A 67610-nucleotide genomic window follows, 5' to 3' on the forward strand; every position below is an offset into this window, starting at 1 on the left:
GTCAAAAAAAATCAATTCAATTTAATAAATACTGTGTCGGGCTCTGAAGATCGACACATAGGTCTACAAGATATGTCCACAAATAGCTGTAATATAAAACAGTCTATGAAAGTTTCTTAAAAACTGTCTTACAAAATTACATGGAAGCATAGAAAAGGATTACATTTCCTGGGGGAGTGGGATGGTTTCACTGAGTAAGTGCAACTGAAGATACGTCTTTTTTTTTTTTTTTTCCTGAATGTGTTTCTTTTTTTCTTTAACTTTATTTTTTATTTTTAAAAATTTACATTCAAATTAGTTAGCATATAGTACAACAATAATTTCAGGAGTATATTCCTCAGGGCTCCTTACCCATTTAGCCCATCCCCCCTCCCACAACCCCTCCAGTAACTCAGTTTGTTCTCCATATTTATAAGTCTCTTCTGTTTTGTCCCCCTCCCTGTTTTTATATTATTTTTGTTTCCCTTCCCTTATGTTCATCTGTTTTGTCTCTTAAAGTCCTCATATGAGTGAAGTCGTATGATTTTTGTCTTTCTCTGGCTGACTAATTTCACTTAGCATAATACCCTCCAGTTCCACCCACGTAGTTGCAAATGGCAAGATTTCATTCTTTTTGATTGCTGAGTAATACTCCATTGTGTGTGTACGTGTATGTATATTTATATATATACACCACATCTTCTTTATCCATTCATCCATCGATGGACATTTGGGCTCTTTCCATACTTTGGCTATTGCCGATAGTGCTGCTATAAACATGGGGGTGCATGTGTCCCTTCGAAACAGCACACCTGTATCCCTTGGATAAATGCCTAGTAGTGCAGTGGCTGGGTCCTAGGGTAGTTCTATTTTTAGTTTTTTGAGGAACCTCCATACTGTTTTCCAGAGTGGCTGCACCAGCTTGCATTCCCATGGAGATATGTCTTGAAGTATTCATTTAACTTTTATAGAGAGAGATGGGAGATCAGGAGGACACACATGAAGTAATGGGAAAAGAATGAACAAAAAATGGGAACAAATTACGTGTGACTCTGAGAGGGCAAAAACTAAAGTGTGGCTAAAGAGCAGGGTGCGGGGGAGAGAAAAAGAAGCCAGCATGAACCCACTGGCCTCAGCTATACGCCTGATGTTTTCAGACGTTCCCTTGTTTCATCCTTTCAGCAATCCTTGAGATGGCATCTACCATCACTATTTCACCAAGAGCACAAAGGCTGAAGCCATTCTCTCCGTTGTGCCATGATGAGGATGAGGTGGAGTGGGTGACAGGGCAGATGGAGAGAGGTCTTCCTGCTACATAACAAGTCCGCACTTGGTGTGCCTGGCTGGCTCAGTAGGGAGAGCACATGACTCCTGATCTTGGGGTTGTAAGTTTGAGCCCTTCGTTGGGTGCAGACATTACTTAAAAATCTTTAAAAAAACAAAACAAGTCCATGCTGGGCAGGAAGTCATGCAGGAATTCTGAGCAAAGAATCCTGATCTGGGCAGGAAGTCATGCAGGAATTCTGAGCAAAGATCATGATCAGATCTGAATAATAAAAAAACAATGCTGGTGGTAATGTGAGGATTAGAGTATTCTTTCTCTTTCCTTCATTCATTTCATTAAAAATATATATTGAAAACTTACTGTGGGCCAAGACCTTGTACTAGGCCTTAGGAAAAAATGTTATGCATTCCAGACACAGTCCCAATTCCCATGAAGTTTACAGTCTTTCTTTGTGTGTGGGTATATAATACAATTTTATATATACTTTTCTCCGTTTTATTTTATATACACACGTGTGTGCATATATGTGTATATGTATGCATACATATACATATATACATACATACATATACATACATACATATATGTATATGTATACAAGAGTAAACCTTTACATTTTAATTATCTTTTAGCTCACAAAAATAGTAAGATAACATTCTTCTTTTAAAAATTCTCTTCAGGGGCACCTGGGTGGCTCAGTCAGTTAAGCAGCTGACTTTGGCTCAGGTCATGATTTTGCTGCTCTTGGGTCTGGGCCCCGTGTCGGGCTCTGTGTTGACAGCTCAGAGCCTGGAGCCTGCTTCAGATTTTGTGTCTCCCTCTCTCTCTCTCCCCCTGCCCTGCTCATCTCTGTTTCTCTCTCTCTCTCTCTCTCTCTCTCTCTCTCTCTCTCAAAAATAGACATTAAAAAATTAAAAAAAATAAAAATTCTCTATATATTCTGGATATTAATCCCTTATCAGATATAGTTTGCAAATGTTTTCTCCTATTCCATGAGTTGCCATTTTATTCTGTTAATAGTGTCTCTTAATGGACAAAAGTATTTAATTTTCATAAAGTCAAAGTAGTCTATTTTTTTTTCCTTTTTTTCCTGTGCCTTGGTGTCATATCCAAGAAATCATTGCCAAATCCAATGTCATGAAGATATCCCTCTATTTTTTTGGTAAGAGTTTTATAGTTTAAGGTCTTTGATCCATTTAATTTTTGTGGATGATGTAAAGTAAGGGTCCAACCTCATTCTTTTGCATGTGGATGTACGTTTTCCCAGCACCACCATTTGTTGAAAAGACTGTCTTTTCCTCATTGAATGGTCTTGGCACCCTTATAAAAATCATTTGAAAATCATATAATTGAGAGTTTATTTCTGGGCTCTCTGTTTTCTTTCATTGATCTGTATGTCTGTCCTACACCAGGATTGCACTGCTTTGATTACTATAGCTTTGTAGTAAGTTTTGAAATCAGGAAGTGTGAGTCCTCCAAATTTGTTCTTTTTCAAGGTTGTTTTGGCTATTTAGGGTCCCTTGAGATTCCATATGAATTTTAGGAGTACTATTTTCTACTTCTGCCCCCCAAAAAGCCATCAAGATTTTGATAGCAATTATATTTGAATCTGTAAATTACTTCAGGTAGTATTTACATAGCATTTTGAACTCATGAAATGCCACTAAATTGTACACTTTAAAATGGTTAATTGTAGGTTATGTACATTTCAGGTCCATTTTTTTTTTTAAAAGATTGGGCAATTATGTCTGAGGAGCCAGTATGCAGGTGGTATGAGGCAGCGGGAAGGGCAAGGAGGGACGTTGGGTTTGAAGAACTCTAATGCAGAAGACTTTAGGGCAGGTGAAGTTCCCTGGAGTTGAGCAGTAAAAATGCTAGGAGGCTAAGGTGTTCCAAAAGTCTCTATGAAGATTAGTTCCTCACAAGGAGATTCAAGTCTACGGTTTCAGAAGGATCCATGCGAGGCTGGGAATGGTGTTCATCACTGGGGTGCATTGGAGACAGATGGGATTATAGGAGAATTTTATTATTATAATATCTTTTTAAAGAGAAAGAATAATGAAAATTGTCTTAAAGCTGTAATATAGGAACTTTAATATAAGAAAAAAAGATAATGAACTAGGTGCTCCCCCTTTTTTAAAATTATCATGGGAATGTCAGGAAGGTGTTAGATGGTACAGGCATGGATATGGAGTGGGCGTGCCAGCTGGATTAATCTCTTATTTATTTTCAGAGTAATGGTCTGGCAATAGTACTGAGGAGCTGGGAAATGGCTAACTCTGCTTCCCGACCCTCAGGTATATGAGGCTTGGTAGAACAAACATCCCTCAAAGCAAGACTGAGGGAAGGGAAACTGTTTTTGCAAGATAACCAGATTTCAGTTAAGACAAGCAATGGGAGACAGTCTAGAGACGTGAAGGGCTTGTTCAACATGAAATGGGGATCCAAAGGAAACAGCAGAAGGGCATGAGAAAGAAAGGAGCAGCAGGGGAATGAGCATAGGAAGGCCCAGGGTGGTATGGGGTCTAGTGTACAGGGTAAGATGGGTGACTGGAGGCATTTACATTTGAGGCACTTACATGGTATGCAAACAGCGTGGTTCAGTGAGGAATAGCAGCCTTAAGGGCCCAGAGACACCCGTGATGTCAAGTTTAGGAACGGTGGAATAGGCCTCCTGGGATCTGAACAGGATGCTGGACTTCAGCTGGGACACTGGATGGTAGGATCTGGATAGACAATAAAACAACAGTACAAAGTCACAGAAGTAGACAGTAACATGGATTACTTGAGGGCCCTTGAGCAAACCAGACTAAAGCTGAAGGTTTGGGCTGGGATTACAAGGCTATCTCCTAAGGGTGCAGCTGGGTTCTGATGAGATTTAAAAGCCAGCAGAGGAGTTAAGATATGATTTGTAGGAAGTGTCCGTGGACAGATGAAAGGATAAGGAAGACGTGGTATATATATATATACAATGGAGTATTGCTCGGCAAGCAACAAGAATGAAATCTTGCTATTTGCAACAACATGGATGAAACTACAGTGTATTATGCTAAGCTAAATTAGTCAGAGAAAGACAAATATCACACGACTTCACTCATATGTGGATTTAAGATACAAAACAGGTGAACACAAGGGAAGGGAAGCAAAAATAATATAAAAACAGGGAGGGGGACAAAACATAAGAGACCCTTAAATACAGAGAACAAACTGAGGGTTGCTGGAGGGGCTGTGGGTGGGGAGATGGGCTAAATGGGTAAGGGGCATTAAGGAGGACACTTGTTGATATGAGCACTGGGTGTTGTACGTAGGGGATGAATCACTGGATTCTACTCCTGAAATCATTATGGCACTATATGCTAACTAACTTGGATGTAAATTAAAAAAAAAAAAAAAAAGACATGATTTTTAAGAAACAGGTTCATTACAGGGTTTTGCCAGTGGAGGGACAGATGAAAACAGCATTTAAGGAAGATTAGTGTGAGAAAAATCCATGCAAAAAGTGGATAGGGGCCGGAAAGATTGGACTTGCTATCGATTTTTCTACCTAAACATGATGCGTGTAGGATTGGACTAGGAAGGACAAGAAATGAAAACAAGTTTCAAAATGAAAACATTGTTTCAAAATGAAAACGAGTAGCACTCGTTTTATATATGGATGAGGTGATGAAAAGAATTAAAAGCCTTCAAAATTTTGGACCCGGTTGATTGAGAGAAAGAAGGAACAGGATCAGTTTGTGGGGAAGAAGAGGGCAGTGATGACTTTGATTTGGGACCTAGATTTGTTTGGATCATACAGGTAAATGAGACTCTCCATCTGACCAAATGGAACAACTATCACATTTTATAGATAAAGAAATCTTGAGTTTGAAAGGACACAGGACATCCTGTCAGAGGCAGTTGGCCATTCATAGCTGCACTTCAGTGACAGAACAAAACTGGTGATACCCATTTTCGAGTCACATGACTAGTCACGTCAAACAATTCTGTAAGAATGGATGAATTATTCAAGAGAGAGGGAATAGAGTGAGGAGAGAAGACAGAGGACATAGGAGGAGATAGCAGAAAACTGAATCAAGAGGTAGAAAAGAGACAGGAAGGTTAATTTGTTTATTTGTGTTATATTTTGTATCTGCTTTATTATTTTATATTATATTACAAAATTGTAATCACTTTTATATGCATATTTTTAGGTTGTGGAACGAATCATCTGAGTTTCCATTATTTCTTATGGGGAAATTCGCTTTGATATACAAGTGCTTTGGATTACAAGCATGTTTCTGGAATGAGTCACAAACCAAGGTTTTAATGTATATCTTTAGAGATCCTAATAGTTTAACTCAGTCTATGAGATCTTGATAGGCCAGTTTACTAAATTAGCACTCCTAAGTTTCACCTGTTTTCCAAAAATATTTTTATGAACACACGAGTAAAAACTTGCATGAAATTGTTTAGAAATTAAGATTACAATTAAGATGTACCCAGGGAAAATAAAAAGGCTATTCTCCCATTTCAAGGCTCTTACTCTATTACAATAAAGCTGATATTCGACTTTTGTTTTTCATGGTTAATTTTACTAATTCTGTGAGCTTTGTATGCCTCTATACTTGACCCACATTCTAGCACCTTCTTGCTTTCTTCACCTCCAGACTCAGTATTCTGGATGCTTGGGTTTAAGAGTATGGTCGAACTTTAAATAAGCTAGTTTGGCAGTTTTCCCAAAGTAGCAAAACTGACAGAACATTAAATGGGTTTTCCAAGGGCTTCTCTTCTTAGAACTAGGGCCATCACTATAGAACAGGTTGTCCTATATTGTTCCCTGCAAGTCTGCATTAATCTCTGGGGCTGTCTGATAACCCGGGCTTTGGCCCAATCTGATCTGTCTCCCCCAGATCTGAGCAACCAGAGGGCAGATGAAGCACTGTTGGGAGGCCCTAAGCAATGCCAGCTCATCGTTTTGGAAGAATACTGATTTTGCTTTTCTGACCATTGTTCTCTAACAACTAAAAGGTTTAGTTCATCATTTCACTTGGTATTAGCAACTAAATGTTGGATCCCAGTGCTCCAAAGTCATGTAACTCTGCTGTCAGTGGGTAAGGTGCCTGGGAAACAGGAGGCATGCCACAACACACACCCTTTGCATTAAATCATCTCCCACTCGAGGGCTGCTGCTGGCAGCTGGAAATTTGATTTAGGAGGTCAATATGCTGTTAAGAGCTATTGTTTTTGTGTACAAAGAACAATGGGGCTTTTTTTTTTTTAAGCATTCTTGATGTTGTACTATTATACTGTCCCTCATTTTCTATTCATTCACTTTCTTTGAATAGCAAACACTCTTTTCTTGGTAATTTGGTACACAAATAATATGAAACATCTCAGTTTTTGTTTGACAGTTAATTCCCACTTTCATGACTACAATTTAAAATTTATTTTAAAAATACCATTCTTCCTCTCAAATTAGACACAGGCATTTCCTTCCTCCCTTCCTTCCTTCCTCCCTTCCTCCCTCCCTCCCTCCCTCCCTCCCTCCCTCCCTCCCTTCCTTCCTTCCTTCCTTCCTTTCTTCCTTCTATTGTAGGCTATGGATTTCCCAGGGGGAAGAGAAGGAATCAATAAAATGGCCAATCACAGATAAAACACGTCCTAATTTTAGTATAAGCAAGTAACAAATCACAAAGAAACAGAACTTTATATGTCAATATACAATCATCATGAAGTTAAAATAATGTTTAAAGTTAAAATAATGTCAAATTCTGCTTTAAAAAAATAGTATATAATGAATAGCAATGAATATGGTTCACCTCTACACTGTGATTGAAGAAGGAAAGTGTCTAAGAGGTCCCTCTGGTCCAACATCCTCCCAGGGCAGAAATCTCCTCTGCATCTCTGAGCAAAACCCAGTGGCAAGACAGATTTCTGCTCCATGAGACATCCCATGACATTGTCAGTTACTACATTGTTAGGAAGTAATTAGAGGTCTCTGTGTAAGGCACCGTGCTGAGTGTTCTGTGAGATTAAAAAAAAAAAAAAAAATCAAAATCCTTGCCCTAAAGAAGCTTAATATCTTATTCACTAAGTTCAGACAATAACAACATAAGACAAGCAATTAAAAGGGCCATAGAAAGGCACAAACCAAACCTTGTGGAAGCTCAGGGGGAGGGATGAGATAGCACAGCTAGGCGAGGGAACCCACTGGTCCTGGCTCTGCCATCTGTACTGTCACCATAGTTTCTTTCTCTCTACAGAGCTTGACACATTTTCTAGATGTGTTCAAAGAGACAATATGGCTGAGGGGCTTGAAGCTGGACCTTGGGCTTTGGACATCTTTGGATATGAATCTGGGCCCTCCCTTTTCAGGTGGGTTACCTTCAGCAAGCTGCTTCACCTCGCTGTACTCCTGTTTTCTTGTTTGTACACTGGGCACAGTAAGACCCACCTGGCAGGCTTATTGAAAGATAATGTTGTTTTCTAGACCCCTCTCCTTTATGGCTATCTTCCTCCAAGTGGTGTAGTTTTCACTCTCCTATACTACCTAGAACTTTACAACAAAACTTGATTTACAACTGGTTGTTGTTTACAAACCCCAAGACAGAAAAGCTACATTTGGGGTCTAACCAAAACAGTAAACCAAACTGCTACCTCCCTTCCGACTTGTATGTTTATTAATGCAGCCCCAAATTATTGCATTCAGAGTTTTTGTTTTTGCTTTTAGCAATTCCATGCTTTTGTTGGTTCATGGCAGGCTTGTGGCCGACTACTTCTCTAGGTGCTGTTTAGATAGAGAACAATCAGGCCTCTCCTGTCTTCTACTTGTGCAACTGACTTTTTGAATGAAACGAAGATCTTTTTTTTCTCTTGTGTAGGCCTGGATTTTTTGGTTGTAAGTGGCAGAAAGCTATTAACTTAGACAAGAAAGACGAATTTGGTATAACTGAAGAGCAAGAAAAATGGGACAACTGGAATGCTGACTCTCCCTTCTTCATGATACGAGTTCGCTTCCTTTTCTCACATAGATTTCTTCTGGGACCATGGTTACTGGCAACTACCAGCTCATATGGATAACTTGAGCATAAAAAAAAAAAATTTTTTTTTTAATTATTTCCTTGTCCAGTCCTCATTCCTCCAACCAAGGAAAGAATGGTCTGAAAATCAATAGGTACCAATGATTATTAAGCTGTCCCTGCCCCCCAGTGATGAGAAGCTGTTAACTCTTAGACCAGTTCCTGTGGCTTGGGAGGCCAGGGTTAAGAAGATGGCAGTTACCAGAAGAACTCAGGGTATGGCAGGCAAGAAGTTCTTCCAAAGGAATAAGGAATACTTTTTTAAAAATGTCTATTTATGGGGCGCCTGGGTGGAGCAGTCAGTTAAGCGTCCGACTTCAGCCAGGTCACGATCTCGCGGTCCGTGAGTTCGAGCCCCGCGTCAGGCTCTGGGCTGATGGCTCAGAGCCTGGAGCCTGTTTCCGATTCTGTGTCTCCCTCTCTCTCTGCCCCTTCCCCATTCATGCTCTGTCTCTCTCTGTCCCAAAAATAAATAAACGTTGAAAAAAAAAATGTCTATTTATTTATTTTGAGGGGGGAGAGGTAGAGAGAGAGAAGGAGAGAGAGGATCCCAAGAAGGCTCCAAGTTATCAGCACAGAGCCAGATGCTGGGCTTGAACTCACAAACTGTGAAATCAAGACGTGAGCTGAAATCAAGAGTCAGACGCTTAACTGACTGAGCTACCCAGGCGCCCCAGAACACATTTTGTAAAAGAAATAGAGGTGGCTTAGAATTAAGTGACTTAGTCAAGCAGAGCCAAGACTAAATGAAGGTTTTAAAACTATTGTTATACAATAGATGATTGAATGGCACAAAAAGACTAATTATTTTTGTGAAAGTAAGTCATTTCTACTCTCCCTATTTTGGTAAAGAACTCAAGTTTTATTTCTTGTATGGACTTTTCTCCTTCTAGTTAAAATTAGATAAGGCAAATTCAGAATGATATAAATGTTTATAAGGGAACTTGCAAAACTTCAAATGACAAAAGTAATTTAAAAATTCTTAAATACAACGTAGCTTGCAGTTACTAACAATCATGTAAGTGCTCACGTGACAGCACCTTGGCTAGGTTATTTATTAAAGAAAATAAAGTAAACCATAATTCAAACTGGACAAGAATAGACTTCAGAGCTCCTACTTTCTATGCCCATAACCAAAAAGTTTAGGAATATCTGCCAGCCAGCTGTTTTGAGACAGAGAGATACAAGCCTATATTGCTATACATTACCTAACAAATAAAACACTTGTTATCAGATAATGCCTGGCAGCAAAGTGACAATGAAATTAACTTTCCAAGGATTTCTTCACTTCCAAGGATTAGATGAAGATATAAGAGAGCAAATTCATGGTTTATGTTCATCAATTATTCTAGTCATGTATGTTACACTTAATTGGTAAAACTGGATTATTGCTTTGGCTGATTACATAGGTTTGTGAAGCAGTTCTCTTAAATTAAGTGAGTAATCTGTTACTACTTTCATTTGTAGTAAAAGACGTCACTGTATTGCTTATGACCTGCTTATCACAGACACTAAGTCACTTGGGAGAGGTAAAATGCTGACCTATATCTAATGACATACATGGCCAATGAAAAAAGAAAAAAAACGTCTCCCTTACACCAGGGTTTGAATCTGGGCTCTATCACTTTTTGCTTGCCAGGCACACCATTCTATAGGTTAAATTATTCTGTGGACAAAGATGGGTGATGGACATGAGCAACTTCAAGTCAGTGCTGGGATGCAGGGCACTTGGATTGGAATGCCCCAGAAACCTACCAACCTGGTACCTAAATTCTGTGAGAAAAAAAATTAAACATGACAATAAAAAATGCCTTTTCAAATTAAGTGATTTCTCAGGAGAAAATCAACCTGGGTAAAGGAATTACAGCTCTATAGGATTTTTAACAACAGATATTTAGCAAATAAAGGACAGCACCTTATATTTATTCCATCCAAGGGGAGAATGGTATATAATCTGAACTCTGTACTCTGCAAAGTAATTTGGAAACACTTTTAGCCATTTTTACCAGTACATAAAAGCCAGAGCACCAGGTCCTTGAAAAGCAAGTTAGCTTTTTAGAAGATTATCAGTGCACCAAAAGATGTGGCAGACAACTGAAATATCATCATGTCTTAAAATGTGAATGTTTTAGGGGCGCCTGGCTGGTTCAGTCAGAAGAGCGCATGACTCTTGATCTTGGGGTCATGAATTCAAGCCCCATGTTTGGGGGTAGAGATTACACACATATGTAAATAAATAAACTTTTTTTTTGAGAGAGAGAGAGAGAGGGAGGGAGGGAGAGAGGGAGAGAGAGAGAAAGAAAGAAGAGCTCGAGTGGGGAAGAAGGGCAGAGGGAGTAAGAGAAAGAAGAGAAAGAATCTTAAGCAGTCTCCACATTCAGTATGGAGCCTGATGTGGGCTCCATCTCACGGCCACAAGATCATGACTTGAGCTGAAATCAAGTGGATGCTTAACCAACTGAGCCACCCAGATGCCCCTACTTTTGTGAAAAAGGGAAATGTTTTAACTATTCAAAACCTGTATATTTTGTCTATGTGAAAACTTGAACTGTGGAAGTACGACGAAAAATTATTAACCTGTCATGTTTCTTTTCCTGTTTATCAGTTTGAAAACATTATTTTTACAAAGTACTCTTTAACATGCTTGAATTTCAGAGAGTATTACCGTTTCCTGCAAAACTTCACATTAAAACTTTAAAAGTCTCAAAAAAAAAATACCCAAAACAAAACCTATATATTTTGGTTTTCTATATAATAAGGAGTACTCTAAGAATGTACCGTAGCAATAAAAATACTTATGAAGTAGTTTGGGGCGCCTGGGTGGCTCAGTTGATTGAGCCTCCAACTTCAGCTCAGGTCATGATCTCACAGCTCATGAGTTCGAGCCCCGCATTGGGCTCTGTGCTGACGGCTCGGAGCCTGGAGCCTGCTTCGGATTCTGTGTCTCCCTCTCTCTCTGCCCCTAACCCGCTCAGAGTCTGTCTCTGTCTCTCTCAAAAATAAATAAGCATTAAAAAAAAATACTTATGAAGCTCCCTTTAAACATTCCCATTAAACTGGTATTTTTACCTTCGATTACAATGGTACTCTTTACATTTGTCACATTGATCTATGTGATGACAAGATATTTTTATTACAGGCTGGCGGTTTTAGGTATACCTATTGTTTTTGAGTGATTGTCTTTATCAGAAATCTAATTCATTCCATCTTTTATATCTATTGGCACAAAAGCAAATGAGGTTGAATCAATAGACCAGGATGATCTAAGTGTGAATGGTACTGTATCATTTTGTCTTAGGGCTCTCCGTTTAATAATAATACTTTCCCTGGCATTACCTGTATTTTTGTATATGAGTAACCTGACTTGGCAAAAAAACCCAAAACCTCAAGCCCCAAACACAATTAAATATGCTGTTCTCATTAGGAAGCTATCATTCTGTTAAGGTTCCACACTATGTTGGCTAGTCCATTGCAGTACAGTTTTTAAGGTTCTATTGTATTCATCAAAGACAAAAAAATACAATGATGCTAGCTAGCTGCACTATTCTTTAATTCTGAATACACAAACACTAATCGTGAGGGCACGTAGTTTGAATAATAGGTTGTTGAATCGCTTTATGGTATAAATGATGTTGAATTAGGCTCAGGTCCAGTACTTTCCATGTGAAAGAGTGGTTAACATTCAGTGACTTCACTTCAGCTGCTCCTCACTCAAATTTCACTTCTGTACCTCCCACTCCACTGAAATTACTCAGTTAAAGGTCACAGATAACTTCTTTTCAGGCCTTTATCATTCTTCTCAATGGATCACTACAATACCTTTCCCAGTGTTCTCTCTGCCATACACTCATAGCCCATCTTCTTTCCATCCCCACATTCTTTTTCTGAAATCCAAACCACTCCTGTGATTGAAAAATTTGGGAGACAAAAATCCAAACTTAACATGAGACCAGAGTTTACCAATGATTTGCCATTTGCCAGAATCAGAACCCTTCCCATCCTGTTTGAGTGATGGGACATCTGGATCATTTGTTCCATCTTGGGTCACCCTCCTCCTCACATGGCTTGACATTGTACTATTGTGATTCTCCTTCTACTTCTCTGGCTGGTCCTCTTGGTTTTCTCTGCCAGTCTCTCTTCGCTCTGGCATGTCTTGAAGTCCTGTGCTTATATCCCTTTTCCTGTAGACCTCAACATTTCCTTAATAATCACGTCTGCTCTCAAATTCATAGCCAAAAGGGCTCTAGATCCCTGTATTTATGGGAGCCTTTGGACCATCTTTACATGGACATTATTACATCAACAGCTTAAACTATGCTCAAAGCTGGCTCATATTCTTCCCTCCCAACTGGGACCTTCTATTTCTACCTGTGTTCCTGATTCTAGAATTCTCCCTGTTGATTAGCTTAATATCCCCAAATCATTTGACACCTTCTTACCTCCCTTGGCATTCAAGATTACCTTCTGCTTTTGCTATGCCTTTTCCTTCCCATCCATTCTTTTATTTATGTTTATTTATTTTGAGAGAGCGTGTGCACATGAGCAGGGGGTAGGGGCAGAGAGAGGGAATCCAGAGCTGGCTCCGCTGGTCGGCTACCAGTGAGGAGCCCCATGTGGGGCTCAACCTCATGAACCACGAGAACATGACCTGAGCGGAAATCAAGAGTCGGACGCTTAACCTACTGAGCCACCCTGGGACCCCTCCCTCCCATTCATTCTGAATCCCTTAGTATTCTTCTTAATTGTTTGGGGTCTCCTTTACTGTTTCTTCCAAACTGTCTACCTTTTTCCAATCCCATGATGCCAGAATAATCTTTTAAAAACATCTTTGAATATATCATGTCCCTGCTTAAATGGTTCCAGAATAAAGTCCAAGCTCTGTTCACTTCTTGATCAGACCCTACCTTTTCAATCTCACATGCAACCATGTCTCTATGTTGGAGCCAGAAAGCCCACTCACAGTTTTCTAAACTGGCCCATTTCTGTGCCTCCTCTCACTTGTTTCCCTTGCCTAGAATATCTGCTCTCAAAATTTATCACTACCGGGGCGCCTGGGTGGCTCAGTCGGTTAAGCGTCCGACTTCAGCTCAGGTCACGATCTCGCGGTCCGCGAGTTCGAGCCCCGCGTCGGGCTCTGTGCTGACGGCTCAGAGCCTGGAGCCTGTTTCAGATTCTGTGTCTCCCTCTCTCTGACCCTCCCCCGTTCATGCTCTGTCTCTCTCTGTCTCAAAAATAAATGTTAAAAAAAAAAATTAAAAAAAAAAAATGTATCACTACCTTTCCCCAGCAGCCTTCTTTCATTTAGCTGTAATCATTTCCTCCCTCCGCTAGGTTCCATGCAGCATGTTACCTATTTATCTATCAACAATTTAGTTATTTTGTGTAGTTGTTTTATTTCCCCTGCCAGATTGTTAGCAAGATTTCAAGTAGTGTATTCATCTCTAGCCTCCTCCTTCCACCAGGGGGGTCTAGTAAAATGCTGTGTTTATAAATGTTCTGAATCAAAAAGAACTTTTAGGGAATGAACGAGGAAGCCAAGATATATTAGAATGAAATAAGGAAAAATGAAATTAGGAAGAGTCCAGACTCCCGATTTTTACCAAATACTTTCCTCCAAAACCCCACAGTTCAGCGTTGCTACCTTTGTTACCTTTCCATCCAGGAAAGCTCTTTCTCTTCTTTCCTAATTTGTGATTTATTAATCAACCACAATGCTGCTCACAAAATAGAGGGTGGGGAAGAATGAAAGAAAAAAAAAGTCAAGGTCTTAATTTCATAGATGTTAACTTGAAAGCGATGTGTAAAAACCTATTTCATTTGTGACACTGTGAGTTGGAGTTAGCACAAGATTCACGATTTCTGATCACCAGTATGAAGACATTTTTAAAAGATGAGAATAAATTAAAAGCTATGTGGGTCGTACTAGGTTCCCCAGTTTAAAAAAGAAAAAAGTTTGTTATGGAGTAGTAAAATTTAAATGACTGCGAAAATGAGACGTGTGGGATTAAAGTAATATGCATTTGTAACATCAGTAATCCCCTCTCCAACACCGGTCCTTGATTAATAAGGACTGGGTGTGCTTCAAATGAGGACAGAGTCTACACTGCTTAAAGAAAAAATCCTACTGCACCATATTGTAACATACACGAGGGACATTTTCGCGGGGTCACGAGGCTCTGTAACCTCACCAGCGCTGGAGTAAGGAACCCATCCTGGTCATTAGGAACTCTTTTCCAGAAAGGACCGGGGTATCCCTCGAGTGCCGGAGCTTCACCTTGGGAGGAGAGTCCCCAGGCGTAGCCTATGGAACCCTCAAAACGCGGAGCGCACTCGAAGTGGGAGCTGCGGCGAAGGCCCTCACAGGCCTCCCCTACAGCCTCTCCAGGCAGCGCAAGCATGCCGCCGCCCCTGACCCAGCACAACTCAGCGTCGCGGCCACCAGAGACCCGGGTCCAGCTCCCAATGAGCGGGGGCCAGCGACGGGCGTGAGCACAGACACCTGAGGGGGTGGAGAAGCGGAGCCACGCCGCGCTGCGGACGAGCCGCGTTTCTTCTCCTTCACCCGCCCACGTCCGCGCGTCAGAAGCTTCGCGGCGGGGGAGCTGCAGCCGGCGCGAGGGCAGGAAGCCACCAGGCGGTCGGCACCTGCACTCGGGGTCTCCCGCCCCACCCCCTTTCGCCCCCTCCGCGTCTCACGCCTGTCTCTTCCGCTGCCTCCCTCCGCCGCGGGCCGCAGCCCGACTCCGCCCCACTCGCGCGGCAGCCCGGATGGCTGTGACGTCACAAGACCACGCCCACTTACTATAAATACTGGCGTCTCCGGCGCCGCCTTCCCACACTCTCTGGCTCTTCGCTTGGCTGCAGTGTTTCTTTTTTTTCCGCCTTCTTTGCCTCTTCTCATCCTTTCTCGTTCCTCCGCTCTGCAGTGTGACGAGGCCGAATCCTCTCCCCACCCAGTCCTCGCCATTCTTCTTTTACCTGCGCTGTTGTTCTATTTCTCCCCTTCGGCCGCCGCCGCCACTGCTGCACAGCTGGTGTCGGTGCCGCGCTTTTCCCCCCACGTCGTCCCCGCAGCCTATGGCCCAGGCCGCCTTGGGTATTTCTGCTCAAGGTAACCACATCCCTCTTTAAAAATTCCGCCGAAAAAGAGAAGACGCTTTACCCGACTCTTTGGGCCGTTATCTCACGTGAGTACTGACCCGAGGGGTGTGGGGGCGCGGGGCTGGCCTCGGGGAGCTGCCGGGTGCCTCCAGACTGGGCCCCGCCACTCGGCCGGCGGCCCCGCAGTGCCCCGCGGCCGGCTGCCTCGAATATGGCGGACGGCGGTGTGTGTGGCAGCGGTCGGTGTCTCCGCGGCGGCGGCGCGGCGGGCTGGGGTGGCGGGCGCGCCTCGGGGCCCTCAGGCGGCCGCCTGCCGCTCGGTGGAGCAGGGGGCCACCACGGTTAAGGTGAGGGGGCGTGTGCGTGTGGGGGCGCTCGCGGGGGTCTCCGCCGGGGTTCGGCGTCGTTTCCCGGCGGCGTGCGGCCCCCACCCCTCTCCCGTGGTGCATTGCTGTTTCCGGGGAGGGGGCCGGGCCGCAGCCCTGAGGGGCCTTGGTCTGGCAGCCCCGGCCCGGAGGCGCGTTGCGACTTCGCCTCCGGGATCCCCGCGGGCGGCGCGAAGGGCTGCAACGGCCGGGGCCTTAGGTTATGAATGGAGCGGGGCGGGCCCGGCGGCGGCCTTCTGTGACAGCTGCCGGAGGAGGACGGGTTCTTGGGGGTGCGGGGAGTGCGGCCCCCCTCTGGTGGAGGAAAGTTGACGCCACTCGGGGCCCGGAGGCAGGGAAGCCCCGGTGTCAGGTAGCTAGCGAGAGGCCCTTGGCCCCTTCTGGAAGCCTCGGGGCTGCTGCTCCGCCCCCTGCGGCTCTCCTGATTGGGCCAAGTTGCCTTCACTCACCCCACTCACCTCCTGGAGCCTGAGGATTAGTCACCATGGCTTCGTTTTCCCGTCCGCGCCACGATTCCTGGGCAGTGAGAGGGAGAACGGTAGGCTTGGGTGGCTTATCAAGTACTATTTTGACTGCCAACAGGAATGATGGTGACGTGTTTTAACTCTTGCCCAAAATACATTCTGAGCGTTTGTTTTTTGGGCTACCCTGCTGGTTCGGAAACCTGAGGTCGGGTACACAATTTACAGCCCCATTGATGTTCAGACTTAACTGGATTTTGTGGTGGTGCCTTGGACCCGTTAAGGTGTTGACTGTCTTCGTGTTTCCACCTTTAAGCCCCACAGCTTGGGTGCAAACCTGAGGACCCTTAAGGAAGAGAGAAGTGCTGTGTGATCTGGCAGAAATAGGGCTAAGGATTGTCGGGCAAGGCCCTAATCTTTAATTTTTTGCAAATGTGAGAGTGCAGATGCTGGTCCAGAAGACAAAGAAGCCCTGAGGGGTTTACATTTAGTAGAAAGGTAGGCTTCTAATGATTACAGGTGATGGAATATCAGTGCCTTCTCCTGCCACTCACGTTTAACTTAGTAAATTTTCAAACATAGAAGACGAAAGAATTACATCTTCTCCTAGATTTAACGTTTTGCTTTCTTTGCTATCCTGCTATCCATTCATCAATTCATGTCGGTTTTTTCCCATGTGTTTCAAAGTCGGAGACATCAGAACACTTAACGCCTCCAACTTCAGTTCATGAGCATATATCATAGCCTAATACTGGTTATTTCTTAAAAAAAAAAAAAAATCTTTGGATAAAATCCACATAACCTTAAAATGCACAGATCTTTAAGTATATCATTTGATGAGTTTTGACGAAAAATAGAGTTGTGTAATCCAGACCTATCAAGATGTAGAGCATTTGCCTTACCTCAGAAGTTCTCTTTTGCCCTTTCAAATGACAATCCCCCACTCTTCAGAGGCAACCAGCATTCTGATTTTTTTTTAAACCACACATTAGCTTTGTCTAAAATGGAATTATACTGTTTGCTTTCTTTTCTTTGAAAAACTTCTTTAATTCATGTTTTTGATAGTCATCGGAAGTGCATATATCAATAGATTGTTACTTTTATTTCTTAGTGGTAGCCGATTATGTGAATACTTTGATTTTGTAAAATAGACTACTTTGGAATAATTTTAGATTTACAGAAAAGTTGCAAAGATAGTATAGAGCTGCATACTTCTCACCCAGTTCACATTATTAGCATCTTACTGTGGTACATTTGTCAAAACTAAGAAATTGACTTTGATTCATTACTATTAACTAAGCTCTAGGTTTTATTTGAATTTCATCAGTTTTTAATGTCCTTTTTGTGTTACGGGATAATTCAGGGTACCATGTTACATTAGTTGTCATATCTTCCCCAGTTCTCTCTGATGTGTGACAGTTTCTTAACCTTGTTTTTCATGTCATTGATAGCATAGAGAAGTAGTGGCCAGATACCCAGTAGAATGTCGCCCAGTTTGGCTTTGCTACTTTTCTCATCATTAGACTGGAGTTTGGGGTTTTTGGAGAGGATACTACATAGCGACTTTAAAAGTCATTGGTAAATGCAATGTATTTTGTTCAAATACTGATAATTTGGGAGTACTAGGCTTTGGGATAGTACTGTAAAAGTGATGGGAGGCTTGGTTTTTTTTGTGGTAGTGACCTACTGCTGACTTCAGTCAGGACTAGTTCTCTCTGTGCTGTTCACCTAGATGTAACGAGAGACATTGTCTTCAGTTAAGGAACTTGATTGCAGTGTTCATGAACCAAAGGATTTACACATACCATTCTAAATGAGAATAACTTATCTTTTCCTGTACCTCCTTTTCTCCACATTTTCATGTAACTCCTTTATGGTTTATCTTAACTGTACAAATATTTATCCTGTATGTAAATAGCTCTTTTACCCTATATGCCCCTTTTATTTTACCAAAATGTGCTTTTCATATTTTAGGGTTTTCATTTCCTACTAGTTTCTTTTGTTGTTGCTAGATGGAAATGTTTTAGAGATGATGAAAATTTTTGAATGTCTGAAGTTTACTATCCTTAATATTTTACATCACTGCTCTTGAGGTTGCATTAAGCAAAACAGTTGTGTGGATGTGGATACGTGGGGGGGGGGGGGGCAGATGAGAGTGTCTCACCCAAGATAATTATCCTATTCCTTATAAACTCTGTCTTTGCAGCATGAGTCAACTTTTAATTTATTTTTAAAATTATCTTGGTGTGGGAAGACTCAAAATCTTCGTTTTTGAGTACATTATTTGGAATCTAATGTAAGGTTATAATCACCATTGCATGTTGGTAAGGGTTCTTGACTCATCAAGAATATGTGAGCATATTTTTTTTTAGTAAATTAAAAGAACCACAAGGATGCTTCTGTTCTGGTGGAGATGAGAGATGCTTTATTTTTAACTTAAAAATTTTTTGAGATGCTTTAGATATACCTAGAGTACTTGTGAAATTTCTCTGATTCTTAACCTTATAATCCCTAGTTAGATCATTTTTCTGGTTTCCTTATCACCCTTTCTAACAAATGCTGTCCGGTTATATTACTTTAAAGTAGCAACCACTGAATTATGATTTCTAAGTATAGGTGTAGCGGTTTAGTTAAGAGGTGAGAAGTCCATCCAATCAAACCATAATAGGTAATAACCATTTCTAAAACTTAGCGTTTTGTAACATGCTAAGCACTTTAACATTTGTATGTTGTTCTAGCGATAGTAAAAAGACGCGAGGTAGGTTAGGTATGAGGAAGAGAAGTATGAACTTCCAAGTGACTTACCTTAATGTATAAGGCAATTCTCAAATGTTATTTCACATTCATAATGTATTAAGTCCTCGATCTTCTTTTTGGTATGTAGTAAGATTTTATACTTTAAGCAAAAAAGAACTTGCAATTTGGAGAGTAAAAAATGTTCTGGGTAGTTGCAGATTACAAATCATACTAGTAAACATTATACACATCAGGTTGACCAGGGTACTTGGGGAATTTTGCAGTTTCAGTCCACTGAGAAATTTGGGTTTTGGAGGATAAATAAAAGCAAAAATGAAATTAGATGAAGGCTGGAAACTGAGTAGGTGGATAAAGCAACTTGGTAAGATGATACCAGTTCTGTGAACTTTGCACTATTAAGAGCTTGGAAATTTTTACTACATAAAAAAGTACTTGGTAATATGGTAAATCCTTTGAAAACATTATTTGTGTAATGTGATTAATGAAACACTTTTAAAACTAAAACATACTCCCATAGTTAATCTATAAATCAACTTAACTTGCTTGAAAAGCACAGTGTAACATATTTTTTAATTTATGACTATTTACTACTACTTTTATTTCCTTCTTTAGGGCGAACTTTCTGACCGAGTATACAACTACCCAGAGGGCCTAGGAGAAGTGCTGTATAGAGAGCAGTTCGACTTCAACGCTGAGCCACCTTGGGAACCTAGCTGATGATAGGGGGGTTCCATCTCCTAACTTGTCCATGTAAGTATTTTCACATCTGTACGGGGGTCTTGTAAAATTGAAGTAAAGGAGAGTTCTTGTTGCTCACTTTTTTTTCTGAATTTGAAATTGTATTTACCTCTTAAAATGCAGTGATCTTTAATGTGCTTTTTAAAAGTTCTAAAATAGGGGCACCTGGGTGGCTCAGTCTGTTGGTTGAGTTCAATTCTTGATTTCAATTCAGATCATGATCCCAGGGTTGTGAGATCAAGCCCTGTGTCAGGCTCTGAGCTGAGCATGGAGCCTGCTTGAAATACTCTTTCTTCCTCCGTCTCTCTCTCTCCCCTATGTGTGCTCGCTCTCTTCTTGTACACACGCGCGCTCTCTCTAAAAATAAAAAAATAAAGGCTTGACAGTTAAGGGTTTACTGATTCAGTTTTATATGCATTGTTTACCAATCACTGAATCACTTAAAATTTATTTTGAATATATAACAAGTATTACTCTACTTAAGTACATACTGTAGACCAAGTTTTAGGAAATCTTACTAATCCAGGTTGTAATATAAGTTGTTGGAGAGTTTTGGGTGGGTTGTTTTTTTTTGTTTGTTTGTTTTGTTTTGTAATTTAATGTGTAGGCAGTGGCTTATTCCATCATTCAACCATTTGGTAAATTTTCAAGTATTTGGGCTTAATCAGAAAAAAAGACATTTTTAAATAGAGTAAAAGATTCTGTTCATTCTACTCACTGAAGCTATACCTCACAGCATGGTGTAGGAGAGGTGAATATTAGTTCTTGTATAGTTATGAGCATTTTGCCAGGTATAAAGTGACTACTAGAGTTTATAATTGCTTTATAAGATGACTTTATGTAATACTCAGCTGGTGAGGAAAAATTGGTTGTTTTCAGAGGACTTACTGAGGGATGATATATGTACGTCTCCTAGCTTGCTATTTTCTGAACAGATTTTCTTGGATAATTTTTGCCAGTACTTGATCTTCTATGTATGGATTTGACTTTTGAATTGAATGTCTGTGCAAAATACAGTTCCACAGTAAACTGATGTTTAAATTTGAATTTGCTGCTGGATTTGTATAGTTTATTTTAGGTTTCTTGCAATTGAAGTTTGGGTTTTGAGGTTTCGGTTTTTTTTTTTTTTTTTTTTTTAACATTTATTTATTTTTGAAAGAGCACTCGTGCAAGTAGGGGAGGGGCAGAGAGAGGAAGACCGAGGACCTGAAGCAGGCTCCATGTGGGGCTCAAACTCCCCAATGTGACCCAGAGCTGAAATCAAGAGTCCGACACTTAACTGACTGAGCCACCCAGGTGCCCCAAAGTTTGCATGTTTCTGAGTTGTGCAGACACTTGGAATAACAATTGACATTTTCAGGAAAGCATAAGTTATCAGTTTAGTGTTCCTGTAGTCTGATTTTGTTAAAAAGATCGTATCGAATAAAAATGTTTTCTCTAATTAAAATGTGTTTTCAACACATTTGTAAGGCTAGAGAGTGGGGAGAATAAGTTTAATAAAATTTCTTGAAAGTTCTGTTGACTTAGAAACCTGACTAGAGGGTTTCTCCTACTGGCTTTTTCTCTTAGCTGTGTGAGTTTGAGCAAATTACTTTTTTTTTTTTTTTTAATGTTTTTATTTATTTTTGAGACAGACAGAGCATGAGCAGGGGAGAGGCAGAGAGAGAGGGAAACACAGAATCCGAAGCAGGCTCGGGCTCTGAGCTGTCAGCACAGAGCCCAACACGGGGCTCGAACCCACGGACTGTGAGATCATGACCTGAGCTGAAGTTGGATGCTTAACCGACTGAGCCATCCAGGCACCCCTAAATTACTTATTTTTAAAATCTAGCTGTAACTAGATTTCAGCTGTAACTAGAACAGTTCCTTTAGCCCTAAACTGATACAATGATTTTTTTTTTTTTTTTTTGAGTGTATTAACCACCCCTTGTTAATGAATGTAGTGTGGTCTTTGGGATTAGCATCAACTACAACAGAAATGCAGAATCTCAGCCCCACCCAAACCTGACTCAATGCATTTTAACCAGGTGTCTTGTGTGCATATTAAAGAGAAGCACTATTGCTGCCATCTCAGGACCAAGTCAGTTATCTCTTAATTTTTGTTAGTCATATGTCTGTTTCCAATATATCTGATGTTTCTCCCTCATTGGCCTGGAGATTTAACTTTTCTGGGGTGGGGACTAGTTGATGACATAGTCATGAATAGATTCTAAGATGGAAATTTAAGAACAAGCTTCATGATTTAAGGAATGTCATTAAAACCGGCATTTAGTTGAACTCTCTAATGAAAACTTAACTTTGCATTTTATTTAATATTTATAGTGAACTTGGGAAATCCATAGTTAACACCTCCTTTGCGGGTAGATGAGTACAGGTAGAATATATTAAAGATACTTATTTCTGCAGGTTCTGGCAGCCAAAGTAACTGACTTTTACTTATGCCCAGGTACAATGTGTATTATGTTGAAGGAAACTTTAGTACTTGGTGCTTTGCTGCAAAGCTGCAGGTCCATAATCCCTTATGTGTATAATTCTGAAATTCAAAAGTTACTTAAAAAAAAATTTTTATGACCTTCTTATAGTAACCTAAACTGATTTGGGAACAAAAACTCGACCTGAATCTGAGCTGACTTGAGGCTCTTTATCTTATCCCATGTAGTGCCAATATTCCTAAATTTTGTTGCAAGAATATTGTGATTACAGGGTGTTGACTTCGCCTCCTGGCCATTCTAAAATCTGAGAAATTTTAAATTCCGGAAGGATCACTGGCTCCAAAGGTTCTTGAGTAGAATTAATGAAAATGGCAAGAGAAAATTTTACATTCCAGAAAGGTCCTTAGATATCAATAGGAGTTTGTTATACTGGATATTTAAAATCCTATGGAGCAACAATACTGTTTGGAAAATGAGAAGTCATTAAAAAGCTGGCTTTTGTAGAAAATCCTTGCATTTGCATAGCATTGCAAAGCATATAGCTATGTGAACTCTATTTGAACACTGTAATACTTCAATAGTTCTGTGCAGGTGGTCTGAGCTCTAGGATTTCCCTCCAGAGTTAGGTTTCTAAATCAGGTAACCATGTGAATTTTGAGATAGTTTATTAAGTATTTAGGAACTTAGGTAGTTGCTTATATAAGAGCTTTTTCTTTGAAAACTTTTCTTTAGAATATATGTATGATGTAATATGTGAGCACTGTAAAGATATTTGACAGGTGTTTTAACACTAATAGTATCTAAAATTAATGAAGGGCCTCTAATTGTGGAAAAGCTTTTGCATGCCGTTAAAAAAAAATCCTTAGGGCTTTATGCTGGAGTGGATTTTTCAGTGGGCTAGATTCTCAAGTTATTTTAGCCAGAGCTCCATTTTATAATTAATAAGCCTAATGGAAAAATCTGAAGTAGGCCTTTCCAGAAAACTAAATTCTCTTCTAACCAACTGCTTTTTATTAGCAGATCTGGTGATGAAGTCAGATTGAATTAATCATTTCCTTACACTTTTTAGTAAGTTGTATCTAAATCTAGAAAAAGGTTACAGTTGATTTGTTTAAATGGGCTCTTAAAATTTGTGTAAAATATTTTATGTGGTTGTCAGTTGACTATGTTCATGTAGGAACTTAAGAATCATTAGCATTTTATTTTGTTTTTTATGAAAAAAAATTTTTTTCATGTTTATTTTTGAGAACGTACGAGTGGGGGAGGGGTAGAGAGAGGGGGGACCCAGAACTTGAAACTGGCTCCAGGCTCCTAGCTATCGGCACAGAGCCTGATGCAGGACTCGAACTCAAGAACCACAAGATTAATGACCTGAGCTGAAGCTGGAGGCTTAACCGACTGAGCCACCCAGGCACCCTGAATCATCAGCATTTTAAATATCCATGTTCTGTCTCCTGATTGGTAATATTTACATATGCCTTAATAGTACCCATCCTACCTAAATTAGAATTATTGTAACTAAGGGAAAAATGTTCTGTATGTATGTACTAGTATTGTTTCCTCGTGTTTTGCTGTTAATTGTCAGTAGTAAAGTCAGGTTTTTGACTTTGGAAAAAAATTTGGTTTTGGTAATTTACAGATTTTGTGATGAAAGCAAATTCAGCAGAACACTCATTAATGGTTGTTAGTGTCTTTGACAAAAAAGTCAAATAAAACTATCCTTGAAATACCAGTTTTTAAGGCATATGTATCCCCTGGCATACATAAAATAGTGTTTGATGGTTCTGCACTGCTTGTGTAAATTAGTGGAAAAGTATTCTGTACAAGAACAATGTGGAAATATGCTAATGGATTAAACAGCATTTGGGGAACGTGGATTTTTTTCCTTTGAGCAAATTTAGAATCTTATCTGGGAGGGCCAAAAAGATTGGAAAGCAATGTAGACCAATTTTTAAAGGGCATAAAATGGTTCTTGCATTTATCACAAAAGACAGTTGAGCCAAGAGAATCAACAGTGGCTACCAGTCTGTGTGTTCCATTATACTCTTTTCACCTGGTGTTATTTCAAAGTTTTTGAGACTCTTAATCTAGCCCCCTGAAATTTTGATACTCTTAATTTCAAATAGGAGTAAATAAGTTATTTGTACCTTGCATGCTATAAAATCTAGGTAAATAGTAGGCTGCTTTAGGCTGACTGTCGTTCAGATAAGCCTAAAGAGGCTGTTGCAAGTGAAGTGCTCTCATATTGGTAAGGCATAGGAAGACGGTATTTTTTGTCCTTCCCTTTCATTCCAGGGTCATCCATGTACACTTAAATGATTTATCACAAGCTAACTGAAGCAAAGATTTACCCATCCTTTAATCTAATGAATAATGTGAAGAACATTATGAAAGGAATAGAAAATATTTGTACTGAGTTACAAGGATTACACTGATGACGTTCAGCCTGCCTCAGCCATATTCAGCCACTATGAGATCAGAGCTTAAATGCCTAGAACTGACTTGGAGAAGGACCCAAGAGAACAAATTCTTATTGAATGCTCCTCTCCAAACTTTTTTTTTTTTTTTTTTTTTTTGCCTTTTCTTCATTATCTTATGTAAGCATGCATTTTAAATCTCTCTTCAGAATTTGCTGTGGAGTTTGTTACTTTTTGTGCCCTTACAGTCTAGCTCTGTAAGCTTGTGAATTGATCTTTGTTACCTTGATCAAAGTTATTTGGAGGTGGTGAGCTTTAAAAGTTAAAACTAACTTTAAGATTCCGTTCTCAGTTGCAGGTGCCACATTGTGAGTGCTGGGGAGTTATATGTGGCTAATGGCTATTATTTTGGGCAATGATAAAGAAAATTGCATTTAGCACAGAAAGTTCTATTGGACAGCATTGTTCTAGGGTATTGTTATTTTTGGTTTTTGGTTTTGTTCCCCATAGGAACTAGTGAATTTTATTCAGCAGTCTGTATGTAGCATGGGAAAACTGACATTCCTCAATTTAAGGTCCTGCAGTTTACCACCTATACTAGATTATTTATTTGTATATATTAACCAACATTATAGGTGCATATTTTAGGTTTTCTTCTTTTCTCATTGATGTGAACTGTTATGTATTATAAGTCAGACTAATTTTAAACCTCTTCTTAAACTATTTGTATTTAGTATATCCATTTTTTTAAATTTACATCCAAGTTAGCATATAGTGCTGTAATGATTTCAGGAGTAGTTCCGGTGATTCATCCCCTGTGTATAACACCCAGTGCTCATCCCAAGTGTCCTCCCTTATGCCCCTTACCCATTTAAGCCCATCCCCCCACCCACAACCCCTCCAGCAACCCTCAGTTCTCTGTATTTAAGAGTCTTATGTTTTGTCCCCCTCCTTGTTTTTATATTACTTTGCTTCCTTCCTTTATGTTTGTCTATTTTATATCTTAAATTCCTCATATGAGTAAAGTCATGTGATATTTGTCTTCTCTGACTAATTTCGCTTAGCATAATATCCTCTAGTTCCATCCACATAGTTGCAAATGGGGTATTATTAACATGAGTAGTATTAGCTGTAATCTTAAAACATTGATTAATAAACATAAAAATTATGCATTCTCTTCTTTCTCCTTTCATTTAATAAAAAATTTCCTTTAACTGTAGGGGCTTTTCAGTTTTATATTTTGAATTCTTTATCATGCTGTTAGGATGTAATTCCCTACTATGATTTTATGTGCTTATGTAGACAAATTAATATTAGGTTTATGTTGAATATGTGATTTTTCATCTGTTTCTTGGCTTTTTACTGCAAGGACCCTCTGATATCCTAAAGAGCTCCTAAATAAGTATAGTTCTAGGTTCTAGATGAACTTCAGTTCACCTACGTTCAACATGACCAAACATGTTATTTTAGGCATGACCAAAAGTAGGATGAAATGCTTTAGTACGTTCAACATGGATGATCTAACAAAAACCATCCCCAAATAATACTCAGTGAGGTATTTGCTATCCTAAATTCATGAAGAGCTCCCACAAGAAAAAGCAAAAAACAATGGGAAAATGAACAAAAGACTTGAAGACCTTTTTTCACCAAAAACTTAGCAGTTCCACTTCTAGTATGTAGCCCTAGACCAGTGCTACTTAAACTGCCAGCCAGCAAGCTAGACTCTTGCACTACAGTACAGTTTGCATAGCACTGCCCTTAGGTACATAAGTAATAGAAGTTAGGTCATAAATAACATAAAGAATACAGCAAAAAATGGGAAGTAACCCATAGATCAGTTCAGATAAATAAATGGCATACCTACACAGAATACTACCCAGAAATGAAAATAAATGCACTTTGGTTATGTCTATCTGCATGGGTGAATTGAGACTAAAGTTGAGCAAAAGAAGTCAGTCATGGTAGAAGAATAACAGGGATGCTATTTATAGTTCAAAACCAGTAAAGCCAATGGTTTAGGGGCACATAGAACAATAAATATTAAATAACAAGGGAATGATGATCGGAAAAGCATGAACATGTTTATTCTATGGGAGATGCAACCACTGCCACCTGGGAAAGCTGTATAGGGCTTCTAGGGTATTCTCTTTCTTAACCTTGTATTTGTTGCAATAATTGTATTACACATGTGTTTTATATATGATAATTAAGGTTTCTTCTTGGAAAGATGACTGAGATCTGCTCTAAGGTAATCAAAATAGTAATTAAGTGCATTTATTTATAGAGTTATTCTGTACCTGTACTGCACCTGAAAAGCTTAGAAAGCATGAAGTTACTATGGTTGTAAATTTCCTGTTCATGTGGATTACAGTAGTTATCTTTAATGTCACTACATCTTAATTACCAAAAGGCCTTTAAGTATTTTACTTGAGTGAGGGTACATATACTTCTTCCAGAAAAAAATTAATCTTTACATCAGATAGTCAAGACAGATTTTTTAAAAGGCTAATCTTGTCAATTCCACATGTAAAAGTATATCGTATGAAAATCCTGTATTTTGTTTTCTCATTAAGACATATTTTAGAATTGTGAGACCTTTCACATGGCAGCCTTTACCTAGGCATTTCAAACTTAGGCCGTTGAGCTCATTTCCTTTAGGGTTTTTCTCCCCCACCCTTAAATATCTCCTGTTCATTTTTGCTTTTGTCTTTTAAAATAATTCTTCAGCAGTCACCTTTAATATTCTTTTTCTAGGGTTATTTAGGGTTTTCTTTTTTTTCCCCCCACCTTATCACCTGAAAAATAAGTTTGAGGGTGCCTGTTGTCATTACTGGCTTTCCACTTACTGTTGATAAAAGCATACTCTGTCCTGATTATCCTGAGTACTCTGTGTAGGTTATTGTTATTCTCCATCACTTATTTTTGGTCCAGTATGGCAAAAATCCATATTGCCTTTGCACAGTTTATTGGAACTTCCTACCATTTCCAGTATATAGCTTCCTGGCACTGTTTTTGGTGGTTTGAACCTACTCCAGGCCTCCCGTCTATAGTGCCAAAGTCATCCTTCAGAATCCTCTTCTAATACTCTCCTGCCCAGTTATTTCTAAAGGTATTCTGTGTGGTAAGTAACATTTCTATCAGCGGTAGGATACAGAGGTGACCTTGACAGCATTGTGTCTTTTTAAGCTGTTAGCTGAGTTTTAAGTCATCAATTGACTATGTTAAAAAAAAAAAAGTGCTATTTGGCTTCTTTACAGTAGTAGTTTCAAAATGTCTCAAGTTCTCATTTTTTTAATGAGTAAAAAGTCCTTTTAGAAAAGTGGTTGATATATTAAGGTTGGGTTTCCTGCTTACATGTCTCTGAAACCGTACTCTCAGCCTTTCAGCTCTCCCTGTTCTACTTCCAGGGAGGTCTTCACTTCAGAAATCCAAGACTCATATTCATCCAGCTTGGTGTCAAGTGGGCTGTTGCTGCCAGAATTATCTTGTGATTATTTGAGAGATGTATCAGTTTCTTCTGAAGTACAATCAACTATAGAAGCCTTTGTAGCAGGTGTGTAACAAGGCAAGTGCCCAGCTGCTGCAGCCACTTCTCTTGGCGCTACCCTCTCAATGGACATGAGGACTCAGCGGCCTCATGGAAGGCTCCAGGGAGCTGTGTGCAGTTCTTTGGAGCCTTTTGTTTCTTTGGCAGCTCTTCATTAAAAGATGTATTACCAGAAAACACCAAGGTGTAAATAAGGAATGTTAAACATTTTTTTTCTTCCCAGCTATGCTATCCAAGAGGAAATTCCTTACAAAAGTAGTATTGTGATTACAGCCCTTGTGCTACTGTAATAAACAGTTTGCTTTCACCATATATTGATAAGGTGTTTGGTTGTGAACATGGCTTAAAGGCTTGAAGTAGAGAATACTTCCTAGTATCTGTTGATGAAAATAAACTTGAGAGCTTTTATGGAAAAAGAATTTGCTCCAGTTGAAGAGAATCTAAGATCTATATAGGGTAGATTTTTTGAAGTTTAATGTAAATACTTCAATGTCTAGCAGCACCAGACCATAGTATATAGTGGGTCATAATGTGTTGGAGCCAGTAAGTCAGTCCCATTTTTGATTTATAAGCCATAAAAAATGGTGCAATGTCTGTTGGAAATTATACCTAGGATTGGAGCATTGGGGGGAAGTTTGGCATTACCTGGGTTTGAGTCCATTCTTAATGGAGAGGTGTCTGGAAATTCCCTGTGGTGTTTAAAATTAAGGTGGATTAACTTGGTGATCTGGCATACAATACAAACTCTGCTCACCCACAACACATACACACTTATTTTCATTCTGGGTCCATAGAACATACTGTATGTGTCATAGATTTTTGGTTTAATGTATTGTTACCAAGTAACTTCAAATGCTTTTTGGGAAACTAGCAAAGTATTTCTTTAGTGCTCTAAGGCAGAAATGTAGAACATAAACCTTTTTGAGGTAGTGGAGCTTTAAATATTTTTTGCTAACATGTTAAGAAAATTAGTCAAAGGCTTCTGGAGGTAGGATTATGAACTACTTTTAGGACTCTTTCAGTGAGAGAGGGGCACAATTATTAGAGGTAGGAAAGAAGATCAGCCTACCCATAATCCCCTACTTAAGCCTTTTCAGTTGTTGGAAATACTGGGTTTCTAGGTGACATTTCATGTGAACAAAGGGTTTGTCGGCTTAAGATGTGTTAGAAAACCTCTCTTCTGAAGGCCTTTATCTTTTGCAGATTCTATAGCAGAATTAGTTTTTCCTGCATGTTAACTTTCAGCTTTTAACGGTAACTGACATTTGAGCTTTGCATTTACATGTGGGTCACTATCGTATCAAGTTTTGGGCTCCTTTCGAGAAGGTGAAAGATGGACTGGACCATCTTTTTCAACACACTTGGAAGTTGAAGGAGTTCATTGCTGTCACAAGCCAACCCTAAGTTTAAGAACTCCCCATTCTTAAGCGTTTTGAAGTCCTTTGTCCCATCTGTTTGTGAGCACCTATTCTGAGCTAGGAAATATAGAGGTATCAAAACCTTCAGGGACCATATAAGAGATAGAGCTCACTTATGCTCACTATCTTTTATGTATAGGTTTTATTAGTGTCGGCCTAACAATTTTATTGCAGTGCTCAGTGTAAATAAGGAAATCAAATATTACATGTACTACATCTGTTTTAGTGGTTTAGATGTGTTAGTCCCTTAATTCTTTCATTAAGTACAGCCAGTATAGCAAATGAATTTTATTTTTCCTTCTGAGTCCTTTTGTGAATCAACTAGGGATTGGTGAATGAACACTAGGGTTACTTTTGAAGTGAGAGTTCGATTTCAATGATAATAATACAGCCATTCCACAAGCATTGTATCCTTTAGAGCAGTCCAGTATTTTGGTTCATGTTATTCATTACTTGTCAACTGTTTTAGTTTTAAAATTATTTCACTTCTACAAAAGTCTGATCTATAGTGGCAGAAAGAGCTCAATGGTTACCTGAAGCAGATTTGGGGATTTACTGCAAAAGGGACACGAGGGAACTTACCTTTATGGTTAGTGGTTACACAGATAATATATGTTTGTCAAAATGGGTGCACGTCGTTTCATGTAAACTGTTGATATGATGGATAGAAAAGGAAAAATAATTTCAAATTTGGGGTTTGCCTGAGAATTAGACCAAAGATACAGAAGAACAGCAAGGTTAAAATCTAGAGACTAGTCATAGAGGCTAAAAGGCTATGAATAAGTGTAATAGGATGTTTTTATGCTGTATGTAAGTTGGAGATCCAAAAAAGCAATCCTGTATTTTCTAGGGGTGCTGGAGAGACTTTTTTCCTTTTAAACATAATTTGATCGTCAGCATCTCTGGAGCTAATTGTTTTGTGCCTCGGTGTCTTAACTTCTAAAATGTGGGCAGTACCATTATTATGGTTTTTTTTTAAGGGTTAGAGATCTAATTGTATAGATAAAGTACTTACAACAGTGCTTGGCACACTGCCATAACATCTTTGCTGTTAAGAATGTAGGTAGGCATTCAGCAGGTAAGATGGATGTTTTTGTAAGTACTGAGGATCCTACTACTAGAGGAAAATCACCCTTTCTGTAAGGACTGCAGCTATAGGAAATTGAGGTACATATCATTGTGACTGTAAACGACTTTTGCATGTGGCAGCAGTTGCCTGTAGAGGTCCATAATTCCTAACTTAAAGTTCCCAGGTAAATAGTACATACAGACTTAGGAGTTTCATGAACTGAAAAATTAGACTGAAGATCTTTTTTTTCATTATTAATAGAATTAAGTGAAAGCTGTTGGACCAAAAAGATTTTTGATGCTAAACTGAACTGAAGGTTTCTGCTGTACTCTTTCTTATACTTACCTTTTATCTTTTTTAAAAAGTAGCTTTTATTGTTTCTATTTCCCTTAGTGCTTAGATGAATAGCCCCCTAAATTGCTACTGTAACTGGAGTTAGGTTGTTTAAAATAAATATGTATCCTCAGGCCTAAAATGTCTGCTTCCTGGGCACAGGTTTACATCATTGCTGGTATAACAACCTTTAGAGAGTGTCCAGGCTACAGTGTGACTTTACTGCATAAGTATTAAGTCTAATGCAGATATGCCTAAGTTAATTACTTCGTTAAAATAAAAATATTCTCAACTTTTCTGTTTCTGCTGTTGCATGAAGGAGATTTGATGAGCTAAACTGAATGTAGTTGACTTCTTGGAGATGAAGATGTTTTAAAAGTTTAAAAAACTTATTTCATGGAATCTAATGTTATGGTCTACTGATGAGTTTGTTCTGGTGCGTTCAAAAATGCACTTTGGGAACCATTGAAATGGAGTATACCTTAGGATGAGGGCCATCACAGAAAGTGAACACTGGCACATAGAAAAGCATTGGGAGAATCAAGGACATGGGAAAGGCTGTGCAAGTTTTGAAATAGGTTGCCAATAGCTGGTCTGTGTCCATTCCTAATGTAACCAGAAGTCAGTACCAGACAATGAGTAGTATCCTGTCTGGAAGACTTGTTTTGCTAACGGACTTTTTGTTTATGTTAAATGCTTGCCTAAAGTAACCTTTAACGACCAGTGAATTCAGCAAAGATAAACTTTTATGTCAGTATATGCTGCCCTGAGGAGAATGGGTGATCTGGGGTAGGGAGGGGAAAGATTTCTTTGCTAAGAGAAGTGTTGGATTTAGTCAGCCTTTAGAGCTCTTAGTAAACGGTCTAGGATATACCAGGTGCCTAGCTTGTGCCTAGTTTTAAATTGTGATGGCATTTTTGTGTTACTGGCAATTGGCAACTTAATTTTAGCTCTATTCTGAATCAACACGTTTAAACAAGTGTTTGGGTTTTTTTTTGTATTCATATGCTATACTTTTTCTTTTCTTTCTTTCTTTCTTTTTTTTTTTTTTTTTTTTTTACAGCAACCTTTTGAGGAAGTAGTTAAGATAATTAACTGAAGTTCAGAGAAGTTGACCTAGGATCGAATAGCTATTAAATGACAGCCACGACCAGATCTTTCTGACTTCTATTTCTCTAAGTCAGCTTAACTCATAAGAGAATTACATTGCTAACCTGATGTAGCCAGTACCATTTGAGCTTGAGGTGAGACCTAGACAGTCTGTATCAAAGCTACAGATTGTCCACTAAAGTGACTCTCTACCACTTCTATCCATTTCTGTTACTTCATTTTTCCCCTCCTGTAGAATTTAGAAGACCTTTATCTACAGTTACCTGCTAACACACTGGGAGGTGGTTGGCAGTATATTGAAGCTTAGGCTAGTATTTTAATTTCTTGGCTGCAGATAATATTTCTCTAGCTTTCTTTACTTAAAATGAGGATGTGCTTTCACTGAAAATTGTGTTATGGAAGAACGATAAAACAAGAAATAATACAGGCTGGGTCTGCAACTCCACATCAATAAGGTGACCATACTGGTGATAAATTGCACATATATGGATTATCTTAAACTATGTCATACTGAGCTTGGTTTTTAAATGTATAAAATACACATTCACTATAAAATGGGCATTAAAAGATAGTGAATGATCCAGTGTTTCTGCAAGTGTTAAGTGATACAGATTCCTCACTAATTTAGGCACTTAGCATGCTTTCATTGACATTCCCTACATTATAAGGTTAATAGTGAAATAATACAGACTTTGAAATAACTTCTATTTTGACAGTTTGTTGCATATTCTAAGGACCCAGACATAAGGCTTGGTGGCCCGTCTCTTGTTTTTCCTGGTTTATGACTTTCGGCTTTGTGGAATACGGCTGAGATGAAAGGATTTATTGACGATGCAAACTACTCCGTTGGCCTGTTGGATGAAGGAACAAACCTTGGGAATGTGATTGATAATTATGTTTATGAGCACACCCTGGTAAGTGTGCCGTTTCACATTTCTCAAATTCAGTGTTTACAAATTTTGGAATTCTAAAACATTGCTCTATTTCTAAGATGTTAATCTGATAAAAGTACTTTTTTCAGATGTTCGCTTTTCCAGGCTGTCTGACACACCCACTTCCCTTGCGTAGTGATGAGGTTTTCTTCGTAGCCCAGATTAAAACAAGTGGCTTTCTGGGGCGCCTGAGTGGCTTAGTCGGTTAAGCATCCGACTTCCGCTCAGGTCATGATCTCACAGTGAGTTTGAGCCCGGCGTCGGGCTCTGGGCTGATAGCTCAGACCCTGGAGCCCGCTTCAGATTCTGTGCCTCCCTCTGTCTGCCCCTCCACTGCTTGCACTCTGTCTCTCACATTGTCTCAAAATAAAACATTAAAAAAAATTTTTTTTAAACAAGTGCCTTTCTAATTTAATCTTTCTCTGCTGTGCCCAGCTCTTGTATGGTCTATTTTCTTGATTATGTTCCTCCTAATCACTATGGCTTTTTACTCCGTTTTTCTCAACTATATGCTTGAGTAGATTTTAATTTATATTTAATATAATTTTGGTCGTGTATGTTGGCTAAGAATTTGGTAACTTACACTGAAATGTTTACTCTGGCGCCAGATGTCAGCTTCTCTATTGACTCATATTCATTGCTACTTAAGATTATTTTTGTTATGTACTTACTAATAGAACTATCTTTGTTTATTACCTTGCTAATAAAATTTGTTGGAGCTAATTTCCCATTTCCCCAAATTTATTGAAAGATTTTCACGTTATTGGTGTTCAGTAATAGGATACCAAAGTACTTTTGTTGACCTTTACACGTGTGCTCCAGTCTCCCCACACCTCAACAAATCTCTTTCCCCTGGCATCAAAATTTTGGGGAAAAAAGTGACACTTGTCATACATACTGTTCAGTCAATTGTATAGCCATGCCATTCTGCAGTTCCTTCTCTTAGGTCACTAGGAACCTCCTTGTGGAAGTATGCTGACCTTTCTCTTAGTCCTCTAACTTTTGCAACATTCTTTGTGGGTCAGATAATGATCTTCGAAATATTCCTTTCATTCATTCTTGTCCCACAATGTTGAATTATCCCACATTTAGTGAGGGTTAGTCTACAGCCTTCTTCTTTCCTAGCAGTGTCATCTAATTGTATGGTTCAAGGGTGGTTACAGCTGAAAATCTTGTTGTTGTTGTTTTTTAATCCCAGTTTGCTGGTCGCCATAATAATTGCCTTATTTGTTTTTTCCATATTAAAGTAAAAGTAAATTTTCTGTCTCTAGAACGTTAGGGATGGTATATCTTGAAAGAATGGAGTAATTTGAGTACAACTGTCCCATATCTGCTATGCAAAAACCTTAATTTCCAATCATGTCTATATCCTGATCAGTATTTTCCAATAATGTACATTTTCAAATGTGTATTAAGGAATAGAAAACAGTAATATTGTCTTGGCTTTTCAAACAATAGTTGTGTATTCTAAATAAGATTATTTGGTCTGCCATGTAACATTGAATAATTTATGCTCTCTCTGCCTGACATGTTACAGTCATTTCTCTTACCCTAGAGTAGCCATGTTAAAATTATTACAGATTTCCCCAGATCCCTAATTAAAGTCTGTTTTCTTAGTTTTGAAGGAAGAATATCCTTATTCCAGTTCAGCTGGTATTTAGTGTACTTCTGTATTTTTTTTAATATAATTTTGCCATCTCTGTATACAGACTACCAGCTTTGTCACCTTAAAGATCGGTTCCTAGTGTCCTTGCTTTCTTGTTTTACCATCCTGTCTTTACGTGCAATTTATAATGGAAATACATAGCTTATTTTGGTTAGCATTCCTGATTCTACTCACTGTATTAGGAAATCAGGTCCTGAACTACCAGAGTAGTTTTAAACAGTGTAGGAAAAAAGCATGGAAGGAAACAGGTGGTTTTCTTCTCCTTTATTCCCCCAAACTGAGGCAGTTGTAAAGTAGAAAGTCACTACAATTGATACAGTTTTTTAGAAAAAGCAAAGAAGAGAATATGTTATATGGCAGCATAGCACAGCAAAAAGTCAAGTTTTAAAAAGAAAAAGGTATTTGGATTCTCCTGTATTTGCTCTGTTTAGCTTTAATTACTCTTAAGCCTTAAGTATAGTAGTGTGTGTAAATGTGTATTTTCGCTCCTTTATGGAGGAAAAGGGAGTTCTTTACTACTTTTGGTACTCTGTTTTCAATGGTTCCTTTATTATTTCTCTTTTTTGTGTGTGATCATAATAGACAGGGAAAAATGCATTTTTTGTGGGAGATCTTGGAAAGATTGTGAAGAAACACAGTCAGTGGCAGAATGTAGTGGCTCAGATAAAGCCATTCTACACAGTAAAGTGCAACTCCACTCCAGCTGTACTTGAGATTTTGGCAGCTCTTGGAACTGGATTTGCTTGTTCCAGTAAAGTGAGTATTTTTCATTATTTTGTCACTGAACTGCAACATTTTAGAACTCACTTTAACTTTTGGTTACAGCAGTTAGAAAAATTGCAAGGAAGTTTCTCTTTTGGATGTTTTTAAACTCTTGTGTAAATTCGCAGCCTGATGGAAATTTACAAACTTTTCAAGTGTACCAATGAAAGGAAAGTTTCAGTGAGATGAGGTTTTGAAAAGCTTTATCTTTTGTCAACAACTTTTTATTTGTTCTTCATTCTTAGGCTAGTGCTAGACCATTACTTCTGATAACAGCAAAATAATTCTAAACCAGATTTCTCTGGTGGTAATTACAGCTTTTAAAAGGATTTTTAACACAGAGTAGTGTTATCAGAATAAGAACTGTGACTTTATGCAATCCCAATTTAACTTAATGTGATTTAAATTTAGCCAAAAAATAAAAGTTATAAAGTGGTAATTGAATGAAAAGGGGTAATAGAAATTTTGCTTTTTAGATGACACTATTTAAAATATATTTTTATAGACTGAAATGGCTTTAGTGCAAGAATTGGGTGTATCTCCAGAAAACATCATTTACATAAGTCCTTGCAAACAAGTGTCTCAAATAAAGTATGCAGCAAAAATTGGAGTGAACATCATGACATGTGACAATGAAGTTGAATTGAAGAAAATTGCACGTAATCACCCAAATGCCAAGTAAGTGTAAAACTAAGTACATGGGAATATTTATCTTACTCTTTAGGGTTTGGGTTTGTCTTTGGCCTGGGAAAAGGCAATGCTTAGTAGAGTAGTGATTTGTATTGTAATTATTTTTTTAACTTATTTAATAAGTTCCTATATCGAAAATGCTGATAGCATCTTATTGGCTACCTATTTCTGATCCTTCTTGTAGAGTTGGGAGGAGATGAGGGCAGTTTGGAATATGAATTTATAATCTTGAACTCGAGGAAGAAAATGGGGTTCTTGGGATAATAAAATGAGGGCCACAGCCTATTTTCATAATCATATCAACCCTACTAGTTGTCATGCTGGGAACAGGATATGTGTTGGTCAGCTTTTTTTCCTGGTTAGCTCAGGGTTTAATCTGCCTTTAGCTGTAGTTCTTAAATGGTTGTCCTTAGTGGAAGTGTCTTAGGAGCCTACTCTGTAGATTCAAGGGGTTTCTTTTCTAAGGCCCACTCTTCTCTTTGCATAGGAAGTTTACTTTTTTTTTTTTTTGTACTTGTTCCTGCATGCATCTCAAGATTTTTTAAATTAAAATGTGTACTTTTTAAAAGCAAAAAGCAGATTTAATCTTGTCATGAACTGGTACGTCAAGAAGACCTTAGGATATACTAAAAGTATAGTGTATTAATACAAAATTGCTTGTTTTTAATGCATTGTGTTCCTGAAAATGTGTATCATATCCATATTTTTGTTGTATATTTATAATTTTCTTATTGACTTCAATGGTACTCTTAGGTGTCCTGACAGGATTGATTACTCTAAAAAACTTTGAATAAAGGCCTTTTGGGGAAAATTCTAGTGAACCACTTGTCTCTCTCAAAAAATCTTTCTGTTCTGTGATCTTTTAAAGACAGCAGTGATTAGGGATGTTTACCTTGTTAATTGTAAAGTGGATGTTATATTCTTGATAGAGCTGATTATTTATACCTATAGGAAGAATAATTTTGCTTTTATCAGACTTGGCCCCTCTGATCATCAGTCACTCATCAGGACTTCTTTGGGAAAACAGTTTTACAAACAGCATTTGTATATTTTGGGTTTTAGTAGTTTGTAATTACTATGTGTCTCCTGAGACAGTCTTGATCATTTTGTCTTGGTTGTCATGATTTGGAAGGAAATACCAAATAGAGTTGAATCAGTATTTAAAAGGCTACTGTTTTAGATGCTTAAATAACTCCCAAGTTTGCCAATTTTCTGGTAAGATGTGTGAGATTAATAGGAGTTCTCAGAATAAGTGGTGGAAATTTAGGTAGCTAGAACAATTTAGGAAATTTGAAACATTTAAAGCCCTGATATTTTCATCCGAAAGACAATGATGGCATTGCTGTTCAATTTAGTCTTTCTAGGTGGTTTTATGGACTGATGGACTTCATTTGAAAGTAATGTCGTCTTTCATTACAGAGCCCAACTGACTCTTGCTGCTACAACAGAGTCTTAACTTCCTGCATTTTCCAAATTCCCGTCCTTGTGAGCTTCATGCTTTAGGCCCTAATGGCTAGTTTTTTCTCTGTACAGGATTGTTTTTCATTAGGTTCACTGATTTCAACCGTCGCTGGATTTGGGAGCACTGGCAACATAATCAACATACTTCTACAATCTTCAGGCTTCACATGTGCTGATGATGATGTAAACCAACTCTGCCCCAATCATCTTCCCCTTCTCTTAGGGTCTTACTACATATTGCAACAGAAGATAATATTGGAGGCGAAGAGGGTAACATGAAGTTTGGCACTACCCTGAAGAACTGTAGGCATCTCTTGGAATGTGCTAAGGAACTTGATGTCCAAATTATTGGGGTTAAGTGAGTATTTGCTTTAAATTTCATTTTATGGTGATAAATCTTTGTCTTTCTGATTTATTTTAAGACTTTTTGCACGAACTCTGATAGATTCAACTTTCAGTTTAATGTATTTTTTTCCTTAGTCTAGGAAAAACAACTAAATATGCTTTATCCTTCATGTAATTTTGTGCCTATACCTTCCCCTTCCCTAAGAGATAAAATAGTAAATAAAAATTCAATTAGTAATTTAAAACCCCCCCTTCTTTAAATTGAAGGGAGAGGATGTACTAGAATTCTAATGAATACCAGGATGGCATTCATTCGAGTTGTGTGCTTTTATTTTTTTCCCCATCTTTAAATTTTTTTCCTTTTCATCTTAATCTCTTGGCCACTCCAATAAATCAGACATTGTTCCACTTTTCTTGATTTTTATGTGTGTAGAAACTGAGGCCCAAAGAGATTTAATGATTTGATCATGATGTCAGAACTATGGTCTGGGTCAAATTTGGAGCACAGAGCTCCACGTTTTTTGAGTTGCCAGTCCATTGTTAGTCTCACTGCAATGCAAAGTCTTGGTTTTTAAGTTGTTCATAAAGATGGATAAAAAGTCACCACTGTTAAGTTAAATTCTGCGTATTTCTGTTTTTTAAGGTAACATTCAGTAAAATTGACTTTTTGGATTTGACTTTTTATGAATTTTAACAGATTCGTGTAACCACTGCCATAGTCTTAAGTATTCTGTTACGAGTCTCTAAGTTTCTCTTAATAAGTAGCATTAACAAGTGTTAGTACTACTCAGCTGAATTAATGTACATTTGTATTTAAATTTTTTTTTATGTTTATTTCTGAGACAGAGACAGCATGAGTGGGGGAGGGGCAGAAAGCGAGAAGGAGACACAGAATCCGAAGCAGGCTCCAGGCTCTGAGCTGTCAGCACAGAGCCCGACGCGGGGCTCAAGCCCACAAACCACAAGATCATGACCTGAAGTCGGTCGCTCAACCGACTGAGCCACCCAGTACCTTTGTATTTTACAATAGACACGTTTTTATATTTTGTCAGATAAAATTGTACATTCAATTTAAAGATTTTGTGACCCAGTTTTATTAGTGGTGCTTGATGCTTCATATACATAAAAGCCTGTCCCTTTCTGATAGTTATGAAGCCTGACAGCTCATTGTTAAATTCTTTGTAAAATTACAGTGTTACCCATACATTGCCTTTTCTTAAAAAACAAACAAAAAAAATCAACCAAACAAAAAAACACTGCTATTGTAACTTGGATAATTAGAGGTGTGTGCTTCCAGTTCTTTAAATATTTGGTAATGTTATGTCTGGTAAATGAGAACTGAAAGAGAATGACAGGAAGGACCTCTAAGATGTGCTGTTGCTTTAAATTTACTACTCTCTTTCTTCCAGATTTCATGTTTCAAGTACTTGCAAAGAATCTCAAGTATATGTACATGCTCTGTCTGATGCTCGATGTGTGTTTGACATGGCTGTAAGTTGTTTCCTTACGTTATTTCGATGTTTTAAGCCAGGGTGTTATTTAAGACTAATATCCAGTGTTTTTACTACCTCTGAAGTACCCTCATATACTTAAAACATTTGCATCATTTTTTATAATCAGTTCCATACAGTCACATTTTTTAACTAGGTAAAGGGATGAAATAGTAATTTATTTGCATATGACTACAAGCCAGGACAGACCTCAGGAAGACTGTACTGTATACATATACCATTGAGTAAACCTTCTTTGGTTAATAGAGACCAAAGCACTTGCTATACTAAAGATTATAACAGATCTTATTTACCTCCTTGGGAAGGGGTGTTTGAAATGTCCTTGTAGCCATAACAATTTGGATAAGCATTTGAAGTATTTTTTCCTATCTCTAGGGAGAATTTGGCTTCACAATGAACATGTTAGACATTGGTGGAGGCTTCACAGGATCTGAATTTCAGTTGGAAGAGGTAAACTTTGTTCAGTGGATGGATGTGCTGGAATAATCTCATTCTTTACTAAAATGGTAGATATAGACTAGAGTTTAACAATGGCAGGAAATAAACCCTGTACCATCTGTTTAAAAGTGATTCTGGGGTACCTGGCTGGCTCAGTTGGTTAAGCATCCGACTTTGGCTCCGGTCATGATCTCATGGTCTGTGAGTTGGAGCCCCATGTCAGTTTCAGAGCCTAGAGCTGCTTCGGATTCTGGGTCTCCCTCTCTCTGCCCCTCCCCTGCTCTCGCTCGCATGCTCTAACAAATATTTTTTAAAAATTTTTAATTTGATTCTAAGATAAAGAGACAATGAGAAGACCTAGCTGACTTTGAAAAGCTTAATAAAATTCTGTGAACTCTAACATAACTTATTTACAAAAAATTTGTATACAGTTGCGTTTCTGCCCTTAGGGGTACTTGATTGCACAAATGAATTTATCATTTGGATAGTTTAAGCTGTTTTATTTAGATGTATGTTACTGTTCACCTTCTTGCTCTCCCCTCCATCCCTCATGCTATAATATTTAGAAACTGATTTGCTAGGGTTAGATTATAGAACATGACTGTGTGATGAATTATCTAATTCAATATTGAAATCATAATGTGGGGTTTAAAATTTATAGGTTAATCATGTTATCAGCCCTTTGTTGGATGTCTACTTTCCTGAAGGATCTGGCATTAAGATAATTTCAGAACCCGGAAGCTACTATGTGTCTTCTGCATTTACACTTGCAGTTAATATCATTGCAAAGAAAGTTGTTGAAAATGATAAATTTTCCTCTGGAGGTAAGTTTTTTTTTTTTCCCCTCCCCATTTTTGAGAGAGTGTGAGCAGGGGAGGGGCGGAGGTGGGGGTCAGAAGATCCAAAGCGGGTTCTATGTTGACAGCTGGATGCAGGGCTCGAAATCACGAACAGTGAGATCATGACCTGAGCCCAAGTTGGACGTTTAACCAACTGAGCCACCCAGGTGCCCCCTTATAGTTTGGTTTCTGTTAGATCAATTCATCTACAAATGAATTGAAATGATTAGATACTTGTCAAGTGTAAAATACTGTAGGACATGGATGTTTATATGTTGTGAAGGACCTCCTGAATCTAACTCTTGGTTCTGGTTTTTTGATAAGCATATTTTAGGTAAGCTTCCCCAGCTGATTGATTCTCCTATCTTGTTAAGAACCGGTGTTTTATTGTAATGTCTCTTGTCATGGAACTTTTACTCATGGGGGACAATGTACTTTATGCTTTCTTTCATAACAAGGGCCAACAGTCTTAATCTCTCTTGTCAAACCAACAAAAAGGCAGTAGTCAGTCTGTCTTCCTGACAAATACTACTTTAAAAAATGTAGAAAGGACTGTTGAACATTAAGAAGACTTACTCCTATAGTTTTTTTCCTTAAGTTAACGGGAATAAGTTTTTTTTTCTATAAATAGTCTTAAAATTTTCAAACTTGAAGAGCTGCAAGGATACAAGGAACTTTACATTTTGATCACTTGGTTAAGATGGTATCAAGTGAGTTTTCTTGATAATGAATTGGAAAGATCATTGTAAATAACCTTTTTCTCTTCGTATTTTTACTTCATTATTCAGTTTAAGAATAGCTTTCTCTTTCTACCTTCCTACCTATTTATATTAGTTTAGACTCCTAGGTACTTATTCAATAGGTTATGTAATCTACTACTTTTCATTATTTACTGCCCAAAATTTGGGTCCTTTTGATGTGCCCCCATCATTTCCTGAGTGCTTCTTTACTTTCTGGTACATCAAGATGTTCCAAGCTCTTCTTACCCTGCCTCAGACCTGGAGTTGGCCATTTCTCCAAAGAGCTCCAATTCATTTTAATGGAGAGTGGTATTTTAAAAACCAAGAAGAGTATTGATTGTGTTCACTACTTCTGACATGTCCTTTTTATTCAGTGAGTACAGTGTTAAATACACGATCTGACAAATAATGAAGGCATATATTGACATCCCTATAAAAACATAAATTTCATATCCTAGAATTTCCCTCCAGTTTTGTTCCTTTGCCAGATAGCGACCATTCTGATGGTTTTTCCACCATATATTAGTTTGGGCTATCCTCAAACTTCATATAAATGGAATCCTCTAGCATATATTTTAGGACCGCTCAGTATAGTGTCTGAACAATTTTTTTTCACGTTCAGTACTAATATTCCACTGTGAATATGCAATTTATTCATTCTCCTTGGCAGTGAATAACAATGAATGACAACTGGTTGTTTCCAGTTGTGGGCTATTATGAGTAAAACTTAATCTTGTGTAAGTCTTATGGACATTTTTCATTTCATTGGGGGAAATGACTAAGAATAGAATTGCCAGGTCACAGAGTAGATGTTTCCGAAGATTTCAGTGGTATTTTATCCTCCTGGTGGTATATATGTGCAAGTTCTGATTGTTTCCCCGCTTTCATGGATGTTTTCAGCATTGTCACTTTTTAGTTTTTTCCATTCAATAGGTGTGTGGTGGTGATGGCTCATTGTAGTTTTAATTTGCATTTACCTGGTAACTTCTGTAGGGAACTTTTTTCATGTGTATTGGTTATCTTCCTGTATGAAATGTCTTTTCAGTTTTTTAGGCTAACAGTTTTAAAGTATGTCAGTATATTTTTTTAAATTAAATATTTGGGAAATGTGAAAGCTGTAAGTCTGCTCTATAAATATTCAGTCTGTTTGCTATGCCTTGCATAGTAACTCTATTAGAAATTTCAATATAAATTCATCTTTGTTTTTTCTGCTTTATTTCAGTAGAAAAAACCGGAAGTGATGAACCAGCCTTCATGTATTATATGAATGATGGTGTTTATGGTTCTTTTGCAAGTAAACTGTCTGAGGACTTAAATACCATTCCAGAGGTTCACAAGGCAAGTTTTATTACAAATACCAGAGCTGCTTATTTGGCAGTTTATAAACTGAGCCCCCCCCTCCCCCCTTTTTTTTTTTTTAAAGATGCATCCCAAGTTTTGGAGATATACTTTAGGATGGGAAATGTTGCCCTTTTTTGAGGAGTTGCCCTCCTTAGATGGAGTTAAGAAGGAGCACCAGTGCCCCTGGCTCCAGGCCTGCCTTTCATAGGTGCATTGGGTCTGACTCAGTGAAAAATGCTCTCATCCTCCCTCGGATTCATTACCTGCATGAACACGAGTAAAAATTAATGAAGAAATAAAACCTTTTCCTACAGAAATACAAGGAAGATGAGCCTCTGTTTACAAGCAGCCTTTGGGGTCCATCCTGTGATGAGCTTGATCAAATTGTGGAAAACTGTCTTCTTCCTGAGCTGAATGTGGGAGATTGGCTTATCTTTGATAACATGGGAGCAGATTCTCTCCATGAACCATCTGCTTTTAATGATTTTCAGAGGCCAGCGATTTACTACATGATGTCATTCAATGATTGGTAAAATATTGTTTTCATTTTAAAGCTGATTGGATATTTGAGATGACATAAGATGTTTGCTAATAATTTTAATTCTGTAACAAATGCCTGACAAGCAATAAATAGCAAAGTGCCCCTCCCTCTGTTAAGGATTATTGGAAGACTAGTTATATTTATAGTCTTGTCCATTTGTTATGTGGTAGTGTGGTCTTTGTGCTTAAATTTAGAATTACCCTTTTTTTTTTTTTTTTTTAATGTTAGGTATGAGATGCAGGATGCTGGAATTACTTCAGACACAATGATGAAGAACTTCTTCTTTGTGCCTTCTTGCATTCAGCTGAGCCAAGAAGATGGCTTTTCCTCTGAAGCTTAAACAGGCATCAATGCTTCTTTAGATCTGAAGTTGCAGGTTAAGCTTGTCTGGTCTACATTCCAGTGTGAAACAAATTCAAACAATCTTATTCTGTTAATTCTCTTGGAAACAAAATCTATTAGTAATAGCTGTTTGGGACCAGACAAAATCAGCTTTCATCTATAATTCATTGGGGGGTAATTGGGAGATTTAGATAATGTATCCAGATTTAAACTTAACCAGTTTGTCCTACCCCTTAAGCATTTAAAATAAAATATGCAACAAAATGGATGACTTAGTGGAGATGGAAGCCCATTAATTGGGTTCCCCATTAAATCGTTTACATACAAGTACACAGTTTTTATACTAAGGATTCATGTTAAAAAGTCTTGTAAAGTTAATGTCTTTCACCCAGATATATCAAATGTCAGTGGAAGACCAGTGTGACTTCATTAGATACGTTTAGTGTATTTAGAATGTGTAAATTTGTGCTTTGAACTGTAGTTTAATAAATGTAAAATTGCATCATAGTATTTGTTGTATTTGACCTAATGTAACCCTTGTATGATTGCAATAAAATTTTGTGTAGATTTTACTGTTTTTTCAGGCTAAAACTTTGGGAAAGGGGCTAGCTAGCAAAGGTAGTTTTGAAATAGATGTGTATATGGACTGTTTTGAAGGTTTTTTTTATTTTTTGTTTTTCCTTTATAGCCCATTTAAGTTTAGTTTGGCTCAGTACATTTTTTCAGTTATTTAATTAGTAATTTAAGTAAAATGTTTGGTAAATCATTGTGAAGTTCAGATTCATTATGGAGAGTCAATGTGCAGTAAGTAAGCATGATGTTTTAACAATTTTAACACCAAAAATGTTAATTCTGCATAAACCGATTGTAATAATTAATAGGTGTTTCTGTATAGATAGAATGCATAGAATACCTTAGTAAATCTTTGAATTACAAATCTTTCGGCTGAAATGGAAGATTCTATTAAATACTTTGAATAAACTTGGGGGGAGGGAAATAAAATTGCAGAAGAGTCTGCAGCGCACTAAAACTTAAAGAAGGGCTACATCTATATCCAGAAACCTGATGCTCTTTTGCACGGAACATTATTTAAATTCAGAGTTGTAAGGGGGTGGGGTGAAGCACACCTGTTCTCAGTTTCTCAATTGCAATGATTTCAAACTTTAGGAGTTTGCTTTGTTTTAGTTACTCTCCATTCCTTGTTATTTCCCATTCAGCTTAGTAATTTTAATTCTTTTCATACTAAAATCTTGTGACTGGGGGAAGGGAGTTAGCGTTACTAACCTGACAGTTGTTGCCAGGCGTTTACGTTGTTCACTGCTAGTATATTAGTAATCCTAGATCTCAGAATCACAATAGTAATAAAATATAAACAACAGGGGTCATTTTTTCCTAACTTACTCTATGTTCAGATGTGGAATTTCTGTCTCCCAAGAGGAAATGTGACTTCACTTTGGTGCCAATGGACAGAAAATTCTACCTGTGCTACATAGGAGAAGTTTGGAATGCACTTAATAGCTGGTTTTTACACCTTGATTTCAAGGTGGAAAGAAATTGATCATGAATCTCTAATAAATTTCAATCTAAACCAGTAGGTGCTTAATATTTTTTGATTTGATTGATGCCCATTTGAATTTCATGGGTTCTATTAATTAAATTTAAGACCCCAGTCCATTGTCATCTAATTACCCTTGGACTTTACCAAGGCATAATATGGGGTTTTATGCAAAGTTCCAAGCTACATGCAACTTTTTTTAACCGTAATAAAGAGGAGGAATTCTTCCCAACCTTCTTTACATGTCGTGCTTTGTGGTCCAGAAATGACAGACCTTTTAGAAGATGGTACAACTTTGAGTTCTTGGCTTGAGTTTTCATGGCTTGTCAACTTTGCCATATTCATAGGAGAGCTGTTCTATGTATACAGCTCAGAGTAGCAAATATCACATGTGAATGAAATGGTAACCTTAAGAAATGTCTGTATTGTATTTGAAGACTGTTTGCCATAAAATCTGAGGTTTGAACTAATGTATTTCAATTTGGTATGCTAAAAAGTACTGAATTAATGTAACAATCTTTTTTTTAAACAATATTGTAATCTCAGTTCAGAATTTAACTGAAAATATAAAACCCAAATGATTTCTATATAGTAAATTGAACTGTAAAGGTAATTTGTGTGTGATTCTGAATACACAGATAAAATGTTTTTATTCCTCCTTATGTTTTACTTTGGCTTCTATTGTGAAAGAGTTAATTCTGCATTTCAACTCTGAATATTATGAACTTCCAGTTATTCTTTCAGAATCTTAATTGTAAAGTAGCAAATCCGGTAACATGCCGGGCATTACACATGGAAGATTTTGGTAAAGTTCAATACATACGTGAGCACGAGTATGTTTCCAGGGCCACATTTTCTAGATTGATCCATTAATTCGCCAGCCTTTTAATAATTTTAAGCTGAAAACTAAATGAAATTGATTTATATGAATTAAAATAGATATTCCAAATAAATGTGGGCACTGATAACATTCACTGAAAATACTGTGCTTAAAAAGCCACTGTTGAATCTTTTTGTCCCTTTTTCGGGACTTTGTGTTTTCTCACTGTTGATATCGGCAACTTGACCAGTTATATAGCAAGAATGCTTGCTTAATTGACTAAAACAGTAGAAGAGAAAAATCCGTAATCTTGCACATTCAAGTTGTGAATAAATCCTACAAATACTTTATAATTCCTGTCTTGTCCATGCTGAAGGCACAAAAGAATGGTCTATTTGCAGATTGAGGCTTTCATAATGAGAATAAACCTAGCCTAGGAATAAAAAAAACAAAAAACAAAAAAAAACCTTATTCTGGTCTTTTGATAGCAAAAGTACGAATTTCTGAAGCCTTTTTACTCTGCTGGGATTGCGATCAAATTTGTTAAGGATGGTTTGGATTAGATTTTTTCCCCTAGGTCTGTTGCTAATTCAGGATGGGGTTTCAAAAGTATAGAAATAGGAAAGCATTTTAAGTTTGAAGAAATTCTGGTAACGTATGATCATCAATTTGGGCAAATTAACTTGAAAAGTAGCAGTGCCTACTCTTTACTGAAGGACTTTGTTTTTCCTTTGCTTACTACAGATTGTGGGTGTTACATGTATCTTAATCACAGTTTTTTATCCTCACCCAGAATGCAGTGTAGATAGGGGAAGACAGAATTGCTACAGGCACTCTGTCCAGTGTTGCACAGTGGAAGGATTTATGTTTTATCTGTTGAAAATGGCAAACTCTTTTTTTTAATGGCAATGAGTAGAAGGTTTAATCTACCCAACACACTCATTTTGTGTGTTGTCTTGGAGCAGGTAAGAACCATCTCTTAACTTCTGAATCCCTTGACCTATCTTGACTTTAATTTCAAATGCATATTCATTGGTAAATGGTCTTTCTAATCCTGATTGTACCATAACACTGCTTATGCCTGTTAAAACCTGTGCAGTTGATGGCCTAGTGAGAAGATTACTACTGTATTAACTATGGGAAGTTAAAAAGAATCTGCAGTTGACCGATGACCTGATTGTGCACTGGCGGTCCCCCCCCCCCCCCCCCCCCGAAAGATTTTGTAAGAGTGAAAAAGAAAATCTTGTAGTAAACTAGTAGGATATTATTCAGATTCAGTTTAGGGCCAGATAACTTAAAAGCTTTTCCTAAATAATGGTGCCAGACTGTCTGGTGTGTGCCTATATCTACAACTTTGACACCACCTCGATTTTTAGCAGTAGTATGCAGAAGACCTATGACTAAAGGTTAGGAATTTTAATTCTCTGGATTTTATTGATTTCCTCCCATCCACTTGGTGTCTCAAATTGCTTTCTAGGAGGTCGTCTCCGCTCCATATTCCAAGTCTATTTTTCACTTTGGCAACTTTTTAATTTCCAAGCTAAGGGTGCAGTATCTTTTATCCAGGAGACTGTCCCTGAATTCTTCATGACTTAAACCTACTCATATTTTTCCTTTTAAGTAATCAACAGCAATGAAGCAAGAGCATTTTCCAAGTTCAGTTTCCTCTAATTCTACAAGGATGCAACACACTTGGGGTGCCTGGGTGGCTCAGTCAGTTGAGCTTCCGACTCTTGATTTTGGCTCAGGTCATGATCTCCGGATGGTGACATTGAGCCCCGTGCTGTGGTCTGTGCTGTCTGTGGACCCTGCTTGGATCTTCTCTCTCAAAAAAAGATGTAATACACTTCAAGAGTTTGCTGGGAGAGGGAGAACTTTAGTGGTTCCCAAAAGAAAAGCATTTAAAAATGTTTATGAATGTGTTATATCTCATGTTGCCCCAATAAGAACTGGGTTGAGAATTTGAAGGGGGGACATTAGGGTGTAGAGCTGGACATAAATTCATACTGAGGAGGAAAATATTCCCAAATAGCATGACACAATTGCCCCCTCCCTTTCAGGTACATTTTTGCTCTAACGACATTCTTACCTAAACATGTTTACACTGAGGGGCACCTGGGTTAAGTCGGTTAAGCGTCCCCCTTTGGCTCAGGTCTTGATCTCACCAGTCCAAAGTTGGTGCCCTGCGTTGGGCTTTGTGCTGACCGCTCAGTCTGGAGCCTGCTTCGGATTCTGTGTCTCCGTCTCTGTCAGCCCCTCCCCTGCTTGTGCTCTCAAAAAAAAAAAAAAAAAAAGATTGCACTGAAATTGTACCATGGGCCCTTGGGAAAAATATGGGGTTCAGAGCACAACACTTTGTCCGTGCAATATTATCTTAACATTGATCCCTAATAAAACCAATCACCTTGGGACAAAGCGGTTTCAAAATACCTCCCAGGAGGGAGTAGGGTTGAAAAGTACCAATAATAAAGGATTAGGCTCAAGCCTTAGCTATCAGCAACCCTACTCTTCAGTGACGGCAGTTTTGCGGCAATCGAGAAGATTAAAAAGACAGACATTGGAGCTAAAAGCCTAGGCTTAAGCTGTGTAAGGACCAACATCTCAACAGCCTCGGGACACTATTGTATGACACAAATGAGAAGCTCCAAGTGTCCTAAGGGTTTCTTTCTAACTTCCTTGATTTCGCATTTGAAGAAATCTGGGATACCCAGATTAAGGTATCCCAGATTAGGTTAAGGAATTAACCCAGATTAGGTTAAGGAATTAGCCTGAGATTTTTACGGCTAAAACTTGTCAGAGCAGAGATTTGAGCCTAATACTTGATAAACCTGTGTCATTGTCTTCGATTGGGCTTCCCGGATGCACAGCCACATGCAGAATGTTGGTTGGAAGTGCTCTTGGGAGATGGGAGGCAGGAATGGACAGAGGAGGAAGTTGTCACAATGCAGTTCCAGAGGAGGCCTCAGCTGATGCTACAGGCACTGGCTGGCTACGGGCTGCACTTTGCAAGACGTAAGTTTGGGTGAGCAGTTCCCTGTGGCAAAGGACAGTTCTCTGGACAATGTTGTGAGCCAATTCCAAGTGGAGAATGAAGCCATTAGCTGCGAGTCTTAAGCCGTTAGTTGTGAGTCTTAACACACCTGATACTCCTGGTAGTGGGGGATGAGTCCCATCAGCCTTGCAGGAAACCTTGGAGGAGCACCACAGTATCCGGTCCTTAAAAGAAAAAGGCTAGATCGTGTTTAATGTCTAAGGTCAAAAGCAGTTTCTGCTAAGAAAGCTAGCAGCTGCTAGGCCTGCCGTAACAAAGTACCACAAATTGGGGGCCTTCAACAACAGAGATTCCTTCATTGTCTCGGTCCTAGAGGCTAGCATTCCAAGGTCAGGGTAAGTGTTGGTTGCTTCGAGGGCTGTGAGGGAAGGATCTGTTCCCTCTTTCCTTGCCTTGTAGATGGCCATTTTCACGTACACCTAGCATTCTCCCTGTATGTGCGTCTGTGCCCAAATTTCCCCTTTTGTAAGGACACCAGTTACATTGGATTAGGGTCCACCCTAATGACCTCATGTTAACTTCAATTACATCTGCAATTACCCTATTTCCAAGTAAGGTCGTATTCTGAGGTACTGAGCATTAAGACTTCAACATGAATTTCAGGGGTACAAAATTAACAACAGCTATGCTGCCAATCCGAATGTGGCAACACCTTGACCCTGGGACCCTGGCCTGACTGCCTCAGTGTGCCTGCCTGTCCACTCCTTTCCTCTCAGCGGCTGCTCCTTTCTTCTGTCCCCTCCCTTTCCGTTGCCTGTTACGTTCTCCAGCTTTCCTTCTTTCTCTTGTCTATCTTCCTTTTTTCCTACAGAGATCTTTGTTTTTTTCCCATTATGAAGTGATTTTCTTATAAAAATTCCAATAATACAGAAAGGTATAAAGAAGACCGTCTTTAAAAATCACCTGAAAACTCTTGACAAATGCTTTTGATGCCATGTGGCGCTGGCTTCCAGACACCTCCGTTTCCACCTCAACATTCCAGCCCTCTGTTTCCTCCTGGGAAAAGTATGGCTTCATTAACACTTGAGGGCCCAGCATTTTACTTCTGCCATTTCCAATCGTTTTTTCCCTCCAATAGTGCAGTGAACTGGCTTTGAGTGTCTGTGACTCCGGAGAAGAAAATCCAGAGAGACGCTCTGAAGTGAGACCACCCCTCAGGTAAGCCCTCGGGTACACCTGGAAATGGTGGGTTCGAATTGTACCAAAGGGGTGTGGCTACTTTGCAACTTTCCAGATGGTTCTCTAGGGGAAGGGGAAGCCCAGGGTGCAGACCTCCATGGCCTAGCCCAGAGGGCACCTGTAGCTGAGGGCGTGAGACTCTGTCCAAGAACTAGTTTCTTCAGTCTGAGTGGCCACTTTTCACTCCCAGCATTTTAACGTCTCCCTCCCCATAACCCGGCCCCCAGACCAGCAGCTCAGAAGGCCCTCACCCATTTCCTTCTACCTCACTCACCATTCCCAGCTCCAGCCTGCTGACCACCTCCACGTACTGCGTGACCCAGAGGATACGCAGCACCAGACTTACCCAGACACCCAGGTGAGGGCAACAGGCACACCAGAAACCACGCCTGGTTCTAGAGACTTGCCAGTTTGACTCCCTCCTGTCTCTTCACTGGACTATTGCAATAGTTCCTACCTGGTCTCCTTGCCCCTAGAACTCCCCCTCAGCCCACCATCCTTAGGGCTGCGAAGTGGGCTTCTGTCACTGGTCTGATGGGATGACTGGGCCGCTTTACAATCTTGTGTTCGGGAAGATTCTGTTTGGGATCTGTGCTCTCCAGGCAGGCCTCAGTCGGCCTTAGGAACCATCTTGTTACCCATCCCATGAGATCCCTCATCACCTGTCAAATAGCTTGATTCCTGCAGGGCAAAGCTTGAGGGAGGGTCCAACTTCATCACTGATTCATTCACTCGGGTGATCATTTATTCTCCAAGTACCTTTTGATATTTAGAGGCCATTCTTACCACTCGGACAACAGTAAACAAAATAGCCCTAAATCGCTGCCCACGTGGCACTTCCCTTCCAGGGAGCCAACTGACTTCTTTCAACTGACTTCTAGATAATGTCTGACAGACAAACCAGCTTCTGCTGGATCTTTGGACCTGGCGGAGCAAATGGTCTGACCCTGTAGGTGCCCCATATCTCTCGTCCAGGATGCCAGGCTGGGCAGGAGGAAACGACACTAATATCCACACAACCCCAATCACGTACCAAGCAAACTGCAGGTGACTCTGTATCACAGCCCCCACCCCTCTCTGCTGGCAAGTTCCTCTTCCAGCCTGTGACCCGAAAACAGAGCCCCGCTTCCCCCCACTCTGGCTTTGGCTGATGTCTGACACAGAGCTCATAAAGCAGTGGAGCTTGAGCATGTGGATTTGGGGCATTGCATTCCAACTTTGTTTCTGCCACTTACTAGCTGTGTGCCCTTGGATGAGTTATGTAACCTCTCCGAGCCTCAGTTACCTCTTCCATAAAAAGGGCATATTAATTATTTAATGCTGCATAGAAAACTGCCCCCAAACTCTCTGAGGTTCATTTCCCCACCTACAAAAAATTGTAAGAATTCAATGAATTTTACATTTAGTGCTTAAAAAAGTGCCCAGTGTATAGTAAAGGTTCGATATGTGGTAGCCATTACGTCTCCCTTGTTTCTGCTCACTGAATTTTAGCTTGATGTATCCTGGGGTTCTGAACCCTCTCATTCCTGATGACTCCTGGATAAGATGTTCAGGAAGGTGACGGGGAGTCTGTGTGAAATACGGATGACTCCAAGTTTTCCCAAAGATTTGAAAAAAAAATATTTTTCATGTAAGATAGAAACTACATAAGGAAAACGGCAATGAAGTGGGGGCGTTGCGGGGGGGGGGGGGAGGACCTTAAAAATGAGATAAAACGAAGGTGGGGTTAATACAAAAGTGATCATGATAAGGTCCTGTTAAAGGTTGGCCCCGTTTTGGCTCGGAGATTCCTAGCAGCCATAGAGGAAAGTCACATCTAAGTCAAATTTTTAAAGAAGTTTAACAAAATTTAAAGCACCTATAGGTGATGAGTGAGGCTTTCTTGGCTGCCTGTTTACAACGCAGAGCGCAGCGATAGGGGTAATGAAGCTCAACAAGATTTCTCTGATGAGGACCCAGGCGGGTCTACTTCCTGATGGGAAAAATTCTGGTATCTCACGCGGTGCACCACAGTTTGAAGTTTACGGGGAGGACGGCAGTGACAGATATTCACACTAGATGGCGCTCGTGGATTACCTTTTGCTTAGTGCCTATGACGTTACCCCATTTTTTCCCCCAATGTGCTTAAGCTGATTTCACTTAATATTAAGTTCTAATGTTCTTTCATGTTTCTGAACTTCAAGTGTGCTCCCGCCTTTCCACCCTTTGCATTGCTACAGTGGGGTTTGTAGTGGGGAGGAGCTAGGAGGAAGGGGGCATTCCTGCCTCACTTTCCCCACCCTCCCCCATATCCCCACTACTAGAAGCAACAGCCTTTGCCACTGTAAATCCCAAACTAAGTGCAGGTTTCCAGGTACTGTGACAACTTCTGGACCCCTGAGCGCAATGTGAGCTGGTGTTCCTGGGTGTGAGAAAATGTAACGAAAGGCTAGAAGACCTGGATGCTCAAGGGATGTGGTTGGTAAACTTTTGCGTGGCTTTTTCCAGGTGGGTTTTGAACTCCTTCAAGCTAGAATGCCAGGCCCGCCAAGGACAGGCGTGTGGCCCCACAAGCCAAGTTTACTTAGCTTGACGCATGCAAGGAACTCCTACACCAGGCAAGCCTTCAGAGCCTCTCAACCTGATAGGGTTAGGATGGGCTTTTCGGAGGTGGTTGAGGCACTCATAAAGCAGGGAACCCTTAGGACTGGTTGGTGGGTTGGTTGGGAGAAAGGAGATTTTTTGCTGATTGGTTTGGGCTCAAAGAAGGGACCTTTTATCTGTGGGGGAAAGTTCCCTGTGTGGTTGTGGCTTTGCGAGATCCATGGGTTTGTTTTTGTGATTTAGGAGTTAAGATCTTGAAGGCATTCAGTGAATTGGTTTCTCAGTGTGCCATCTCCTGAGGACACGGCTACATCTTTTACGTATCCCCAGAGCCCGGCACATAACAGATGCTCTTTGTCGGAACTCTCAAACTCCCCCTCCTTTCTCTGCTTCTGCTTCTCTTCCTGGGCTTGTCCTGAGATGGGTGAGCAGAACGCCACACGCTACCCCAGAGGTGAGCAAACAGGGAGGGTAGCCATCATCTGTCCATTCACATGTTTATCAAACACATATTTATGGCTCTGGGCCAGGTGCTGGCAACACCACTATGGGCAAACCAGAAGTGACAGTATCCTGAGGGAGATGAGTGTCGAGCCAATACACGTAAGACTACGAGAGTCACAGTTATGGGGGAGTAGCACCTGGTGTTGAAGAGCATTCGATGGGGCATTTGGCTTGATCAGAAAGATTTCCTGGTTAGAGAATAGCTGCACTGAGATGTGAAGGAAGAGTGGGAGTTAAACAGGTGAAGAGATGGAGGGAGAATGGTCCATGTAAGGGGCACAGCGTGTGCAAAGGTCCTGGGGTGGAAACTCGAGGGACTGAGGAAGGCGGCCAATTATAGAAGGCTTATAGAGGCTCAGAATGCAGTCACCATGCATTTTTATCCTAGGGGAAATGGGAAAGACGTTACCGTTTTTATAGCTACGGGTGGGGTGCGCCTCAGAGCTGTCAAACGATGTGCGTTTTGCAGGTCACGTGCCGCAGAATCCGAGGTGAGCTCGTATTCCTGGGCAGCTGCTCCCGGTGGCCCTGGAATGTGTCTATGTGTGACATAAGTGAGTTTGTATTTCAAAGGCATTCGTCACGTTGCATTGTGGAGAAAAGACCTGAGTAAATCGAGAGTTGGAAGTGGAGACTGGTTAGGCCCTTGCATTGGCGGAGGTGGAGGTGGAGAGCAGGGAAGGGTGGGAGGGCTGTTTCAGAGGTAAATGGGCAAAGACGTGAGATGAGTCCAAAAAAAGGCTGGAGGGAAAGGAAGAAGAAGATGCCCGAGTTTCTAGCTGGTGTAACTGCATGGATGACAGGCTTCATCACTGACACGGGTCCCAACAGAAGAGGACCAGGGTTTGAGGGGAGGTTTGTGAGTGTGGTCTTGGGCATATCACATTTAAGGTAAATTTGGGGGTGGGAATCAAGTGGCAATGTCAGTAGGAGGTTGGATCTTCAGTCTGGAGCTTGGAGAGTTGCCAGACACAAAGGCCACAGAGATGAATGCCTTGGTTCCCATACCTTTCTTGAGAAGTTACAGCAGTGTCCTTTTCGTCCCGGTAGTGCTCTGGGAGGGTGGGGGTGTTCAGGGGAAGCTGGGCTCCTCTCTTTCAAAATCCCCAGGGAAGGTCCACTGGGGCCAGCTTCGCCCTGGAAGCGAGTCCAGGAAGAAGACGTGACCGCACACGTGCTGAGGTCCATTGGTTCGAAGGCAGCTGCGAGTAGGGAAGGAGGTGTGACCACGTCCAAAAGCCCAACCCCACTAAATCCCACTCCTTCACATCCCACATCCCAGATTCAATCACATCTCATCAGTTGGCACCTCAATTGTCTGGAGTTACGAGGCACACCGAGGGTGCAAGAGACAAGTGCACGGGAAAGCATGAGCTCATAGCAGAGACTTGTGTCATCTACCCTCGGGTGTGGCCAGAGGTTAGTGCAGGGTCCACAGAGTCTACAAATTCAAAATTCAAATTGCTCGGGAAACCCAAAGTTTTTAGTTTGGTTTGGCGAAAACCCATTTGGCCTCAAAACTTGACTGAACTGACATGCAGCTGTTTATGGTGTTTGTGTGTCCTACTTGGTGTGAATAGCCATGCATTTTGCTGCAGGAATCGTGTGTTTGATTACAGGGTGTTGTCTAGATTCCAGGTGTGTGTGTGTGGGGGGGGGTACCTTATATGTGTACTGTGAATACTTGTGAACCCCAAGCACATCTGCTACGAGGGCTAGTGGACCGTTTTACCATCAATCCCTTTCCTACTCACATCTGTGGGGTCAGGGGATCATAAAAGAAAATTTAAGCATGACAACAACGACGATCCTGATAGCGTATAAAGCCTGATCCCCTGTAGATAGAGACGAATGGTTTCTCAGCATGTAGAATGCTGCCAGTGTTCTAAACACTGAGGACGGAGCAATGAATAAAATAAGGCCTCTGCGTTCACAGAGCTGGCAATATTGTATTTTTTATTCTATAAAGAGTGCACACACACAGATTTGCCGATGTGAAGCACCGTAAGGGTAGACATGAAAACTCCTAACAGTGTTCCTTCCTAGATACAGGAACTATGAGTGATTTTATTCTTCTCCAAATTTGCGAATTTTCCTGAAATGCCCAGGACTCGCTTTTGAAATCGGATTTTTTTGGGGGGAGGGGGGAATTGTGATCTTTAATTAACCAGTAGTTTCTACTGACCAGACCCGAGCAGCCCCCTCAGTGTCCAAAGGCCGGTCGTCGCTGTAGGTGCAGGTGGGGCCCGCGTGCAGTTCTGAGGCTGTACCAGCAGAGGGCGCAGCGTCCCCTGGGCTCGGGGCGGGGCCGCGGCGGCGCTTTTCTCCCCAGCAACACCGGCCCGCGCGCCGCTCCAGAAGCGCGGCCTCGCGGCTTCCCCGGCGGGGCCTCCCCCCCGCCCCGCCCCCCGCCCGCGGAGCGCCCGGCAGGGGCGGTGGCCACGCTGCTGCGGCCCTGCCCACGCCTCGCCCCGGGGGCTCCGGCCGACTGGGGCACAGTGGGCGGGGCCCGGCCGCGCCCGCGCCGAGCGGAAGGGAAAGGGGGCCGAGCGCACTGACCCGCCCGTCCGGGCCGCCTCTCCTTCCCCTGCCCCCTCCGCCCCCGCCCCGCCCTTCCCCTCCCCCGGCCCCCGCCTCTCGGCCCGGTCGGCGGGGCAGCGGCTGACTAGTACTTTGGAGCCGAATGGGGAGACGTGACCGCCGAGACGCGGGCCGCGCGGAGAGCAGCCGCGGGGGCGGGAGAGGGAGGCCGAGTTTCTGGGCACCTGGCGGCCGGGCCGGGTGGGGAGGGCAGCGGCCACCCCCACCGCCAGCGGCCGGTTCCCAGGGGAAGGGGAAGGGAAATGGGCTCCTCCCCGGCGCTCGGGGCCCCGGCCCTAGGCTTGGGCTTGTGCGCGCGCGGCGAGAAGATGCGTCCTGTTTGCCCCGCCGCGCCCTGGGCCGCCGTGCAGCCCGGAGGGCCAGACCTGGGAGGGCGCCCGGATTACCGGTCCCGTCCGCAGTAGGTGGTCGGGCCTGGCTTCGGGACGCGACGGGGGAGGGAACCGGTGGCGTCCCATCCAGACACGGTTGTTTCCCAGTGGTACCTCTGTCCAGCCTCAAGTTTCCAATCTGTAAAATTGGAGCTTCCACACCGGGAAGCTTGCGACGCTGTAAGGAGAGGTGCCCGGTAGAATCCAGAGGGAGAACAGAATTGTCCATGCGGAAATCCGACAAAGGGCCGTCTCGTGGCACCTCTGCTGCATTTCTCGAGACTTTGGACAGTCTCTAGCTTGCCTTCAGTTTGGCCGGGAAAGACCTTCCAATAACCACTGGTCACCTTTATAGCATTTCCTCTAGCGTGATGGGGATTCAAAGGGAAAAGAGTGTCCAGCATGTCAATGACTCCCCTTGGGTTTAATGCCCCCACCGTAGGATTAAGTGTGGCCTCTCTAGGACTCTGGGTGCAAGGCTTGAGATGAAAAACGCAAAATCCTAGGATATTAGAAGAGTCAAAAGGCGGGGAGAGATGGCCACACTACTTTCAACTGCAGCTCTTCCAGATTCCAGTCTCCTTCCTGCCACTTGCCGCTGGACGTGGCTGCTTCACCAAGTTACTGAATGTCTCTCACCCTCAGTTTTCTCAGCTGTCAAATGGGAACAACACTGCTTGGTGGGGACAGGGTCAGGTGCTCGGGATGGATCTCAAACTGTTAGGGACTCCATGAGTCCTACAGGCAACATTGTCATTTGTCAGGAAATTCTCCCTTTAGGTCTAAATCCTCCCTGGACTCAAGGCCATAATTCTGCTTCTCAGTCCTGGGAGAGGTTGGCTGGTTACCCTCTTGTTAGTCGATGCCATTTCCCTTGCAGCAGGGAGGCCACTGCCAAGTTCCTAAGCCTGACCTTCCTACCACAGGGCCTTAGATAACGGCTTCAGGTTCCTCCCCAAAGCTGTGGACTGGGGAGGTGGGGGTGGACAAATACCGAGGGAGTTGTGAGGCCCAGATTTGGAGAGTTTTCCTACATTTGTGAAAAGAGTTACTAGCAAAACAGGAAGAAGAGAATGTTTACTGAAAACCTTCCCTATGCTGAGGTGACTTAGCTCAAGATCCTCACAGGGGCAGGAACCATCCCTTCCATTTTGCCTGTAAGAAAGAGAGGACCTATAGGCCGGGTCCCCAGTCTATCCCCAGTGGTCCTCTTCTACTTCCGAGGGCCGGTGTGGCAGGAGATGGTGCCACATCTAAGCCCCCTACCAGGCATGTGGAGTCAATGGGACCTGCCTGCAGGTCCCACTGACACCCAGTTCTGCTGGTGGGGCTCATGGTGGCTGGCTATCACTGGCTCTTAAAAGGCCAGTTGGGTCTTGGGAAGCAAACAAGCCTCACCCTCCCTTCCTGTTGGAAACTTTGGGCTCAGCTACAGAGTGGATGCCTGGGAAACACATTTCAACTCCAGCTTCAGGGAGTCCGACTGCTCCTGGAGACCTGCCAAGGCCGTTCTCCGGGTTTGTCGGAGTTGGGAAGTCTGAAGGCCAGGAGGCCCCACTCTGAGGGTGGGCCTGACCTGGACGCACTCAGTGGTGACATCTGCATCCGTACTTTTCATCCCTGGCTGCCCATTGAAAGAAAGCTGATGCCTGGGCTCCACCCCAGAAAAAGGAAGTAGAATTTCAGGGAGTGGGGCCCATGCATCTAAATTTTTGTTTTCGGAAGCACCCCCAGGTAATTCTAATGTGCTGGGATCGAGAAACACTGAGGGAGATCAATACATATAGATAGTGATCAAGGGACAGAGTAGGAAAGTTTGAAATCTGAACAAAAGAGGATTTGCATTAGACACCAAATAATAAAAGCCATCCAAAGCAGGGAGGTTCCAGCAGCTGTGACTGAGCAGGACTATGGAATTCTTGGAAGGAATCCAGCTGTCTGGGAACTGGCATGACTCGGTGCCCTGGGGCAGAGGGCGGAACCCTGTGGCTCCAGGTCCCTCTGGGCCACTGTGCCTGCTTCTGAGATCCACATCTGTCTGCTGGGCCAAGCCGCTGATGCTCCTGTGAGCCTCCGTTCTTCCGGTCCAACTAGATTGCTTGCCATTCCCAGAACTCACCCTGCTCCTTCCCGCCTCTAGGTTTTGGTTCCAGGCATTTGTTTCTGTCTGGAATGTCCTTTCCCCATCTGTTCAAATCATTCCTCTTCAAGGCCCCTACCCTAATGCCAGCCCCACCAGGGAGCCTCCACCAGGGTTTCTGTGTGCTCGTTACCCCTGACCCCCATTCTGCTCAACGTGTGCCCTGGGTGCCTCCCTGGTTAGGTTGTATGTGCAGAGTGAGAACCATTAGACTCTTCTGTGCCTCTTCTTCCCCCACTTGTCACAGGGGATGGGGAGCGCCTTGCATAGAAGAGTCTCATTTCTTGAATGCTACAGAATTTATCCCTGTTGCAGGACAGGGTGGACAGTCACCCAGAGAAATTCTCCCGGCTCATGAGCCTTCCTGAAGTTCTCTGGTCCCTCTGTTCAATTTTCTGAGAGCCACGGGGTCTTGTAGGTAGCCAACAGTGACAGCAAAGCCCTGGAACCAGGCCTTGACCCAGCATGTGGTGGCTACAGCACCAGGGTAGACGCCCCAGGAGAGGGAAGGGGTATAAAGAGTGAGGCCAGGAATGCACGGTCGAGGACCTGCATGCTGGTGCTGTCTCTTCCCAGACACACAGAAAGGCTTTCTTGGGAGGAGGGAAGAACCCCGCGACCTCGGTCGCCACAGAGGCCAGCCCTGGTGTCTCGAGACCGCCTTCTCCCGATAGCTGGGCGTGTGCGACAAGGGGCGAGGGGCCCCCCCGCAGCCCTCGCCCCCACCGCACCCTGCGGGGGCCCGCTCGCCGGGACAGACTGCGCACGGGGGGGCTGGGTAGGCCCCTGACGCGGCGCGCCGGCTGCGGGGAGGCGGGGACTTGTTCCCTCTCCGGTCGCCCGCCGCCCGCCCGCGCTGCAGGTGACCCCTGCAGCTGCCAGCCGGCCCCAGCGCCCTCGCCGCGGCCGCCTTCTTGGGGTTTTCCGGCCCCGCGCGCCTCAGACGACCTCGGCCGCCGCCCGCCCGAGCCTCTCCGCCACACACACACCCCCGCCTCCTCCTCCCCCTGCCTCCCCCTGCTTCCCTCTGTCCCCCGCCTCACTCCCTCCGTCCCCCCTTTCGTCTCACTCTCCCCCCACCCCGTCCCCCGCCGCGCCGTCCCGCCCCCCGGGCTGTGCAGCAGGGCTTTCTGATGAGTCAGCGGGAGCCCGGGAGCCTCCGGCCACCCCGGGCATCTGCTCCGGTGACGCACAGTGACTCACGGGCGCCCGGGCCGCCGCAGCCGCCGAGCGAGCCGCACAGCCCCCCGCCGCGGCCCGGCGCCCGTGGGCCCTGCCCCGCGCCCCGCGCCTCCAGCCCCCAGCGTTCCCGCCCCCTCTCCCCTGGCCCCGCTCCAAGCTGACATCAGACGCTGGCCGCCCGGCCACCCTCTGAGTCAACAGTTTCCGAAGCGGATCCCGCTGCCAGGGGCGGAGAAAGCGCTGCCCCCGGGGGAGGCGGTGGGGGGCCGGCCCCGGTCTGGCAGCCGCGGGAGGGCGGAGGTGGGTGGGGACGGGCGCAGCATTTTACAAGAAGTCACGGGGGGTAGGGGCGAAAGAGGGTGAGAACCGCCCCGCGGTGCAGCCGGGCGGAGAGGAAACCTGCCGCCCCACAGCCACGTGCTGAAGCCGGCTCTGGGTGGGTGGCTGGACCCGCCCCACAGTGGCTTGGGGAAGGGGGGCATGCTGGGAAAGGCCGCAGGCCGAGTTTCCGGGGGAGGAAGGGGAGCCCGGGTGAACACCCTGGCCCCGGGGCGCCGGGGAGCTCGTGAGTCTGGAGGAGGTGATCCAGCTCCCTTCGATGGGAGCGGCTCTAGCCGAGCCTGAAGAGGTGCACTGGCCTAGCCTCCCTCCCTCCCCTGCCCCGTGGTGGGATGGGGTTGAGGCTGGTGACTCCCCCCACCTCACACCCTTCAAAGAGGACGTGTATCCTAGCCGAAAGGCTTTCCAGAACCTCAGGAAATAGAAGGTGGGTGGTGGTTTAGTGAAGGGGGTGGTGATAGGAAGATGGAAGGAAGCCGCTGTATGAAAAGAGGAAGGAAGAATATTAAGAACGTGTGAAGAACATGACTGGGCTCCTGGGAAAGTGAGCTGCTTCCTACCTGAGATGTTAGGTCAAAGCCCCTTGAGGACTGAAGATGGGTTAGCTGTAGGCAGGAATGACACATGCCAAGGAGTCTGGCCTTGGTCTGGATAACAAGGCTGTAGCGGCTCTGGGCGCTATGGTCTGCCCCTGAGTCGGTGTTCAGTAACCACTCGGGGAGGCTGCAACCTGTGGTTCTAGGGTGTCACGGAGGGCAAAAGACCCTTTAAAAAGCACCCACTTGCAGTGGCCTAAGAGGCACCCGGAAGCTGCTTTAACCCTGATAGGTTTCCCTGCCCGTGTCAGACAGGAAGGAAGGCAGAGGAGCCCCACAGGTGCTTGGGCTTCCTCCACTCCCTGTCCATCCCACCCCGCCCCCACCACCCTGGGCCCTGGGTGGTGGCCCTTCCGGGGAAGCTGGTGGGCTGGACCAGTGGGAGTTATCCTGGGAGCTAAGGCCAGGTGCAGGAGGGGGGCTGTGGCCGCCAGGATGAGCAAGACACAACTGTCGTTGGTGGGCCTCCAGCTGGATTTCATTCTCAGTCTCTTTCCGGGATTTAACTTGCTGTTCTTTCCAAAGCCACGGCTCAACAAGTGATGCCAACCCCGGGGAGGGGGGTGTCCGTGTCTCATCTTGCAGGAGAAGTAGCGCAACAGCTGGGTGAACAGAACCCGCCCGGATCTGTCCAGAGCTGTTTGTGGGTACAGCCTCGACAGGGGCCACGTGAGCTGCTGCTTGCCCCATATGACCCTCACTCAAACTCGTGCAGAGTGGGAGCTCCTGGCCCCCTTCTCCTTGGGCAGCCTTTTCCCAAGTGTGCGGGTGGGTGGCTCATTTCTGCCAATCCAGTCCCGCTCAAAATAGCACTGAACCAGACTTCTGGGAAGCTCTGCGCTATAGGCCTCTGCAGAAAAGAGTTAAGAATGACAGCTCTTGGGAAGTCGAGAGGTCTAATTTGCCGAGATGGGTCAGGATGCAGAGCCCTGTGACATCAGAGGGCAGAAATAGTGGCCAGGGATTGGTATGGAAAGTGTTAGTGGTGGAAGGTCCTGGGCCCTGTGTGGTGGCCCTTCGGGGAAGCTGGTGGGCTGGACCAGTGGGGGTTATCCTGGGAGCTAAGGCCAGGTGCAGGAGGGGAGCTGTGGCCAGATACCTAAGCCACAGACACTGCCACCCCCAACTTCCACATCTTTTTTTTCAGGCTGAGAACTCCCTTGGGTAGGATTTGCCTCCTCCACTGTTTCACATTCCGATTTTTCATGTTTCTGGTTTGGGCCCAGTTCAGTTGCCACTTTCTCTGCAAAACTCTTCTCCTGCCTGCCTGAGTGCACTTGGCTCTAAACGCATCCACGTAACTCTTACTTTGCTTTGCTTGGCCTGAGCAGTTTTGCTGAATTCAACTTCTTTCTCCACCCGGAGGCCCACGGGGAGGCCCAGAGGGTTTCATCTTTGCAGCTCCCCCTTGGTGGAACCCCTGAGGAAACGAATTAGCTGTCATCTCTGCCCTCCTCTGCCCCACGCTTGGCCTGATACTCTTCCTTTGTGTCTGACGGGGCTTCCTGCTTGCCGTGTCTGCTTCCATGAGAGCCTCAGCTTGGGTTTTGACCCAGTCTGCTCTTGGCTTGAGCTCAGCCTCTGTGCCCCCTGGCTCATCATCCTCATTGATTCCTAGCGGCCATTCAGCAGGAAGAGCCTTTGCTCCTTCCCTTAGCAGCTGGAACTAGGGCAGAGGGCCAGTGGAATATAAGGGCACCTCACTAGAGCTAGCCCATCATGTGCAAGTCCATACTCAAGAATACCGATGGACTTCGTTAAAGCTAACATGTCATGTGTAAATACGTTCATTAATACAAAAAAATTTTAGGGGCTGTCTCTCTCTCTTTTCCCCCCTGAGAGGCTCTGTCTCATCACAAAACTTTTTTCAAAGCATTTCATTAAATGTAAGAGTCCTCATCTGCATTTAGAGGGCTTACTTTTTTTTTTTTTTTTGCAACTCTTGTGGAGCAGATATATTGAAAGTGAGATATAAGATCAAAAGATGAACTAGCAGAGATTAGACTCTTTTCAGGGGTCATGTAACAAAATTCTGTATTACTGCAGATACCAGAAAATTTGGGCATGAGACTGAGCTAAATTAGGAATATCTGCCTCCGAAAGTTGGGCATAACTCCTCAAAACATCTGGCTTCCTCTGGTAGCATTTATCGCTCCACTGAGGAGCTAACCTTCCCTAAGCCATCCTTGGCCACATAATAGACGAGAGGGCCCAGGACATTGTTTTAGAAAATCTTGGCTCCATGTCTGGCTCTGCCATGTCTGAGCTTTGCTACCTTGGGCCATCTGCCGGCTGATCTGCTGGGGCCTTGGGTTCTTTTCCTGTAAAATAGAGATCATTATACCCACCCACAGGACTCTTGTGAGGACCAGAAGTCAGGGATGCTCAGTAAAGAGTAGGTTAACGTGTTTTAGATTTTCAAACTGTGGGTGTAAAAACTTCCTTAGCATGCATAATTTTTTCCACTTGGGGTTCTTTAGGTCCAGGTTATGTCCAGGGTCAAGAAGGTCAACTTGAGAGAGAAACAGGCTCTTTTTCAGAAGCCATTGGAGTAAAGACCAACATTTCTAGAAGTAAGGAATTTAATTGCAGCATAATCTACTGACCAATCGTGGGTTTGGGGCCTGGGAGAAACCTGATCCTGAATCAGTCTGAGGCCTTATCAGTGACAAAGATGACCTTTGCGCAGACACTTAGGCATGTCTGAACCGCTGAACAAGGCTTTAATCCAGGAGGTGTTGAAAGAGCCCAATAAATCCTTATTCCATTGAGTCAAATCCAAGAGTTTGAAAGAAAAATGCAAAGTTCATGTTTTGTGTGCCCGTCTACCATGAGATGTGACTGAGGGAAATAGATGCTCTAATGGATTATGGGCCCCAGAGTCCCATGCTGGGCCCTGGACTCTTACTTCTGTGCACAGGAGCAGGAAATGCTCCCAGGAAGGACGGATTAACTGGCTGCACTGGACACTCTTCTGTCCTTTGCACCTCAGCCGTTTCTGGTCGAGGTGACACCAATCCAGGAAATACACGTATATTCATTTCCCAGGAATGCATAACCAAGTGCTACAGAAATTTACTTGCTTTAAACAACAGAAATTGATTTGCTCAGAATTCTGGAGGTTAGAAGTCTGAAATCAAGGTGTCACCAGGGCTATGCTCCCACTGAGACTCTGGGTGGAAGCCTTCCTTGTTGCTTCCTAGCTTCAGGCCACATTCCGTGGCACGCAGAAACATCACTCCAGTCTCTGCCTCCTTTAGCACGTGATGCCCTCCCTGTGTATCTGTGACTCACGTGGCATTCTCCTCTTAGTAAGGACACCTGTCATATTGGACAAAGGCCCACCCTAATAATGACCTCTTCTTAACTTGATTGCCTCTGCAAAGACCCTGTTTCCAAATAAGGTTAGGACTCCACAAATTTTTTTTTTTTTTTTTTTAATTTTTTTTTTTTCAACGTTTATTTATTTTTGGGACAGAGAGAGACAGAGCATGAACGGGGGAGGGGCAGAGAGAGAGGGAGACACAGAATGGGAAACAGGCTCCAGGCCCTGAGCCATCAGCCCAGAGCCCGACGCGGGGCTCGAACTCACGGACCGCGAGATCGTGACCTGGCTGAAGTCGGACGCTTAACCGACTGCGCCACCCAGGCGCCCCCTTTTTTTTTTTTTTTTTTTTAGGGAAAATAATTCAACTCATAACATACAGTAAGAGTAATATCTTTGGTAACAGGCTGTGGTACAGGCTGAGGGCTAGTCAACACGGGGGCATTCCACTATATGCCAGCGAGGGGGCAAATTGGAACAGCACGTTGGCAATCTCTTTATCAGAAGCCTCAAAAACATTCACATCCTTTAATCCAGTGATCCAATTCTAGGAACCTAGCTATCGGAAGTCAGCAAAAATGTTGATAAAACTTTATGCGTAGAGATATCCGACTCAATATTACAATCATTAATTATTGTTCAACATCTAACAGGTAAGGGTGGTTATTAAAATAAGTCACATCCACACGAGGGGGATATTATGTAGCCTCAGAAATGGTATATTCAGGAAAAAATAGTGACACGAGGGAAGATGAAATAACACGATCTCTTCAGTATGTTGTCAACTTTATAAAAAATACACAAAGAAGAAAAAAACCACAACGTGATGCTGAGAGTCCCACCCCTTTTGGAGAGATTATGAGTGGCTGTTATTTTTTTTTTTTATTATGGCATTATATAAGTTCTCTGCAATCACTTTATAACCAAGGGGAAAAAATTATGTCATTGAAAAAATAGATATATAAATAGTTTCCTGGAATATACACTCCAGGAAGGTTCTGGCTGGAAGTAGAGCAGCATGCTGGGTGCCCAGCTGATTTCTACGCTTATAAGCCACAGCCATAGCCCTCTGGAGTTTTTTAACCTGTGGCTACTTGCATCAGAATTACCCACGGTGCTTTTTTATTTTTATTTTATTTTATTTTATTTTTATTTTAAAATGCAGAATTCTAGGCCCCACCCCAGACCCACCAAATCAGGATCTCTGGGCGCAGGGCCCAGGAATTGGCATTCTCACAGGCTCTGCACATTTGGGCTGAGTTCCCCCTGCCTTAGAGGCTGGGGACAACCCACTCATCAGTAATCAGCGTGGTTTGTCACACCAGCCACGTATGCCCTCTCAGCCTACACTGGGCTTTGAAGAATCAAGCCAAACAGAGGAGTTTTTTTTTTTTTACGAAGTCTACTCTTGGTTGTACCTAAGTCAGGAACCTGCAAAACACCATATTCAGAAGAATAGAAAATTCACGTTTGTATTTTATTTTGGAATCCAGTAGCAGCAGATTGCGCTTCTTAAACTAGGCAAGGCTAATAATTAAAATGAATTAACATTCCCAGACTGGGCCCTAATTTGGAATTAGGAAAAGTAGTTGCAGGAGGACATCAGCCCGCAATGGAAGGTTTGCCCCATTAAAAAGTGGTTAATCTGTGCGCAGTTAGTTGAGAATCATAATTATAGACCTGATTGCTTTTAACTCACAACCTTGAGGTTTCCTTTATTGCCTGTTTTACTGGAATGATATTGGAGGATGGTAGAAAGTTCTCCACTTTAAGGTGTGTCTTGCCTTGGGGCGGGGTTTGGCCAAGAGCGCCCTTCAGCCCTGCAGTGCTGCGACTTGTCAAGGCCAAGGGGAGTTGTAGCATGCTCGGAGAGGGCCCAACAGCTGTGCAATTAGCCATGTCATCTGTAGGTGAAATTCAACACCTCAAAGAGGCAATAATTCAAGGTATCAGTCCACACTTGTTGCTTCCGGAGTTGGTCATAGCCTCTTAAGAGAAAAGGTGAGCCATCTCAAGAATGAAATATCTGGCTATGTGTGGGAGCAATCAGAGAAAAGAACCAAGAAGAACAGCAACTGTGAAACTCTGAATCAAGCCTCCTGGAAGGGGTCCTATTCCCTTTCTGTGCCTTCACCCAGATGGCTTCAGGATGCCATCCTCACGCTGCCCTCCACCTGACGCCCCTGCTTGTGGGGGAGGAGGGCAAAAGGAGGTAGGTTCCAGAGGGGCGAAGTGCCGGGCACCTAAACAACACCTTCCATTTGCGCTTTGTCATAATCCCTGGCACTTGGGATCTCCCTGCAGTGGCGCAGGGGGACCTGGATGGGTAGGGCTGTCGCCAGCTCACTGGTGCAGGGAGGCCCTGAGCTGTCAGCATCTGAGAGCCAGGCTCTGAGGAGCACAGTCAGGCTTGCTCCTCCTCACCGCGTGCCCCTCTTTCCTGCAGCACAGGGAAGAAGCAGAGGCAGACAGCCAAAAGGGTTAGGACCCATCAAGGAGGAAAAAAAAAAAAAAAAAATGTAAAAGGAAGCCCTGTATCTTTCACACAACATGTAATTAACTCTCAGCAGAAGATGCCATGGATTCATAATGGGAGCCGACGGCGGGGGAGGAAGGCTCTGACAAGCATGAGATTTCTAGTGGGCTTTTTTTAATTTAATTTTTTTAAAGGAACACGAACAGTTGCAATTGTAATTGTGGACCTTCAGTGATGGTGTCTCCCCAGCAGCAAACCAGATGCTGTATCTCACCCCTGTGCAGGCAGGTTGAACGAGAGGGGCTTTTCTGCTCCAGTATTCTCTCCTCCATCCCGACAACAGGCTCTTTCTTGTCCCCGGTACCCCAGGGTGGGCCTGTCAGCAGCCCCAGTCATGTGAGCTGGCCCCAGAAGCTTCTCCTCTCCGTGGCAGCAGTCCTGGGAGTCACCCTGACCTCTAGCCAGGGGCTCCAGGGTCACATGTGTGGCACAGGCCTCCCCCCAAGCACCTCAGTAAGGTGGTTGCACTTTGTGAGGAAGGGAGGCCCAGCTGGAGAGGAAAGGCGGGGAGCTCCGGGGCAGGGTGGCTGGAGGTGGGCAGTGCCTGGAAGTCTGCCAGAACAAACCGGGCCAATCCTCTCCTGGGCACAAAGGACGCTCTGTGAGGGACACGCCCAGCCCCTGTGCAATCATGGAGGCTCACGTTTCTTACCACAGGGAGGCCCATTCCCAGACGGGCTTGGGTGTGGCCTGTAGGCTGAATCCTGCTGGGTAGGGCCCTGTGGACTCCTGGTGACCCATCTGGGTGACTTCAGTCCTCATTATGATCTGGTCTGCACACGAAGATGGAGAGAGGCCTGGGCGGGCAGCTTAACATCACAGGACATGGACAATTGCCTCTTCGTCCTCTGGGAAAGAGACTTCCTAGGTCTACTCCCCACAACACACACACACACTCTCTTTCTCAGACACATATACTCATATCCATGCAATCATACACTCAGTCTAAATGAGAGAAGATCTCCAGCCATACTTAGACTAGTCAAACATGCTGTGCAGACATTTGCCCCCACCCCCAAGTCATTGTCACGGAGAAATTAGACTAGGTCTCAAAGAAATCAGGCTAGCAAGTATGCAACAAGAACCACCGTACTGGCCACAGGCATAATTATCATTTTTTCTTTAGAA

The 67610-nt window shown here is 42.2% G+C and overlaps 1 protein-coding gene across 4 annotated transcripts; it reads left to right on the forward strand.

Annotated features, from left to right (window-relative positions):
• The first annotated feature begins 15133 nt into the window (after window positions 1-15133).
• AZIN1 (antizyme inhibitor 1) lies at window positions 15134-45916 on the forward strand. Of its 4 annotated transcripts, none has more exons than XM_086695652.1 (13): window positions 15134-15509; window positions 19640-19777; window positions 28022-28179; window positions 32808-33005; window positions 35272-35445; window positions 35957-36129; window positions 37826-37960; window positions 39357-39438; window positions 39834-39908; window positions 40558-40720; window positions 42698-42813; window positions 43131-43345; window positions 43586-45916. In XM_086695652.1, exons 4-13 carry the CDS (start codon window positions 32904-32906, stop codon window positions 43695-43697), a joined length of 1347 nt encoding a protein of 448 aa, XP_086551778.1. In that variant the 5' UTR covers window positions 15134-15509; window positions 19640-19777; window positions 28022-28179; window positions 32808-32903; the 3' UTR covers window positions 43698-45916. The 4 variants fall into 4 exon arrangements, with proteins under 4 accessions (XP_086551778.1, XP_086551777.1, XP_086551776.1 ...); XM_086695651.1 differs by having other exon boundaries at window positions 28022-28167; XM_086695650.1 differs by lacking the exon at window positions 28022-28179.
• Window positions 45917-67610: the final 21694 nt, after the last annotated feature.

The sequence above is a fragment of the Puma concolor genome, chromosome F2 (assembly GCF_028749965.1).
Source record: "Puma concolor isolate L17-30 chromosome F2, mPumCon1.1.hap2, whole genome shotgun sequence".
NCBI lineage: Eukaryota > Metazoa > Chordata > Mammalia > Carnivora > Felidae > Puma > Puma concolor.

Bases quoted from the DNA above. Each gene is read 5' to 3' on its own strand.
- AZIN1 (XM_086695652.1), top strand. From the start codon at position 32,904: ATGAAAGGATTTATTGACGATGCAAACTACTCCGTTGGCCTGTTGGAT. The intron at 39,909-40,557 runs GTAAACTTTGTT...TAAAATTTATAG, and splicing joins CTGAATTTCAGTTGGAAGAG to GTTAATCATGTTATCAGCCC. The intron at 40,721-42,697 runs GTAAGTTTTTTT...GCTTTATTTCAG, and splicing joins TGATAAATTTTCCTCTGGAG to TAGAAAAAACCGGAAGTGAT.